The following is a 59559-nucleotide window of genomic DNA, read 5'->3' on the forward strand; positions in this document are numbered from 1 at the left end:
TTTTTCTAGTTACATGCATCATCTTATTAAAGTAATCACAATTAAGATACTGTCGGGTTCTAAATATAAGTATTTCTTTTAGTGATGATTCAAATTGTGATTCATCACATTGTAAGGAACAAGTCTATTCTATTAAACACTTAAACCCAATTTCTGTTGGATAAAATGACACCTCATAACAAACCAACCGCTTCGTTTTTTATTCGCTTTTTATTTTTTTAACTAAAGCATAGGTATCATTCTATTTGATATAATTTTTTTGAGGTACTATAGGATTCTAAATACAGAAATCTCTTTTAGCAGAGATTCGAATCTTAGTTGGTGTTTTTTTTATATCCCTTTTCCCGTCGCCTGTTTCTTCTATTTCCAAAGCCCACAAGGAAAAAAAAAACATCAAAATGGGCACTTAGCCAACGGTAAATTCCTCGATAAAATTTAGTCAAAATTAAACAAACAACCCAAGAAAATTCAACAGAAATGGGTCAGTCCAACAAAGTCAAAAATCTGTGCCCATCTCAACCAATTAATGCAACCAATTCAAATACTTCCGTCTTTCCCTTGCGATGGGCCATAGTCTTGTCTGAAGGATCTCAAAGTCAAGAAGGTAAAATTAAACCTTCCTGATTGGAATAATAAAACCCCATGCCATTGTTATCAATTACAATGCACCTTGCCATTCTTATCAATCAGAATTTATATCAAATTGAAAGCATCATGAATACCACTCTAGTCCTTGTTATAATAAGTTACTTGTAGAGAAAAATTTTGTCCTAAATATAAGTAACTTGTAAGGTATACGATGACTTTTTTTTGAATTTTATCCTTACTTAACTCTCATACTCATTGGAAAGGAAAAGAAGGGAGAGAGATCAGAATGAATAAATGATTTGTAAAAATAAAAAGCAAAGAAAACCTTAATAAGAGTGAATTTGAAAAATTTTATCAATTGAACATATTCCTTAGAGTAGTACATAACGCATAGTCTTAAAGTTTTTACTTTGTCTGATGAATTAATATGACATATGGTCTTGATTTGAAGATAGTAATTAATGGGAAGGGATTTCTCTTTGTTTAATTGCCTTGGTCTCCTCTGCAGCCTGAACGTCCAATGTGTTTGTCCACAGTGACCCGTGATCTTATAGTGCAGCTAGTGATCTCAGAAAAACAACAGCAAGAACATATTGCTTTTGCGTCACATAATACCAGAAATAATCTGGAAAAGCCTATCTTTTCTCAAGCTTGATATTTACTTGGAAAATTCTCAAAAAACGGGGTTGCTGTTAGAAAAAGTGTTTGAAGGATCATCATATGCAGGTGGACACAAGAATCTAACTTTGAACGAACAAGGTTAAAGCCTATCTTTTCTCAAGCTTGAAAAGCAATAACTATCGGTTCAAATAGGAAAGCCCGCATATTCTTATTCTAATGTCCATTACAGCTTCTCTTTTCTTCCCGCTATCTGGCTAAGCAAGTGGGTACAAGAACATATGCAACAAGTGTACACATGAAAGCCGACCAATGGAACTTCTCTCTGTACACGATGATTTTGCAGTTATTTTATAGCTTGGTCATTAGATTTGTTAACTAACAGTGCAGAGGAGGTAACATTTAGAAATAACTGCATTGATCATGGGAGAAAAAGGGTCATCTGCAAGTAATTTGGTAATGCTTCAAAAGTGTCAAAAGCAATAATCATCCAATGTTATATTTTTTGCCATTACTGAGGTTTTGGAATAGGTAATCAAGAACCTTTCATCCTATATATCTATTCCCCTATATATCTGTGTATGTATGGTTGGTTAGGTTTTTCTTTTTTCTTTTTTTCCCTTCTGTTTTTTGCAAAGGAAATGACATTTTCACCCTAAAAAATTAGAAAAGCTAGTTGTTAAATGCATTGTTCATAAAAAGAAGCTTCTTTACTATTTTAATTTTAAGCAGAAATTGGCGCAACATTGTAATTTTATCCTAATATATTAACAATTTACCCATGAGTGAATATTCTACAATACTTGGACCACAATAGAATAAGCATATACTTCTCTGATTCTTAATATAAGACCTATTTAATTATTTTGATTAAATTAAGAAAGTTAATTGAATTACATAATAATCATAAATATGACATATATTTCTTAAAATACCCTCATTTAAAACTTCTTTTAAAAAATTGACATTTCAAAAGATGTTTTAAATTATTTTATTAAAAATATAAAATGGTAGAATTGATGTATGTGTAGAATTAACGAGTAATAAATACTCACTCACTTTATAAAATATATAGGTGTATTATTAATGAGTAATAAGTATTATTATGGTATTGAATTATTTAATAAGGGTAATTTAGGAAAGAATTGGTAAATATGAGAAATAAGTCTTATACTTAGGATCAAGATCAACCTTCTAATTAGTTCCTATATTAAGAACCAGAAGACTAACTCCTCTCCTTAATATAAAAGCTAGTTAACTAATTTGAATAGATTAAGAAAATTAGTTAAGTTACTTATTTGTTGTTTTCTCTAAAATACTCTAACTAATCATCTGTATTAACTAGAAATATAATTTGATGAAACCTTTCACATGTGTAACTACTATAAAAAGTACCTTAAAAAAAAATAAATATGAGATATAAAATAAATTAAAGTCTTATATTTAGAACCAAATTAAATATCAAACTACTACAAGGACCTAAGGTAGTAGCACAGAATACTCAAAAGCAAGGAAGGAAAAGAAAGGGAGAAATGGAAATTTGTATCACAAAAGAATTCATATTTATTATGAAGACGAGCTTTTCCGCTTGATTGAAAAAAAAGGTGATATACCTAATTACTTCACAACATATAATTCTTTTGATGCTTTGAAACCTAAAAAGAGTAAAATGAAATATCTAAGATGACACCATGATATATAGAAGTTCAGATTCAAAAGTTGAATCCTACCTCCTCTCCCTAAACATGAAGCTTGAGAATTTTATAAGTAATGAATATTCACAACATAACATACATAATTCATCCTAATAACATTTAATACACCCAACAAAGAAAACCATCATATATGTGCGTACATCACACACATTTTGACCAAAGTATCATTGGAAGGAAAAAAATAAAATAAAATTTAATGCGCAGGAGTCACACAAAGAACACTTGCGGTCATCTTATTTAGTGCAAGTCTGCAAATCCCATTCTGTCCCTCTTGCTGGCGCTGCATTCTGAACATGTGAAAGGAAAGTAAGTCCAGAGATGGCACACGGATGGGAGAAAAAAGAAAAAGAAAAAGAAACGACAATCCATTACCCCCGAGTAGCTTGTTACTATGATGCTAGTTAATCACAATCAAAGCATTAGTTTATAGGATAGAATAGTTAAACAAACATCACGAGAGAATCAAAGGCCTTGGTTCAGTTCAAACCTGTTTAATTAGAATCGATCGGATCTTAATTAGAAGATTACACCTTCTGAGGAAGAAGCACTGTGTTGCTTTTATCAGTCAGAACGAACCCCATGTTGGATTCTGTCTGCAACTTTCCCATAACAAGAAAGACTCAAAGTAGAGAAGATAAAACCTTACAAAAGAAAAACAAAAAGAAATGGTACTTGTTATATAGATGGAAAGTTGTCTAGCGGTGTGCCTCCACTGTTACCTTTTGTGAATAATTAATTCCTCATTGCATGATTAAATCACAGAATTTGGTGCACAATAATTTCTGTGAAAAAAACAGTTGTTTGAATTTCTCTGACGATAAAAGTCATACTGCTTTCCTCAACGTATAAGTAGTCAATTAAACTGTAAATTACATGAATATGTAGTAGACCGGCCTGGTGAGTTTATTAAAAAAAAACAAAAAACAAAACAAAAGAAAAGTGAAAGTAAGGTAAAGAAAAACAAAAGTAAAAAGTTTAAACAAGAAAAAAGAAAATAATTCGGAAAACTGAAATGTGATGCACTATTTCTTAATATCCCGTAAGTTACCCGCAGAAACTGATGTAAGAAATGCTGGTATCATTATAATAAATTTAAAATTATGAAACATTTATATGGATAATCGTAACCATGTTAAGTAGCAAATAGAGTACCTGAATCTAAATATGTAATTGGAACAAGTGAGTGACAATATGTACCTTGTGAATAATTGTACCTTAATGCTTAAACAGATTGATGACTGAGATGTGGGATTAAAAAAAATAGTGTTATCCATTTCATAATAGAGTTCTTTTGATGACTTAAACTTTTAAAAAATAAAAAGCTAAAATAAGATAAGGACACCACAATTTATAGAGATTCGGATTGAGATGTTGAACTCTACTTCCTCTCCACAAGTATGAAACTTGAGAATTTTTTGTAGTTAGTCATTGTCATACAATACACATTCACCTCAACATTTACCAATCCAATATAAAGACAGCAATCAAATTTTTGATATCTCAAATTTACCCTCATTTTGGTTTTGATCCCTCAAACTATAGGTTTGATTCTTCAAAGGGCAAAATCTAGGTTTATATTAAATTATATAGATCAATATTTTAAATAAAAAGAAACATGAGAAACTACAAATTATATTAACCCACATTAAAAATAACCTATTTATCATTTTGAAATTTTATAGATATTTTATGGTCATTTTTCCAAAATAAATTCTTTTTTTTGGACTAATCAAGTTATATATGTACATGAATTAAATAAACTTTCGAAGGGGATTGCATGAAGAAGTTTTCGTTTTTTTTTCCCTTAATGTTTTTCATAAACCTGTTTTTGCCATTGCCCTGAGTCATGTAAGTATGTAAATAGGCGTTTGAACTTTGTAATTCGTTCGTGAGTTAAATTTCATGATTCTTTATTTTTTAATTATTTTCTATTTCATGTATATCAATTGCTCATAGAGAAAATTAGTTCTTGTTGGATAGAAAAGAAAAGGAATGAAAATTGGGAAAATGATACAAAAAGATATTGGAAATTATAATATTTCAATATAATTCAGGTACATAAGAAGTTAAAATTTTAGGAAGGAAGTCGTGCTTAAACTCATATTTTGCAAATGTAGTCAAATGACTAAAATATCCCTATATCATATTTTCTTTATAAAAAAAGTATCAAACTTGCCATTATCTGTACATTTTTTATTATTAGTTGTTTAATACTTGTCATTATTAATTTACAATTTATTAATAAACAATTTGTCATTACTGATAAGTTTCTTGTCATTTGTTGTTTAATACTTATCATTACCAGTTTATAATTTGTCAATAAAACTTGTTAATAAACTCTTTGATTTAATGGCATTTTTGCCATTTAACTATATTTGTAAAATATCAGATCAGGCATCATTTTTTCCTTAAAATTTTGATTTTTTTTAGATGCTTGAATTGAAATATTATATTTTTTAACTTCTTCGTCTATCATTTTTCTCAAGCAAATTTTGCCGGAAAAATTTGCCCTTTGAAACAATTTCAACGTAATATGCATGTGTCGGTGGGTAAACAGGTCGGTAGTTGAGGCCTGTTGAGTGAACAATCCTACGCTCTACAAGGACGCACGTTCGTGGGGTTGGGGTAGCTGAATACTTGAATACTGCTTCGATTTATATACAAGTCCCAGCATATTACATTATAACAAAGAAAACATTTAAAAATTCATTAACTATGTCTTAAAATCTGCACACATGTTTTTTAAAAGAAAAAAGCAATGAAATGAAAGATAAAATGTATGAAACATGCACCAAATCAAACAATAACCAACAGCAGTAGTAGTGCTTTTAAAATATTATTTTATGTTGGACGTATCTTAACTATACTTGTTATCAGGTTGTTATAATTTCATTTGATTTTTAATTAAGTCTTTGTAGTTTCAAATTCCTGAGAAAAAAACTATAAGAACAAATGACCTGATTTTAAAAAAAAAAACATTGGATAGACTCAATTAAAATTATGGTGAAACCAGAAGAACCGGCAAATTAATTTTCCCGGCAAAATTAAAGCATGACACGCTTTCAGCAACTCCTCCAAAAAACAAAAAGGCAAGATGCTGCTGGAAGTATTAACAGAAATTTGATCCCTGATCTATAGTGCATCTGAAGGCTTTCTATTTCTTCAGTCAGTAGGAAAAGAAGAGGTGCGTTAAAAACCAGAATTCTCACACTTTATACAATGTCTGGAAATTGCAGCTAAATTGTGGAGAATCCAAAAGCCGTTGTGAAATAATACACAAATGAAAGAAATGAGTTAATCTGTTGCTTATAAAAATTGGGATTCAAGGGAGTGAGCCTTCTTTCAAACTTGTACAATAATCACTTAGTACCACCTCATTCACTGTTTAAATTGAAGGTATAATATGATTTGTGAAAAATTAATCATAGTTATTACCCAAAAGAAAACTAATTAAATATAAAATTTATGATTTAAAAAGCAAAAAAAAACATAAAACATAAAACCCGAGCAAGGAACACACAGGAGGCAACATGTTGCTTTATAAGAACATGCACCCAAAAAAATCATGTTTTCAAGAGGAAGAAAATTCTGAATCAACAAAAACAACACATTTGGTAAACGAATTTAATTGAAAGGGAAGACTTAAGAAATCTATAAAAGAGAAGATTTCTGAGTAATGGAGTCAAATTCAATGAAATGTACATCTGCATGTAAATTGACACTTTGACAGTGTAAAAGCTGGAGAATGGGAGTGATATGGGCAAAGAGTAGTATAGACAATACTACATGCAATAGATAGCACTTTTTATTTAAGACTTGTTAAAGAAATGCGTGTATCAGAACAAAACAGGGGAAAAAAAAGAGCCATTACTCATTATCTCACTTGAACTTTTATAAATTATAAATTTCTTCTTTCCTTGGTATAGATGGAATCATCCCAAGATCACAATCTGACTGTAACAAAAATAATCAAAACACTTTTTTAAGCACATCATTTGTTAGGAATGACTTCAGTAGAATGACATCTCAGTTGCAAGGAAATTTGGTAAGATTGAATGACACAATTTATATCCTTTACATTCACGCATTCAGAGATAATTACACAAGAATGAAACTGTGTGCGCAACTTGTTCATTTATTTCTGTGAACATAGAAAAATTGAATTATGGTATGCTTCTTGATTCCGTTCGTAGTAAGAGTCCACATCAGTTTATTGAATAAATCTTACGCTTTATAATTTGAAGTACTAATGAATATGCGGTGTGGCAAAAGAAAATTATGAAAACAAAAGCCTACAGAACTACAGAAGACACTGCGGAGATATTGTTCGTCACAAACACTTTTCTCACAAGTAGGCTAAGTAAATAATTGAGCAGTTATCTGAATACCTCAGCTTATCATTAGTGTTAGAGCCACCAAAAGCAAGGATTCTGGCCATATCTCTTTGTTCTTAATCTAACCCCTCTCGCACCAAAATTATGCGAGTAGAACATTGCCGTCAGAAATTGATTTAATGGAGCATAAAAATGTGGATAAAAGGAAGTTATGTAATATCAAACTAAATCTGAAATCAGTCCCGAAGAAATACATAAGTTGCAGGTGAAAATGGTACGCAATACACATATTTCATCATGAATGGGAATAAAAAGAACAAAATAAAAAATCACAATATGTCATACAGTTGATGAGTGTCTTTTCCACCACAAAACACAGGGCTTCATTTTTGTTAAGAAATTGTCATTTTCCCCAGAAAAAGAGACAGAGCCAGTTCAAAGGAAAGAAATAATAACCTCATGAAAGGCGCTGATATCATATGAAATGCATATTACATACTCAAAATTCATCCTAGGTCACAAAACCCGAATATTGTCAATGGAAATATTTGGAATGTGGGAAATTTTGGGCCAAATTTCCCCATTCTTTGCATGGCACAATTCTCCAAGTAAAGAACACCGATAGATATTGAGATGTGTGAGAGAGGCAGGCAGCATTTGTCCTATTATTCTTTGTAGCTTGGGGCATTGCCTGATTCTTAATTCTTGAAGAGATTTTAGATTAACAAATCCCCTGCAGTCCAATATTTCCAGACTTGGATAGCTGCTAATGGACAAAATGGCAAGAGAAGAAGGCAACAAGCACTCCTCTGAGAACAATTGTACACAATCATCATATTTACCAGTTATTGAGAGAGTAGTGAGACTGCGTAAAGACTGCCACTCCATAGAACAACATAGGCATGAAAACGCCCAATGATCAATATAAAGAGACATCAAATTAGGTGGCAGACTCCTCCCAGGAACCCACTCAATCCCTGGGCAACCGCTTAATGACATATGTTTTAACATTAGAAGATTCATCCTGAGATCAAGCAATGACTTCAAGTAACAGCATCCTTCTAACTCCAAATGAGTCACGTTGGGTGCAAGCAAACTCTCTAGTGGAAAGATTCAAGACTGGGGCAATCAATCAGCTTAATGCTTGAGATGCAAACAAGCAACCCTTGTAAATACAACAGATTTGAGATTCTTACAGCCGGTCATTATGAGTTGTTGGAGATTAGGAATGTTATGTGATGACAAGCAAGAAAGTGTCTCAGAGCTATTAGTTATAATGATGGACTCCACAAGTTCAAAATGATGTTGCCCCAAAAAATCCATATTTTTACAACCACTGATATATATTGATCGAGCCCTTGGGATAGAAGCTGCCAAGTGATCACATCCATCAATGCGGAGTGTTGCCAAATCAGGAAGGTAACTAGGCAAATGATCACTTAATCTAGGACAATCCTTTAATGTGAGATGTTTCAGTTTAGGAAAAGCATTTATGGGACATAGGCTCCCCCATTCCTGCAAGACAGGCATCTCTCTAAATTCGAGAATTTCGAGGGATGGAAAGGGTGTTGCCAAAAAAGTATCATCATTTCTCTTGTAGAACTCAGGACTGATCTTCACCAATGCATCAAATCCTTCAATCTGTAGCGTTTGAAGAGAAGGTAGTTGCCCAAGTGGCGGCAACAGGCTGCAATTGAAGCAATCATAAAGGATCAATCGAACCATTTTGCAGTACAATGGGCATCCTAACCAATTTGAGAAAGCAGTTGCATTATATCCATAAATATGGAGACATTTCAGGTTCACATGAGGCTGTAGATTGTCAAGTGTCTCTCTTGACCTGGCAATATCACCAGCATCATTCCATGTCAGAGATAAAATTTCAATTGACCGCTTATCTACCAATCTTGTCCCTGAGGCTTCCTCACCATTGGATACATGCTGCAAGTTCATGATTGTTAAGGATGAGCTGAGATTTTGAAGTCCATCCAATTCTTTAATTCTAGCCCCTTCAACTCTATTCAATACAAAGTCACTCAGAAAGTGCAATTTTTTCAATTCACCAATTCCTCTTGGCATTGCTTGTAATTGAGAATGAGAAGCATCAAGGTATCGCAAGCTCACAAGCTTCTTCATGTCATTGGGCAGCTTGGTCAGACCATCACAACCTCTCACTATCAGCATTTGTTGATTGTACAAGAGGCATAAATTGTCCGGCAACTTTTTGATACTAGTTCGAGAGAGATTTAAATAGCGCCAATGGATCAATTTGTTTATTGAATCTGGCAATGCCCCAGACAAGACATTGTAGAGTGATAATACACGCAAGCACTTAAGCTTTGAAAATCTGTTTGATGGCACAAACCCACCACACTCTTTCCTCACAAGAATTGTCCGCAAAGGTTTTGCTTTGCTTATAGAGCTAAAGTCTCCTTCTCCACAAAACACATGGCGTGTCATGTCAGTAATTTCATTTCCCTTGCCAGACTGCAGCTGTAGCTGTAGAATTTTCTCGCTTCAGATGTTGCTAGGTCATGGACAAGGTCATACATAACAAAAAATCTATTAGACTTATAATGACCAAGGGCTGAAAAAACGATCTTGAAACTAAATCATGCAAATACTCTTCCCCCACTTCTTCTAAAGTCTTCCCTTTCATTGATGTCTCTAAGAAACCTTCAGCCATCGACCACAAGATTAATTCCCCTTTCTCAAATTCATAATCTTTAGGAAACATGGAACAATAGACAAAACATTGTTTTAATTGTGGAGAGAGATAATGATAACTGATTCTTAAAGCTGGTAGAATTTCACTCTCCTCCTCTGACAAGTCCCACATTTCACTCTTTAATATCATATTCCAATCCCTAATATCACGTTTGAAGCGCAAAAGGCCTCCCAGAGTTTTGGCAACTAAAGGGAGCCCCTTACATTTGTTAACAATATCCCTACCAAGGCTTTCTAGATTTGAATCCACCACAGAATCCATGTAGAGACATGCATGTTTTGCAAATATCAACCAACAATCATCATCAGATAATTGACCTGCATGATAGGATGAAAGAGTTCGGACAACTGAAGCAACCTTTTCACTACGAGTTGTTACGAGGATTTTACTCCCTTTGGTCCCAGATAGAAAAGGTCTTCTTAAAAGATCCCACTCAAGATAATTTTCATTCCAAATATCATCTAAAACAATCAAGAATTTCTTCCCACATAACATCTCCTTCAGATCAAGTTGAAGTAAATTTAAATCTTTCATATCACAAGCATGAGACGTGACAGACTCTATTATATTATTGGTGATCTTAGGGACATCAAATTCTTCAGAAACACAAACCCACGCTCTAAGATCAAATTTTTGCTTCACTTGATCATTATTATATACTACTTGGGCCAATGTGGTTTTCCCTATCCCACCCATACCCACAATGGGCATGACAGATATCTTGTTATCATCGATGTCATCAGAAAGCAACAACTCAAGTATGGCATCTCTTTCATTATCTTGCCAAACACATCAAATTCATCAACGAGGGATCTTGACTGATGCCTCCATGACAAGTTCTCCCTTTTCACACCATCTCTCAAACCAAGAATATCTTTGTGCTTCAAAATTGATTCGAGTCTGTCAACTACGTCATCGATCTTGAAATTTATCTTTCGAGCATTCAGGTCAAAAGAGCAATAAAAGCATTTTTCTACCTCAACTCGAGTTGCGGCTTGAGTGGAAATCTCGTCTATCAAGTCATCGGCGTGATAAATCGCATCTCTGAGATCATCCAGCCAACTCTTCACAGCTGAATCAGTGATCTGCTTTTGATCAGCGTCATGGAGCACGGCACCAGCAGCATATAACGTTGTCTTCAACCTTTGGAGTGACTTTTCAGTAGACTTTTTCCCACGTAAGAAGGCCACAACGTTTGGAGAGGCAATCCGATCAAAAATAACCTGAAGAAATGCAGAGAGAAGAGGTCCACCCACAAGTTCAGCCATGAGTGAGTAGCTTGTCTGTAAGAACTATAGAAAAAACATGGGGGCTTAATTTGTTGGTTTAAATTCGATGCAAAATTTCCAGAAGGAAAGATAAAATGCGTTGACTCACCGGCCAAGGGGCCCACGCGACCTCTGTTGAAACTTGAAAGTAGAAACAGTCCTTCTCCCGGATCACTTAAAAATTAGTATCATCGTTAATAATTATAAAATCTTATTTATAAATTACAAATAAAATATAAACAAAATTTGATAATTAGAATTGGAGGTAATAAACCCCTTTCTCGTCTTTCTCTTCTCAAGTGCAGACTTGCCTTTCAATTTGAAAAAAAGAAAAACAAAGAAACTACGAGGAGAATTTCTGTGCAAAAAAAAAAAAAATAGCACGCATGAAATTAGAAATGAAAAAAATAAGAATAAATGTTTCACATTATTTATATATAGTAAGTTGAAAGAAATATTTTACATGATTTATACCAAAATTTGATGCGGTTATTTTTCATGAATTAAAAAGGGAGAAGCGAGAAGATCTTTACACACTTCAATTTTCTTTACATGTTGTCTAAAATCTGCATTGTAATAAATTCTCAATCTTAATGATTGGAGTAGTAGTGGGAGACTGAGACAAGGTAGTGGATCAGGTTTTGGAGCCATTTTTCCCCCTAATAATTTCATTTACGATCCTACGGTTGAGTTTGCTACTATGGATGTTATAAACTTATAATTGAAGCTGTCATTATGCAACGTTGATCTTCCTACCTTAATTGATTCCTTGCAATTTGGATTGGCTCTTGATGAATTCAATGAAAGTAAGTTTGAAATAACAGTAGGATTGCTTTAATTTTCAATTGTAATTTATGAAATACGAAGTAATTATACGATGAGAGTTTTGTGTCAATTTATGTAAACATGATTATAAACACTTAATAAAAACAGCTCCAAGAAAACTTTCAAATGGATGGGTTCTATTGCAGCATCCCAAAAATATTTCTTCAGTTTGCCGACTGGGGGCACGATCAATCTCACCAAAATCTTGAGAACGAAGGTTCATCCATGTCTTAAAGAAGCTTACTTCACTTCAAATCATGAAACAATAAAACATCCTTGCTCACTTTTTATCATATATCCCCATCATGCCTTACATCTGTGGCGTTATTTATGCACTTATATTTTTTTTTATTTCCACAATGGGCACCTCGGTCCTTGCTACTTGTTGGCAATGATGATCTTTAAGTTGACCTAAATTTTCTGAATTTTCATGCTACAAGTTTTACCGAGGCTCTCGGGATTTTTGCTGTATTATTTGCTACATTCTTGAAGATGAATGATAGCCCAAGTGTACTTAAGATGACCAATGTTTTCCCACAAGAAGTTAGTACAATATAACTCTATGATAACAACAAGAATTGGTTTAGTTAATGAGGAGTTGTTTTATAACCCACAAGGTCATGAATTTGAATCCCGCTACTGATATGAGAATCTTGTTGGTAAGTAATCTGTAAGTATCTCTGTAAGCACTCTTTGAACTTAGAGGCACGTCCTGACCCTGATAAGCTCCTGGTACCCAACTCACATAAACTTTTGTATACCCAAGGGGAAAAAAACTCATATGATTGTCTGCTGCAACTTCTTTCATTCCTTCTGCAATTTTGTGGCTGCCCCTTCCTCTATGTTTGTAACTTTCCTTTTATCTTGTTTTGAGACTGTCAAGTAAGTATGTTTTTAAGAGTTTTTTTTCCTCCAAAAAAGATCATTACAAGTTGCAGATGGGGAGGTATTTTTGTAATTAAAGATGATGATCTTATACTGCATAATCAAGAAGCATGTAAATTGAATATTTGAGAATCATTTACTCAAGTCAATATCAGTGAATGAGATTTTAAATGTGCCTTTGGTACCAAAAGCAACGCAAAGTTTGTGTCTGGGACAAATCCCTCCTTTTCCATGTTGTTAAGAATGCCCCAAGGAATTTACTTGCTTTTATGGGCACTTCATCAATGAGATTCTCTGATTCTTCGGATGAGTCTGATCTGGGCAACAAATTAACAACACATGCAGAGTGATTTGTTGTGTATGCTTCAGTCCATGGTTCTCTTTTATGGAATGGAAATATAATCCTTTTGATGATTTTAAATTAAATTAAAATAAAATAAGATGAGACGACGATGTATAGAGGTTCAGATTCAAAGAATTGAATCCTACATCATCTTCCCAAGCATGAAGTTTGAGAATTTTTATAAGTAATGAGAGTATTCATAATACATTATGCATAATTCATCATATCATTTACACACCAAACCCAAAAAAAATAGAAAATCAGTACACAAATGTAATGCATACTGCCACCAAAGTATCTGTGAAAGAAAGGCAAAAAAAAAAAAATAATAATGCGCATGAGTCACACAAATTAAAGGACACTCCCAGCAAATAAGAGAATCCTTGTCAAGAAAATGATGAGCGTTTCTTCTCGGTTCAGGTTTAAGTTTGCAAATTTCCTTCCTGTCCTTGTTGATATGCTGTATTTTAAGCATACAAAAGGGAAGTCAAGAGACAATATAAGGGAGAGGGGGGAAAACAGAAATGGCAATCCATCATCCTCAAGTAACTTGCTAAGTTGATCACAATCACAGTTATAAGGTAGATTAACGAAACAAGCAATTAAGAGAGAAAGAAGAAATCAAAAGCTTTAGTTCACTTCAAACCTCTAGAGAATAGGAATATATGAAGGATCTTGATTTGAGCATTATACTTTCTGAAGAAGAAGCACTGTATTTCCTTTATAAATTAGAACAAGCAAACCATGTTGGATTCTCCCTGCAACAACCCCATAATAAGAAAAACTCAAACAGCTAAGACCAAAAAAAAATCGCTTAAAGAAACAAAGAAATGGCATTTGTAATAGAGACAGAAACTTGTCCAGAAGTGTACCTTTACGGTTACAATTTGCAAATATTTTCTCATTACATGATTGAATATTGTATGAGCCACAAAACATTTTGAAGAAGGTCTTAGAAGAGCTATTGATATAAGCTTCGTGGGGTCTACATCTCTGCATAAATTTGAAACCAAATGGATTACTTCACTAATCTTTGCTTGAGCGTAGGATATGTAATTAAATTAGCCACAGTAACAAATTAATGCTTTGAACCATCATCAATTGTTTATCAAAATGCATCATTCTGTCATCAAATATTTGTAATAATTTAACATAAACAAACGAGATTGCTACCACCATTTAATTCATGAAGTAGCAAAACGTAATACTTGGGAACAAGAGTGTGGACAATAAATACCTCGTGGATGATTATATTGCATCTCATATCTCAGATGAATTGATCAGTGGGATGTGGGATATCTGACGCAAAAGCTGTTCATCCCTGTTGCGGTATTTTTCTTCAAGCAACAAACAATCCTGAATGTGAAGCTTTTTTAAAGAAACAGGCAGCTTTTCTCCTAACATTTTCTCCAGCTTGGGACAAGATTTGATATTTAGACATTGCAAAGAGGTTAGGTGCTGAAGTCCTGTGCAATTCAATGTCTCCAAGTTACCAAAGGAATTGAGTTCCAAAGTGGTAAGAGTAGAAGGAAGAGAACACCCCTCTGGAAAACACTTGACATGGCTATCATGTGGGAAAAAAATACAAAGGTAAGTGATATTACTGAGGAGGTGCCATGCTGCTTGATGGGATAATATGAACTCCATATTACACCATTCAATGTGAAGTTCTCTCAAACTCGGCACAAGAATCCCTTCTGGAAATTCTTCCATCTTGTCAACACCACATATGCTTAGCTTTCTTAAACTTGGGAGGAGACTTTTCATGTCATCTGATATAAACTTCAGAAAAACACAACCCCCAATATGAATAGACTGGAGATTTTGAAGAGGAGCAGTTGGACTCATCACAAAGTCAACATTTTTACACCACTGTACATTTAATTCTTGTAATAAAGGGGGCAAATGAATCATTGAAGAAGGTGATATGTTGGAGCAATCACTGATAGTTAATTGTTGCAGATGCGAACGTTTAGCAAATGAGTCCAACATTGATTCCAACATCCAACATCCTGAAATATCTAGAGTGCAAAGTAAAGGAGGTAATTCTTGCTCTTGCCATACCATATTTCCACTTTTAAATGCATGTAAATTCTGAAGTTTGGGACACTTTGGAATACAAGAAGAAAACAATGAACAGAATTTAATCTCCAGAGTTTCTAAAGAAAGCAGCTGGAGAGGTAGACTTCCAGCTAATTTGTTGCAAAATGATACTGTGAGTAGCTGGAGTTTAGGGAAAGCTTCGGTGTTAATGGAATGCCATTGTTCCCAAGAAGCCATCCTTGAAAAGTGAAGATATTCAAGGGATGGAAATGGTATCATGGAAGCACAATTATCACCCTTCAAAAACTCATCACCAACGCTCACTACACTTTCTAATCTAATAATGTATAATTTCTTCAGAGCAGGGAGTTGCCCAAGGGAAGGAAGCATGCAACAGTTTGTGCAATTCTCTAGCCGCAAAGAAGTCATTTTGTGGTAAGAAGGACTTCCCAACCAATCAGAAAATATGGTGCCCCTATAACAAATGATTTCCAGTTCTTCTAAATCCCAATGAGGCTGAAGATGGGCCAAAACATCTTTCTCAGTTCTTGTATCTTCCACATCGCCCAAATCAGACCATGATAATGTTAAATTTTTAATTTGCTTCTTCTCCATCATTCTCGCATCAGAGGCTTCATTTTCATTCTTGACATTCTCTAAATTGCTAACTGCAATCCAACCCTTCAATTTTGAAATTCCTCCTAATTCACCAATCCCAGTTTCTTGTTCTTTGCCGACAATGAAGTCACTTAGAAATTGCAAATCTTTTAATTTACCCAATCCCCTTGGCATTTCTTTCAGTTTAGTGTTTCTAACATCAAGATGCCGCAAGGTTACAAGATATTGCATATCACTTGGTAGCATCTCTAAAGACCTGCAATGATTCAACCTCAATGTTTGTAGATTGTATAATTTGCATAGTGAGTGGGGCAAACCTGCAATACTGCTTGATGAAGACAAATCCAAATAGCGAAGATTTACAAGATCTTGCATGTCACTTGGTAGAATCATGAGAAAAGAACAATAGCACAACTTCAAGGTTTGTAAATTATATAATCTACAGATTGAATTGGGCAAATTTACAATGCTTGTGCCAGATAGATCTAAATAGCGCAAGTGGACAAATTTCCCAATTGACTCAGGAACTGTCTTTAAAGTAGATAGTTCTCTAAGTGACAACGTTCGCAGGTGCTTCAGATTCGATGAAAGAATATGAGAAGCATTTTCAACAGTCTTAAGGATATAGGAAAAATTCAATCCTATAAATGTTCGCAAGCCTTTTGATTTCTGGAAAACCCCCCGATCTAAGCAATGGCAATTTTGAAAGTCGCAAGACAAATGACGAGTCATCGTGCCAATTTCATTTCTGTTCTCCCCTAATCTAAAGTAGAAGTCTCCAGCAACATGAGTTGCTAATGCATGAATGAGATCATGCATGACAAAGCACCTATCACTTTTATTACACCCGTGTGCAACGTATACATAACTTTCAGGTAAGGATTGAAAGAATGATCTTGAAGTTAAATCATCAAGATACCCATAACCAACTTCTTCTAGAGTTATGTTCCTTTTTGACGGTTGCAAAAAACCTTCTGCCATCCACATCAAGATTAGTTCCTCCTTGTCGAATACATAACCCTCTGGAAATAAAGAACAATAAGCAAAGCATTGTTTTAAATGGGGAGGGAGATAATAATAACTAACTTTTAAAGCTGGAATGATCTCATTGTCCAATGAATCCCACATGGCATCTTCTAATATATTATTCCAGTCATCAAAGTCACACTTTGATCGAAAAAGCCCCCCAAGTACTTTTGCAGCTAAAGGTAATCCTTTACACTTGGTAACAACATCTTTTCCAATTTTTTCTAAGCATGATTTCACGACTGAATCTCTAAAACTGAAAGCATGTGCAGCAAAAATTGACAAACAATCTCTGTCAGACAAGGCATTTAGGTGGTAAAATGATGAGATAGTTTTAACCATCAAAGCCACATGCTCTATGCGAGTTGTGACAAGAATTGTACATCCTTCCACTCCATTGTGAAGCAAATTTTTCAAATTAACCCAATCAGTATAGTTTTCGTTCCAGTAATCGTCCAGAACAACTAAAAACCTCTTTCTTTCTAACTTCTCTGCCAAATGACGTTGAAGAAGATGTAAATCCATATTATCACAGACAAAAGTAGGACTGATAAATTTTATTATAGTCTGTCCTATTCTCAAAAGATCAAATGTCTCAGAAACACACCCATGCAGTATAATCAAATTTTTGCCGTACATAATTATCCTTATATAATAAGTAAGCTAAGGTGGTCTTTCCAACTCCGCCCATGCCCACAATTGGGATTACAGACAATTGATCACCATCCTCATTAAACATAAGCTTAGTTATGTCTTGTTTTTCTTTCTTCCTTCCATACACTTTAGAGACTTCCGCTTTACAATATGGAACTTGACGCCTCATTGACATGGTCTCTGTTCCACTACTTTTCTCCAATTTAAGGTAATCTCTTTGTCTCACAATATGTTCAATTCTGTCAGTGATCGCTTCTAACTTATTTGCCATGCTTGTATCACGCAAATTAAGAGAAGCAAAAGAGAAATAGCGCACCTTTTTCTGAGCGGCAGCTTTGGTGAAAAGTTCATCCATCAATTCTTCCAGGTCATAAACAACATCTTTGAGTTCGTTTAGCCAATCTTTCACAGCAGGATCCGTAAATTGTTTCAATTCTGCGTCATTCAGCACAGCTCTTGCAGCAATCAAGGATGGCTTCAAATGATGAAGTAACTTGTTATCGAGCTTCTTTCCACAAATGAAGTTGATCAAGTCAGCCTGTTCAGGGGTTAACCTATCCAAAAGGACATTGAAGACGCCAGAGAGAAGAGCTTCACCCACAAGTGATCCAGCCATAATCTCTTCGGGATGAGTGATATTTCTGAAAATAGTGAAAATGCTCGCGAACTTTGCACAGAAAGGGAGATGAAATAATATACAGGCCAGGGCTCGATTTGTTTGACCTCAAAAGCTATAATTGTTGTATTAAAGGGGAAAAAAAAAAGCTTTAGCTGTTCAAGTCCAATCATGTTGAATTTCGTTCAACGTGGGGCAGTTAGCCATCTACCTCAAGCAGTTGGATATACATTTTTCTTTTGACCTGAAAGCACTTAGAATTTAAAGCATTGCTTCTTGGGGAGCATAGAAATTTTTGTATTAAATAAATAATTTTTCTTTTTTTAATCTACAAAAATTTCTTTTTGAGAAAATGACCCCAAAAAATAAAAAATTTGTAAATGCCAAATAAAAAATATCAACAAAACTTTATTGTCATTTATAAATTTATTGTTGTCAACACCAAATAAAGTATTATTATAAAACATATTTTTGGATTTAGTAATTTTTAACTTCTTTTTTTACTATTTTTTTCTTTATTTTTTGGAACGGATATAAATTTCTTTATTGTATAATGAGGAATTCAACAATATTATACTTCTGTCCATAGTCCATCCTATCCTTGTGTGCCATTAGTCAAGCTGGCTTTATATTGCTGATATATTTTTTATTAAATATTTTCATTTTGTATATCCGTTAAATCTTTTTTCCCTCGAAGAGATTATTGTATAGACGAACATTGCATATATAATAATTTCTGCTCTCGAAAGACCCAGAAATAGAATAATATTGTTGTTGTGATGCCCAACTGCAAATTAAAGCTAGATAGTCTAAATTTAAAAATTTTCTATTTATGATTTTTTTTTAAATTGAAAGTTCATTCTGTTACACGATAACAACAATTAGAAGCATATTTTTATTTAAGACTTTATATTTATGAAAACAAAAAATTGTTAAAAAAATTGAAATAAAATAACTCAGATTTGGTGCAAAACCAATCCTTGAATGATAGGTTGGACTTTAGCAACAACGAAAAACGAATGGTGGGTTGGACCGTGACAGAACTAGGGCCATGAAATGATGCAACAAGATAAACATGATGCCGTCTGTTAAATAATGCAGCGCAAAAGTCAGACGTCCGGAAAAGTGGCCTGGAAAAAGGAAGTAAAACCTTCCAAAATACTACCATTGAATCTCTTTTTTTTTTTGGTCAACATTGAATGTGCCCCCAACTTTATCACTCTGGTCGTGACTTAAAACCTTCCAAAATAATAAAATGTTATTTTAAATTTATTTACATATATTTATTTTTTTAAAAAAATAAAAGTAATGCAAAAAAGCGGGATTGTATTTAATTAGTTTTTTTTAATGATATTTCTTCAAAAGAATGTGACGAAGACTTAGTTAAAGTTAAATTAATGGGAGAATCAACTGCAGTAAAACTGTAAAAGTGAAGAGATATTTTGATGCAGACACTTACGTTGGGTAAGAGCAGGCAATAATTGACCTCTGTGAGAGCCACGTTGCCTTTTGAGAAATGGGTTAATGTCTCGATTGCATAACAAAAGATCTAAATCTAATGGTGAAATTACTACTGAGCCCCTCAATTTTTGTCATATGAGCCTTTCGTCTTCGAATCTCAAGGATAAATACTAGAATTTTAGGAAAATAACAAATTTTTAAGGACTAAAGAAAAAACTTGAGGCCAGATAATTAAAAAAAACAATAAATGAAACTTTAATCAATTTTGTGGGCCTCCTTTCCTCTTGTCCTGCTATTATGACAGCAGATACAGTAGAATCACCTGTCAACAGCTTTTGAAATCATATAAATCCAGCCCGGGGGTAGTATTTCATCCCATTTGCTGTGCTAGTTTGCGAGCATTTTCACTGTTTTCAGAAATATCACTCATTCCTGAAGAGATCATGGCCGAAGCTCTTCTCTCTGCTGTCTTCAATGTGCTTTTGGAGAGATTAACGCCTGGGCTCACAGATTTGATCAACAAAATCGTAGGAAAGAAGCTGGATGACAAGTTACTTAATCATTTGAGGCCATCCTTGATTGCTGCAAGAGCTGTGCTCAGTGATGCTGAACTCAGACAATTCAATAAGGATGAAGCTGTGAACGAGTGGCTGAATGGACTTAAGGATGCTGTTTATGACCTGGAAGACTTGATGGATGAAATTTCCACCCGAGCTGCCACTCAGAAACAGGTTCCCTATTTCCCCTTTGCTTCTCTTACTTTGCGTGATACAAGCATGGCAAATAAGTTAGAAGAAATAAGTGATAGAATTGAATATATTGTGCAACAAAAAGGTGCCCTTAAGCTGAAGAACACTGAAACGTCTTCGGAAACGCTGTCGCGGAGGCCTCAAGTTACATCTCATGTGGAAGTCTCACAAGTGTACGGAAGGAATAAAGCAAAAGAAGATATAATTAAGCTTATGTTTGAGGGTGAGGGTGGTCCGTTGTCTGTAATTCCCATCGTGGGCATGGGCGGAGTTGGGAAAACCACCTTAGTTAATTTAGTTTACAAAGATGTGAAGCAAAATTTTGATCTCACTGCATGAGTCTGTGTTTCTGAAACATTTGATCTTTTAAAAATAGCACAGACTATAATAAAATCTATTGATCAAAATTTTGTTTGTGATGATATGGATTTGAATCTTCTTCACCATCATCTAGCGAAGAAGATAGAAGGGAAAAAGTTTTTAGTTGTTCTTGATGATTTGTGGAATGACGACTACACTGAGTGGTGTGATTTGAAGAGTTTGCTTTACAATAGAGTGGAAGGATGTAAAATCCTTGTTACAACTCGCCACGAGCGCGTTGCTTTGACGGTTACAACTATCCCATCATCTTATCACCTAGATGTCTTGTCTGACGAAGATTGTTGGTCAGTTTTTGCTGCACATGCTTTCCAATTTAAAGATTTAACTGTGAATTCCTGCTTAGAAAAAATTAGAAGGGATGTCACTAGCAAGTGTAGAGGATTGCCTTTAGCAGCAAAAGTACTTGGGGGACTTTTTAAATCACAGCTTCATAAAGATTGGAATAATATATTAAAAGAATCCTTGTGGGATTCATTCGATGACAAGATCATTCCAGCTTTAAGAGTCAGTTATTATTATCTTCCTTCCCGTTTAAAACAATGCTTTGCTTACTGTTCTTTATTTCTTGAGGATTATGTATTTGATAAGGATGAATTAATCATGATGTGGATGGCAGAAGGTTTTTTGGAGACCACAAAAAGGAAAATGACTTTAGAAGAAGTTGGTGATGGGTATATTGGTGATTTGACTTCAAGATCATTCTTTCAACCCTTACCCAAAAATCAGCAATACTTTTCACATGGGTATGATATAAGAGATAGGCATTTTGTAATGCATGATCTCATTCATGAGTTAGCAAGTCATGTTGCCGGAGACTTCTACTTTAGATTAAGGGAAAATAGAAACGAAATTGGTGTCATGACTCGCCATTTGTCAGGCGACTTTCCAATTTGTCCAGACTTAGATCATGAGGCTTTTCAAAAATTAAAAGGCTTACGAACATTTATAGGATTGAGTTTTTACTCTATTTTTGGGCCTTTTGAAAATGCTTCTCATATTCTATCATCTAACCTGAGGTACCTGCGAACGTTGTCACTTGTAGACCTGCCTAATTTAAAGATGGTTCCCGAGTCAATTGGAAAATTCATCCATTTGCGCTATTTGGATCTATCTGACACAGACATTGCAAGTCTACCTGATTCAATCTGTAAGTTGTATAATTTACAGACATTAAAGTTGTGGCAATGTCTTTCTCTCCTGACTCTGCCAAGTGACATGCAAAAACTTAAAAATTTACGATATCTCGACGTCAGACGCACTTTGTTGAAAGAAATTCCGAGGGGGCTGGCTAAATTAAAAGATTTGCAATTTTTAAGTAACTTTATTGTTGGGAAAGAGGAGGAGACAGGGATTACAGAATTGGGAGAAATTTCAAATTTGAAGGGTGGGATTGAAGTTAGTCAGCTAGAGAATGTCAAGAATGAAGATGAAGCAGATGGTGCAAGAATGATGGAGAAGGAGCGAATTGAAACTTTAACATTATCATGGTCGGGTTTTGGTGATGCGGAAGATTCAAGCAGGGAGAGAAATATTTTGGCCAAACTTCAACCTCATTGGGATTTGAAAGAATTAGAAGTTAAATGTTATAGGGGCACAATATTTCCGGATTGGTTGGGAAGTCCTTCCTACCACAACATGAACTTGTTGCAACTGGTGAATTGTGAAAATTGTTGCATGCTTCCCCCTTTAGGACAGCTCCCCGCTCTGAAGACATTATCTATTAGTGGATTAAAACGTGTAGAAAGAATTGGTGATGAGTTTTTGAAGGTTGATGATTGTTCTCCCATGGTACCATTTCCATCCCTTGAATATCTTTCCTTTTCAAGCATGGAATCCTGGGAACAATGGCTTTCCACTAACATGGAAGCTTTCCCTAAACTTCGAAAACTCACAATAACTTCCTGCCACAAGTTAGTTGGAAGTCTACCTTCTCAGTTGCTTTCTTTAGAAACTTTGGATATTATATATTGTTCATTGTTTTCTTCTCCTATTCCGAGGTGTCCCAAACTTCAGAGTTTGCGCACATATAGAACTGGAAATGTGGTATGGCAAGAGCCAGAGTTACCTCAGGCCCTTTGCACTCTAGAAATTTTAGATTGCCAGATGTTGGAATCAGTGTCGGAGGCACTCGCTAAACCTTCACATCTGCAAAAATTACGTATCATTGGTTGCCCCAATACATCAACTTTAATGATTCATTTGCTCCAGTCATTACAAGAATTATACGTACACTTGAGTAAAAATATTGATTTTGTGATGAGTTCAACCGCTCCTCTTCAAAGTCTTTGGTCTATTTATATTCAGAGTTGTAGTTTTGTGAAGTTTATGATAGATGACATGGAAGGTGTCCTCCCAAATTTAAGAAAGCTAATCATATTGGATGTTAAAGGGACGGAAGGATTTCTAGAAGGGCCTCTTGTGCCGAGTTTGAGAGAACTTTATGTTGATCCGTGTAACATAGAGTTCTTAATATCCCATCAAGCATGGCACCTCCTAAGAAATATCACTTGCCTTAGTATTTCTGGTCCAATTGATGAAAGTTATGTCACCAAGTGTTTTCCAGAGGTGGGTTTTCTTCCTACCACTCTCACCACTTTGGAAGTCCTTGGCTTTAGTGACTTGGAGACATTGAATTGCACGGGACTTCAGCAACTAACCTCTCTCCAAAAACTAAAGATCGGTTGTTGTGACAAGCTGGAGAAAATGTCTGGGGAAAAGCTGCCTACTTCTTTAACAGAGCTTCACTGTTGGGTTTGTCCATTGCTTAAAGAAAAATACCTCAATAAGGATGAACAACTTTTGCGCCAGATATCCCACATCCCACTCATCAACATACGTTGAGGTACAATCATCCACGAGGTATTTATATGTCCACAATCTTATTCCCAAGTATTATATTTTGCTTGTTCATATAAATGCACTGAGAGACCATTATGCTTACATATAAATGTTTCTCAATATTAATTTTCTTACATTTTTGGAACCGCTTCTTACATTGGTTAACCTTTTGGCAATTTTATGTGATATTAACAAAATTATTTGTTTTGTTGTTCTTCGGATTCCAGCACGCTCTCTTCCCCTCTGTTTTTTTAAACTTGCTTTAGCTATTTTTTTTTAACCTTGTTTTTTGGTTTCTTTTTCATTGTGTCTATATATGAATACAAATGTATTGAGAAAAACAGTACGATTACTATCTTTAGATATATTTAAATAATTGTTTTTTAGAAATTATTGCGCACCAATTATGTGCGATTTTTTTAAAACCAGAACTGAAAATGCTCCTTGCTGATTTGCATCTTGACAAAATCATTTTTATGAGCTCGAATGATGAAAATGAACAACAATTACAACTGGTATTACTTGTGTTTAGTTTATGTTTTTGTAATATAATATGTTGTATATATTCTGTTTGTGATAGTTTCCTAATGAAATTTAGATCACTATAATTTGCAACTTCATGAATTAAATTGAGGTAGCAATCTCATGTATTTATATTAAATTAAATTATTATGAATATTTGATGACAGAATATAATGATGCAATTCTAGAAAACATTTGATGTGCTTCAGAGCATTAATTCATTACCGTAGCTACTTTAATTACATATCCTACACTGAAACATTAACGATCTCAACGCTATCCCTTATATTTACAATTTCATTACTTCAAATATTAGCTTTAAAAAGTTTTGTTTCTGCATCAGGTGTTTTGTGGCTCACACATTATTCAATCATGTAATCGGAAATCATTCACAAATAGTAATCATGAGGGTACACTTCTTGACAAGTTTCCATCTACAAAACGGATAGCATTTCTTTCTCTGTTTTTTTTTTTTTTGGGATAATTTATCTTAGTTTGATTGAGTTTTTCTTCTCATGGGGTTGTTGCAGGTACAGTCCAACATGGTCTGTTAGTTCTAACTGATAAAGGAAACGAAGAGTGCTTCTTCTTCTTCTCAAAGTGTAGTGCTCTAATTAAGATCCTTCATATATTCATTCCTACTCTGAAGAGGTTTAAACTGAACCAGAGCCTTTGATTTCTTCTTTCTCTGGTAATCTGTTTGTTCAGTTATTCTGCTATATATTTGCTTTGATTATGATTAACTTATTAGCAAGTCACTTGAAGATCATGGATTGCCATTTCCACTTTTTTTAATCTCTCTTGTGTTGTCTTTGAACTTCCCTTCCGTATGCTTAAAACGCAGCAGCAAGAGGGACAGAGAGGGATTTGTAGACTCGAAGCTGCACTGAGAAGAAAAGCTCATCAAAATCCGATGAAGTCCATCATCTTAGCCTCTCGACAAAAAATTCTCTGATTTGCTGGGACTGTCCTTTGTGTGATTTGTCTGCATTAATTTTTTTACTTTTGAAGATACTTGTTGGGTGCTTGTGTGCTATATGTATATTGAATTCTTTTCTTTTTTCTTTTGGGTTTGGTGTGTCAATGATAGGAGAATGAGTTATGTATAATGTGTTGCAAATATTCATTACTTAACGAAAATTCTCAAGCTTCATGCTTGGGGAGAGGATGTAGGATTCAATTTTTTGAATCTGAACCTCTATATATCGTGGTGTCATTTTATTTTATTTTATTTTTATAATTCCAAATCACCAAAAAGATTGTATGTTGAAAAGCAAGTAATTAGGTATATCACTTTGTTCAGTGAAGTGGACAAGCTTGTTATGTAGAAAAATATATACTGGAGTGAAGATGGAGCAGTTATGCCTTGGTTCTTAAAAAAAAAAAGTCTTTAATGCCCAAAGCGTGTAATGCGAACCTCTAGGTCAATCAAAAGTTTATTGGGTTCAAAATAGTTGTATGCAGTACACCTTTGGGATATACTCCTCATTAATATAACAATAATTAATTTAAAAAAATTAAAAAAATTAGCTAAATTAATTATTATTAGTATTAATTTTTTTTCAAACTATTATCTTTAATCATATATATTGGGTTGATTGTAATTATCCTTTGGTGATAATTTCTTATAATCAATAGAAATATTTTTTAAAAAAATAAAAGATAAAATAAATCAGGATCTTATAATTGTTAATTAATTATTATATTAAGTTATCGGATCCAGTAATATAAAGCAAAACTCCCACAAACAAACACAAATATACAAACAATACAGCACATCAAAGCTTGTGATAATGTTGTTGCATATATTCCAGGATGAAACGCTCATATGACAAAAATTGAGGGGCTTATTAGTAATCTCACCAATAGAGTGAGATCATTTGTTATGCAATCGAGACGCTAATCTTTTTCTCAGGGTATGTTTGGATTGGCGTTGGGCAAAACTGACTTTTAGCTCAACTGACTTTTGTAACTGAAGTTAGAGTAAAAGTCAGTTAGAGTATGTTTGAATAGGTGCTTTTGAAAAGTTAGTTAAAAAAGTTGAAAGTTGTTTGAATGATGAATAAAAAAATTAGTTTAATTGTAAAATGACTAAAAAGGACATGAACTTTATTAAATAGTAGTTTTTGAAATTTTATGTTTTTAATGTGATAATAGGTTAAAAAACCATATAAAATTATTATGATAAAATATAAATAGTTTAATTGTGAAATTATGAAATAAAAATATTTGTGCCGGAGAAAAATTAAAAAATACATTGCAAATAATTAATTAAATATACATAATGGACAAACATGAATATAAATTAAAATTCATTTAGTCTGTAATTAAAGTAAACGAAATAACATAACTAATTAGATAGTAAACTTTGCACAATTTGGTCTCTAATTGAGTCACGAACACGATTCATTTGTGCAGCAGATGTTAAACTTGATGAGGATGCCTCACCAGTTGCATGATTATTGTCTTCATCTATTAGACTTCCATGTTCAGCTTCTATAAAATGATCATCAGTTGGAGAATTTTGCCTGATAAAATTATGGACAGCCATTGTTACACAAATTATGGAGACCTGTGTTTGAAACTTGAATCTGGGCATATTTCTTAAGATTGCAAACCTATTCTTCCACACTCCAAAAGTTCTTTCAATAGTGGATCTCAAACTTGAATGATAATAATTGAAGGCCTCATTCATATTTGTAAATCTTGGGTGACGATTAAAGTCTGGAAGGTGATAACGCTCACGTCTGTACGGGCCAAGGTATCCCACTTGTGATGGATAACCAGCATCAACTAAATAATATTTTCCTAAAAAATCATGACTCAATTATATTGAGGTGAAAATAATACAAATGAAGCTGAATTTAAAAATAATTAATTTGGAAATCAAAGAAATATACCTTCAGGTGGATGAGGAAAATTCAGGGATGGAGTTGAGATAGCAGAATGAAAGACACGAGCATCATGTGCACTACCTTCCCAGCCCGCCAACATGAACGTGAAACACATATTCCAATCACATACGGCTATGACATTTTGACTAGGAAATCCCTTCCTATTGATATATTTGTCTTGCCTAGCTTGACAAACCTTACATTTTATGTGGGTACCATCAATTGCTCCAATTGCATCTCTAAAAAATGGGAAGTATCGTGGATCATTTGTTATTTTTGGGTGACAATAGGAAAATGTAGGATCAGTTGGCCTGATATTTTCTCAAGATAAATTGAGGCAAGCAGCTAACACTCGATGAACATGCCAACTGACAGTTTCTCCTGAACGCTGAAACCTTTCCTGAATCATCCTATTACATTGGCCATGGGCAATTATATTCAAGAACATGGCAATAGATTCATGGACACCTATGTACTTAGTATTTTGTAACCCATGTTCAACCAATTTAGAACATAATCGATGGAATGTCTCTGTTTCCATTCGAAACATATCCTTAGATCGTCCTTCATGCCCGTCTAAAAGTTCTTGAACCCACAAATAAGCAGTTTGTTCACTAGTTCTACATGGTTGTTTGCACAGAAAAGGTGTCACATACTAACCCATTAACACACTTAGTTCTGATAATTGTGTTGTGTATTCATGTAAAGCGGGAAGTAATTGAGACCATTCATCTCCCCCATCATACTCCTAACCCTCGCCCCAACCCTCTGTTGAATCAGACACAATAGATGTGTGTTACTTGTGAATAGATAAATACTAAATATAAGTAAAATTTTCACAAAAAAGAAAAGAAAAGATAATACACAAATTGTCATTGAACTTTAACATAATAATTAAACATAGTCATGAAACACACGTTAAACTTGGTCATTAAACATAGTCACAAAACACAAAACATTAAACCTAGTAATTAGATACATCGTCATAACACATAACACATAATAGTACATTAAGGTAGAAAAACAGAAGTCATAACAAGTCTGCTGGCACAACTCAAGGATTCTTGGGTGCAGCATATGGCGGTGGATTTGCAGCATTGTGCTTCAACCAAGCCACTAATACCTCCTAATTTTCTCTTAGACTAGCATATATGTCCCTGAAAGTCTTGTTTGCCAGCAGATTACAACACATGACACAAAGATGAGTGTCACTGACAATTTCCTTCATACTCAGCAGATCAGTGGTCAGCTCGGTAGTGTTGTCACTGTTGGCCAATTTGTTTACTGCCGCTGCTGTACTAATTGAAGCCTTCTCAATTGAGCTTACTGAATCTGCTATTCTTTTTGTCGCTGACATTTTTTGTTTCTTATACTTATCCAACCCTCCACCTCTCTTCCTCTTCCCTTGGCTCCCTGAACCAATAGGTACACTGGGTGTAGTGTTTGATGTGTTTGCAGTTAAATTGATGCCGTCCAAATCATCCGAAACTCCTGCAGGGCGTTCAGTGTCAACACCTAAAAGGCCATCTTCACTGTCCCCTGAATCTTCTTCCCAATCCATTGTTGGTCGGTAATCATTTGACTGATCAGTCCTCTGTGGCTCAGGCTGTGGCTCAGGCTGGGTTGAAGAAGGTGACCACATATCTTGTCCTGATGCCATAGTGCCCCTGAATAGAGTTTCTAATTCAGTCCGGAATTTTAACCCATGCTGCTTAAACTTTTCGTATGCTGGATTTTCCTGCAAAGCCAAAAGTAAACAAAGGTTAAATTATTTTCAGAAGTCACTAACTGCTTAAAAATTAACAGAAGTTAGTTCATACCCGCTTCTTTCTCTCCCACCACTCATCAAATGCAACCACTGTGTTCCTTTCAGGGTCCCACCCTATGCTGGTCTCCTTACCAATTAGCTGCTCAAATAGCTTCCACTCTTTCCTCAAGTTATCCAATCTATTTTTTAGCTGTTTCTTCTCATATCCTCTCCCTGTCTTTTCATTGAATGTTGTGTGAATGTTGTCCTAGCCTGGCTTTGTAAACGAGGATCCTTGACGATGTTTGTTATAAATTTGGTCCATACATATTTTGAGAAAAACACCAGTAGTGCTTACATCCCAATACACTTTGCCTTTATCGTTACTCATTGTTCTTGATGAAATTACATATGTATCAAATTCACAATAAATTTAGAATCAAGCAGTAACACACACGAATAAACCCACAATTAACAGTGTCTGCTTAAACTTTTTATTTAAAAACAATCAATCAATACATTTTTAAACTAATAATGTTCATATGTGTTATCCACTTTATATGCCATAGGACAACCCAACCACATCCCTCTTCACTAAGAGCACAAAATTCTAAATGAATTCCCTGAATAATAACTCCCACGTATTCTTAGAAAGATTAATATTCCTAGAAGCATTTCGAATGAGGCAGATTTATCAGATACTACCAGCAAATTTATCAGATACTACCAAGACATAAAAATTAGCAAATTTATCAAATACTACCAGGAGACAAAAATCAGCAAATTATCAGATACTATCAGGACACAAAAATCAGCAAATTTATTAGATAATACCAGAGAATTAAAACCACAAACCAGGAGCAGATGAGTTCGAAGAATAATGAAGCAAAACGGTTGATGTCAACAGATATATACATATATATGCATCACACATAAGCGACCTTACTTGCGACTTGAAGCTGCGAGTTTGAAATAGGCCCACGCAGAAGAGATCACGGAGGGAGAAGCGCCGACACACAGTAAATCAAGTGAAGTAGAACAAAGCTGACGACTTGCTTCTCGGCAGCCACGGTCAATCGAGTGGAGAGGAAATCAAATGAAGCAGAGATGGCCGGATGTACGGGAAGCATAGCTACACATCGATGAAGGACGGTGAAGCTCAACAGATCCAGTGAAGCAAACGCACTGAGGATGTAACAAATAGAAGGGGCGAGCTCGGTCGAACAACTGGAGGACCACACTGATATGTAACAAATACTCCGGCTGATCTTTGGCACATCCAACTGTGAACAAAGTGGCGAGCTCGGTTGAACAACAGGAGGACCACCTAAAATGGAAGAACAAAATGGGAGAGCGTAAGGGAGAAGAGCAGAGCACAATGCTCCACGGTGTGGGAGAAAATGGAGAGAGTGAAGGAAGGAGAAGCATCGGCGACAATCATGGATGGAGATGCGTCGGAGAGAAGGAGGGAGGGAGAGCAGCCGGTGACGGTGGAGAACCTCTACGGAGGGAGTGACTGAAGCAAATGAATTCGGGGAGAGGGAAAATGTAGGGAGGGTTAAAACTAGTAGGTGATATTTTTATGATCTAAGCTACGTTTGGATTGCCGTTTCAAATGCTGAAAGAGCCTAGGAAATTGTAAAACCAACGTTTGCAACTGAAGTGAAGAAAAATGGTTGTTTGGCTGGAATATCTTATCCAACCGACTTCTATGGCAAACGGTGAACGTTGGCAACGCTGAGGAGAGCTACTTCTGGAGCATCGGAAACTGAAGTCTACTGTTATGGGGCATTTATTATATCATAAAAATATCACCTACCAGTTTTAACCCTCCCTACATTTTCCCTCCTCCCGAATCCATTCGCTTCAGTCACTCCCTCTGTAGAGCTCCTGCCCAATTTGTGTATTATCTTTTTTTTCTTTTTTCTTTTGGTGAAAATTTTACTTACATTTAGTATTTATCTATTCACAGGTAACACATATCTATTATGTCCATTATGTATATTTAATTAATTATTTGCAACGTATTTTTTAATTTTTCTCCGGCACAAATATTTTTATTTCATAATTTCACAATTAAACTATTTATATTTTATCATAATAATTTTATATGTTTTTTTTAACCTATTATCACATTAAAAACATAAAATTTCAAAAACTACTATTTAATAAAGTTTATGCCCTTTTTAGTCATTTTACAACTAAACTAACTTTTTTATTCATCATCCAAACAACTTTCAACTTTTTTAACTGACTTTTCAAAAGCACCTATCCAAACATACTCTAACTAACTTTTACTCTAACTTCAGTTACAAAAGTCAGTTGAGCTAGAAGTCAGTTTTGCCTAACGCCAATCCAAACATACCCCTAATAATTGCCCCATAACGGTAGACTTCAGTTTCAGATGCTCCAGAAGTAGCTCTCCTCAGCGTTGCCAACGTTCACCGTTTGCCATAGAAGTCGGTTGGATAAGATATTCTAGCCAAACAACCATTTTTCTTCATTTCAATTGCAAACGCTGGTTTCACAATTTCCTAGGCTCTTTCAGCGTTTGAAACGGCAATCCAAACGTAGCCTCAAAAGGCAACGTGGCTCTCACAGAGATCAATTATTGCCTACTCTTACCCTACATAAGTATCAGCATCAAAATATCTCTTCAATTGTGCTACAATTGATTCCCCCATCAATTTAACTTTAATTAACTCTTTGTCACATTCCTTTGAAAAAATATCACTAAAAAGACAAATTTAAATACAATCTCGCTCTTTTGCATAACTTTTATTTTTTAAAATAACGTTTTATTATATTATTTTGGAAGGTTTTAAGTCATGACCAGAGTGATAAAGTTGGGGGAAGATTTAAGGAGAAATTACCAATAAAGACTGCTGAATATATAAAATTGTGATTTGGGATCCTAAATTTGAAAAATAGCAAATAAGGACCCGATTCCACTTTTGCAAATATGAAATGTGGGTGAATGTCTGAAATGCCCCTCAGTCAAATTGTGATTTAATCTACTGAAGTTTTCATTTGATAAAGTGAACTTGTCATTTCTTATAGTCAACTTATTATTTGGTATACCCTCAATCAAGTTGTGATTTGATCTACTGAAGTTGTCATTAGTTAAAGTAAACTTGTCATTTCTCATAATTAATTTGTTATTTGGCTGAGAAGTATTTCAGACATTTTACCCACATTTCATATTTGCAAAAGTAGAATCAGGTCTTTATTTGCTATTTTTCAAATTTAGGATCCTAAATCATAATTTTATATATTTGGGAGTCTTTATTTGTAATTTTTCCAAGATTTAATGGTATTATTTTTTAAAAAAAATTACAACTTTTCCACACCACTTTTCCAGACGTTTCTGACCCTTATACAGCATTATTTAACAGGCGGCATTATGTTTATCTCGCTGCATCATTTCATGGGCCTAGTTTTGTGTTTGTTATGGTCCGGTCCACCCCACCATTCGTTCAACCTATCATTCAAGGATTAGTTTTGCACCAAATTTAAGTTATTTTATTTCAAATTTTTAACAATTTTTTGCTTTCATAAATATAAAATCTTGAATAAAAATATGCTTCTAAGTGTTGTTATCGTGTAAAAGAATGAACTTCCAATTTAAAAAAAAATCATAAATAGAAAAATTTTAAATTTAGACTATCTAAATTTAATTTGCAGTTAGGCAGCACAACAATAATTTTATTCTATTTCTGGGTCTTTCAAGAGCAGAAATTATTACATATGCAATGTTCATCCATACAATAATCTCTTCGGGGGAAAAAAATATTTAAAGGATATAAAAATGAAAATATTTAATGAAAAATATATCAGCAATATAAAGCCAGCTTGACTGATGGCACACAAGGATAGGATGGACTATGGACAGAAGTATGATATTGTTCAATTCCTCATTATGCAATAAAGAAATTTATGTTCGGTCCAAAAAAGAAATTTCGGTAAACATTCATTACTTATAAAACTCTCAAGCTTCATGACTGGGGAGAGGATGTAGGATTTAATTTTTGAATCTGAACCTCTATATATCATGGTGTTATCTTAATTATTTTATTTTATTTTCCTAAGCTTCAAATCATCAAAAGAATCATATGTTGTAAAGTAATTAGGTTTATCACTTCTTTTCTTCAATCAACCCAAAAAGATGGCTCGCATAATAAATATGAATTCCTTTGTAATAAAAATTTCAATTTCTCTCTTTCTTTTCCTTCCTTGCTTCTAAGTATTCTGTGCTACTACCTTCGGTCCTTGCCGTAGTGTGATATTCAATTTGGTTTTAAATATAAGATTTCAATCTATTTTGTCTCTTATATTTATTTATTTTTTTCTTAAAGTAGTTCTTGTAGTAGTTACATATGTTAAAGGTTTCATCAAATAGTACTTCTAGCTAATGCATATGATTAGTAAGAGTATTTTAAGAAAGACAGCACCTATTTATTATAAATAACTTAACTAATTTTCTTAATTTACTTAAATTAGTCAACTAACTTTTATATTAAGGAACGGAATTAGTATTTAGTATATGCTTATTTTATTGTGGTTCAAGTATTATAGAACATTTAGTGATAGGTAAATTGTTAATATACTAGAATAAAATTACAGTTTTGCGCCAATTTCTGCTTAAAATTAAAATAGTAAAGAAGCTTCCTTTTATGAACAATGCATTTAACAACTAGCTTTTCTAATTTTTCTACGGTGAAAATGTCATTTCCCTTGCAAAAAATAGAAGGAAAAAAAACTAACCAACAATACATACACACATACAGAGGGGAATAGATAAATAGGATGAAAGGTTCTTGACTACCTATTCTAAAACCTTAGTAACGGCAAAACATACAACATTGGACTATTATTGCTCTTGACACTTTTGAAGCATTACCAAATTACCTGCAGATGACCCTTTTTCTCCCATGATCAATGCAGTTATTTTTAAATGTTACCTCCTCTGCACTGTTAGTTAACGAATCTAATGACCGAGCTATAAAATAACTGCATGTTCACTGCAAAATCATAGTGTACTGAGAGATGTTCCATTGATCGACTTTCATGTGTGCACTTGTTGCATATGTTCTTGTATCCACCTGCATAGCCAGAGAGTGGGAACAAAAGAAAAGCTCCAATGGACATTAAAATATGAATACACGGGCTTTCTTTTTTGAACTGATAGCTATTGCTTTTCAAGCTTGAAAAGAGATAGGCTTTAGCCTTGTTCACTTAGATTCTTGTATCCACCTGTATGTGATGATCCTTAAAACACTTTTCAGTTTGATGTAAATTCATGATGCTTTCAATTTGATGTAAATTCTAATTGATAAAAACGGCAAGGTGCATCGTTATTCCAATCAAGAAGGTTTAATTTTACCTTCTTGACTTTGAGATCCTTCAGACTAGAAGGGTGTTTGGCATTTTTAAAACCGTGGTTTCAGAAGCACTTTTCCGCAAAATGAAGTAACCTCCTTCATATATTTACTTCGTAATCCGTAAAAACACTTCTCAAACCTTGGTTTGGTTTCTATCCAAACACCTCCTAGATTATGGCCTATCTCATGGGAAAGACGGAAGTATTTGAATTGATTATATTAATTGGTTGAGATGGGCAAAGATTTTTTTAGTCTGTTGACCCATTTTTGTTGAATTTCCCTGGGCTGTTTGTTTAATTTTGACTGAATGTTACTAACAAGTGTTGGTCCAAGTGTAAGAGACTTGGGCTCCTTAAACATTATTTTTTGGGTTCAATCCTTGGGACGGTATGTATGGAAAAAAACACTGTTGGGAGGGGTCCCCGCTACGGCGCACCTGACAGCACCCCGAGAGATTAGTCTCTTACTATTCGGGTGGGAGGATACTTTAGGCAACAAAAAAAAATGGACTGAATGTTTTTGAGGAATTTATTGTTTGCTAAGTGTTCATTTTGATTTGTTTTTTGTGGGCTTTAGACATAGAAGAAACAGGCGATAGGAAAAGGGATTAAAAAAAAAAAAGGGAAAATTTCACTGAAAGACCGCTGAAGGCAATTAATTTCCAATAGCCCCCAAAACAATCTGACAAGTCACTGCAGGACCATGGGGGTGAATTGATATTAATTTCAAAACTAAAAAGACAGTGTTGCCCCTCAAACTATTACTCTGAAATTTGAAGTCTTCTCTCTCTCTCTCTCTCAACTCCCGATATCTGAAGCCCCTCTCGCTCACTCTCTAAAAATTCTAGTTCATGCAGTGAAGGAGATCGTTCACCTCACTGTCGCTACTGTTGTGGTGAGGAAAGATTTTGCCATCGTCATTGCTCTGCTGCGGAGAGCCTTCGTTGTCGCCCTTGCTCTAGCAACGAGAGCCTCCATCACCGCTCCTGCAAGTGTTGGACGAGAGCCTTTTGTGTAGATATGAAGCTGGTTAAACTAGAAAAGCTTGCAGGAACGCGAACTCTACATGAATTTATTGCTGAATACAGTTTGTTTTTATTTTAATAAACAGCTATTTTTGTGTACATATGAACCTCAATATGTATTTTTGGAATGGTTCACGAAGTGGTTATGACAATCCGTGAGTTGAAATCTATTTTGTATGGCTATGAATAGATGGAGAATTTCATGATGGTACTTAGAGGTAAACTGCCCTAAGTACTGAACTGAAACTAGCTAGCAACTATATAAATGTGTGAACAAATTAATCGACTTGCAAATGGACGTATTTTTATTGTTAATGCATGTATTCTTATTGCAAATTTCCTAATTCCACTTGTAAACAGTCACTTCCAGATTTGTGAATTGACGTGTTCAACTTTTTAAATGAAATAAATCTACTTGCAAAAGGACGTATTTCTATTGTTAACGAGTGTATCCGTGTTGCAAATTTCCTAATTTCACTTGTGAACCCTCACTCCTAGGCTTGTGATAAACTTTTTCAATTGAACCAGCTCACTTGCAAATGGATGTGTTATTCTTATTAATATACAAATCCTATTTGCAAATTTTCTAATTTTAGTTGTAAATGATCCCTCCCAGTCTTGTGAATAATTATATTCAACTTATTGAATTCAACTAGCTCACTTGTAAATGGACAAATTCTTGCTGTTAATATACTTATCCTTCTTGCAAATTGCCTAGGAAGCACTAGTCACAATATCCCTTGTGTGATAGTCATTTTCTATTACTCATGAGTTCATTCATTATTTTGAGTTTGCATTGATGCGCTTGTGTTAATCTATTGACAGTACTTATTGTTGTGTCACAAGAATAATACACTTCACTAAAGTCTGAGTTGTGGTGACTCATTACTCCAAAAGAAATACACAATCAGTTGCTATTGCAAACTACTTCAACGGATAAAGACAATAAAAAACAAAACAATGACATAATGTGTTAAAATTTGTGTATGGAGAATTTGCACGATTTTTGTTTTAGGGAATATACTATGAGTAGGTTACATGTCAATTAATTACAATTTATTGTCTTTCCCCACTAACTTACAAGTATGTGATGTACTATTGACAACTCGAATTAGAAAATTTACAATAAGAATATGTTGATTAACACTTTGATGTCATAGGTATTTGGTTGTCATATTGGCAATTAGAATTAGGAAATTTGCAATAAAGATACATTGATTCACAAGAGAAACTTGTCCATTTACAAATGGACTAATATAACTAAAAAAGTCATACATGATTATTCACAAGTCTGAGGAGCACTAATCACAAGTAGAATTAGGTAATTTGCAATATGAATATGCATATTAACAACAATAACCCGTCTATTTGCAAGTGATCTAGTTGAATTCTAGAAGTTGGACATGATAATTCATGTTTGGGAGGGACTATTTGCAACTAGAGTCAAACAATTTGCAAGAAGGATAAATATATTAACAATAAGAATTTGTCTATTTATAAGTGAGCTAGTTGAATTTAAGACGCAAGTCTGGGAGGGATCATTTGTAACTGATATTAGAAAATTTACAAATAGGATGTGTATATTAATAAGAATAACACATCCATTTGCAAGTGAGCTGGTTCAATTGAAAAAGTTTATCACAAGCCTAGGAGTGAGGGTTCACAAGTGAAATTAGGAAATTTGCAACACGGATACACTCGTTAACAATAGAAATACGTCCTTTTGCAAGTAGATTTATTTCATTTAAAAAGTTGAACACGTCAATTCACAAATCTGGAAGTGACTGTTTACAAGTGGAATTAGGAAATTTGCAATAAGAATACATGCATTAACAATAAAAATATGTCCATTTGCAAGTCGATTAATTTGTTCACACATTTATATAGTTGCTAGCTAGTTTCAGTTCAGTACTTAGGGCAGTTTACCTCTAAGTACCATCATGAAATTCTCCATCTATTCATAGCCATACAAAATAGATTTCAACTCACAGATTGCCATAACCACTTCGTGAACCATTCCAAAAATACATATAGAGGTTCATATGTACACAAAAATAGCTGTTTATTAAAATAAAAACAAACTGTATTCAGCAATAAATTCATGTAGAGTTCGCGTTCCTGCAAGCTTTTCTAGTTTAACCAGCTTCATATCTACACAAAAGGCTCTCGTCCAACACTTGCAGGAGCGGTGATGGAGGCTCTCGTTGCTAGAGCAAGGGCGACAACGAAGGCTCTCCGCAGCAGAGCAATGACGATGGCAAAATCTTTCCTCACCACAACAGTAGCGACAGTGAGGTGAACGATCTCCTTCACTGCATGAACTAGAATTTTTAGAGAGTGAGCGAGAGGGGCTTCAGATATCGGGAGTTGAGAGAGAGAGAGAGAAGACTTCAAATTTCAGAGTAATAGTTTGAGGGGCAACACTGTCTTTTTAGTTTTGAAATTAATATCAATTCACCCCCATGGTCCTGCAGTGACTTGTCAGATTGTTTTGGGGGCTATTGGAAATTAATTGCCTTCAGCGGTCCTTCAGTGAAATTTTCCCAAAAAAAAAAACCAAAGTAGTTGGTTTGTTATGAGTTTTCATTTTATCCAACAGAAATTGTGCTTAATAGAATATGCTAGTTTCCTACAACGTGATGAACAGTTTGAATCCTCACTAAGAGAGAAGTACTCATATTTAGAGCCCGGCAGTATTTTAAATAGGATTACTTTTAGTAAGATGATATATGTAATTAGAAAAATAAATTGTCATGTAGGCTCAAACTACACTTTTTTTGTTGATTTGAAGTAGGGGTCTGTGTTTTGCTGTTTGGTTTTGAAATTCTCTTTTTTTTCTTCCGGGAGATAATATTGCGAGATAAAGAAATTTAGAAGCCAAAGCATGACGTTATCTCCACAATGAATGCAAAAATCCAGGTAATTTTGGTTCAATCCAAACAGCAAAATTAAGGATGACGAATCAATTTACATGTTAAATTGGAAACTACGAAAATGTGTTTGGCTAAATAAGTGTTTGGCTCCACCAATTTCATTTCATCATTACTATCACTAAATTAGTCCCATTTTTTTGAGCAGACAAGCCCAGATACGTTTGCATGCGCAGTTCCAATCCGCAAATGTTAGTACTTAGTATCATGAGGACGTCTCTAATGCCACTTGAGCGGCCGGCCGGCCGCTACTGCTCCCTCGGTGCTCGGCTACCAAAGTACTCCTATGTGAGGGAATGACTGTGGTCTAGATAATTTTATTAAATTTTTAATGTGAATTTATTATTTTACTTTTTATTTATTATCATATAGATTATTATTTTCTTAAAAAGTATATATTCTTCCTGTTCTCAATATAAGATTTAATTAAATAATTTAAGTGGATTAAAAATATTAGTTAAATTAGTTAATTTGATGTATATTTTCTTAAACACCCTAAGTGTCTTTTTTTTTTTTTTGGAATGATAGTTACTGGATACAACTTAAACAATCACTACAACAAGAACGAATAACAAAAAAAATTGATAAATATGTAAAATAGGTTTTATGTATAAAATCAATATTAACTGTTTAATTAGGTCTTAAATCAAAGTAGAAGGAAGATATTAAATAGAAAAAAATGACAAAATTCTAAAATTTTAATATACCAGATTTAAATTTTTTTTTATTCGGATGAAACATAACACAAGTGACCTGGAAAAAAGCATAAGAGAAATAGTCTTTTAGTCCTATTCAATATAGGAATGGGAAAAGTGACTTGGATACTTCCTGGAAAAATAACAATAGGAAATAGTTGCATTCATGTTTAAAAAAAAAAATAATATACAGAGCCTATTAGCAATAAAGACAGAGCTAGAAAAGTGAAGCCGCGTGAAGACTAGTAAACAAAAAGTGAGTCTTCAAGTGGGCGTTTAATTTCAGTTTGGGGAGGGACCATCTTGTCTTACTTTTTGTTTGTTAATGATTCTTTCACACGTAATTTTCTCGCTTATTGCACTAACGAAGACTTGTACACTAAGGAAGTGGCCAAACAATAATAAAATAAAATTAATCAAATCCGCATTTGGAGAAACCATCTTGTTTTATTTTTTTTTTGTAATTTATAAATAAAATCTTATAATATTATTATTTTTTGTGTTTGTGAAGCTGTGATTTTTTTTAAAGAAGGTGATATGCAATTTCTGAGTTCAATTTGGAGGGACCTTTCTTTAGCTGTAAGTAATACTTCACCGCCTAAAAAGAAGAGTTGGGTATTGATGGAACTACTTGATATTCATGATAGGAAAAATTCTAAAAAAAGTAATTTCAAATTAAAAAATGACTTTTTTAAATGTTTTTTTTTCACATGCAATGTAATCCTTTTATTTGAAAAATCACCTGACTTTTTTTGTCAAAATGCCTTCTCATTACCTTCGTCGGCCGCTGGTCGCGAGAACTTCAGCAATCAGCACTGATGGCTATGATTTTTTAGGTAAGGTTGACTTTTATGAAGTATGGTAAATAATTAGTAAAAACTAGTGAATAACTAATTAAGTGTTGTAAATATTGTGAAACATTCAAATATGAAATGAGGTGAATTATTTTGTCCAATACAACATAAGTGTTCGTCATCTATAAGTATAGACACTCGATATAAGAAGTATTTTTCAGACCTGAGGTTATAGAAACGGGTTTTACAAGTATATTATTGCTTACAAAAAATATACTTATCCGGTTTTTAATATAAAACTTACCTTGCAGTAATGAATCTTATATTAGGTTTTGGAGGGCGTACAATCATTTTTTTTAAATCTTATGCTTTATATATCAGGATTAGAAGAAACAAACTAGGGAGCTTTAAACTTTCAGTCTAACCAAATATTCAAAATTAACAATGATAGGAGATATCATGAGATGTCATAATAGAGATATGGAAAGATAGTCCAATGAGTCAACATTCATATAATATTATAATATATTTAATAATAAAGATATGGACACATATTGAAAAAATTACGATCAAGTCTTAAAAAAATAATTAATAAAAAATCTCAATAACCATTTAAACAGCAGTATGAAAAATAACAATTTTTAAGGCTTACTGTCTGTCCCATATCTAAGACAGAGTTTTGCCAATTGATCTGCACATCTATTTCCTTCTCTAAGCGTACACATAAACTTCACTTGCCACTCTCGTAGTAGAAGACCTTCTATTCTTCCTGACAAGTCTGTGTATCCTCCTAGTCTTCTTGTTCGAACAATTTGCTGCACGAGTTCAACCGAGTCACATTCGACTTCAACTTGCTTGAACCCCAGACAACATCCTTATTTTTCAAGTTATGATATTTGCTCTAACACTATGAGTTACATTTTAAACTGTGAGTCAATAAGTTTGTGCAAAATGATTTATCGTTATTTGATATGGAGGAATAAATTTTAAAGAAAGAAACTTCTTCTTCCATCTTTTTTTATAAACAACATTGAATCTCATAACGTAAATCAGAATATTAGTTAAAATTAGTTAAAGATAATAAATAGGTAAATATTAGAAGTTTTTTTTTTTTTACTAAAATGTCATTATTTATGAGGGAGAGAGAGTATAAGAGAAAGTATAAAAAAAATTATTATAATAGAGAGAATTATGGAAGAGAGAGAATGTGTGATGGAGAGATGATGGTTTGGGAAATCCGATAATAAATATATTAAGTATTAAAATAAGTAATTAATAATGACAAAATAGAAAATTTGCTACAAAAATTTAAGATAACTTGCAAATATTATTTATATTTAGAGAAAAGAGAAAGATGACAGTCACTGTTGTCAAACTCACGAGTTGACTCTCCGAGTTTAATGTTTTTACGTTTTCAGCTAACAAAATCGTGTCGACTTATTCTTAAACTCATGATAACTATAAACTCGGTTAAACTTACGAGTTCATTTACTGAGTTTACCGTTTTTACGTTTTTAGCTTACAAAATCATGTCAACTTGCTCTTAAACTCGTGCTAAATTTTTGAATTTGATTATGTTTAGTGGCTTTATATATGATTTTTATTAGAATTTTTTATTGAATATGATAAATTATGAATATTGATAGATATAATTTCAATTATTTAAATTTAAAATATATTTAAATGAAATTGTTCTCATTTTTTATATATTAATTATTCGATTATATACTTGTAATATTAGTTTATTAATAAAAGTAAACTCTTACGAGTTCACGATTCGAGTTTACAATTCGAATTTATATCATTATCACGAGTTTGTTTAAACTCGCGAGTTTGACAGCCTTGATGGCAGTTATTGTTTATAAAATGGAAAGGAGGGAGTGTGGTTTATTCAGACCGAGCTTGATGGCTTGTATGGGATACCTAAAATGGTCTCTAGATGGATGTCTATTTGACGCATATGTCCTTTATTTCAATGACATTTATTTTTTAATATTATTCTTCAAATTAGTTGTGATTTATGAAAGCAAATGGGAACTTTTTTTTCTTTTTTCTTTTTTAATTTCAACTTGTTAGAGGCGTATTTTCTGAAGCACCAAATAATGCATTTACATTTTCATGAGAATGACCAGCGCTGAAGAAGTGTTACATTTTTATTTTGTCATATTTACGGAATAGAAGGTATAATAAGTATTTTGCTTTGGTCGGCCCACGTGGCCATGCTCATCACTAATCTGTTACTTTATGATATTTAAATAATAAATCTTTTGTAATATTTGTAGACTTATAGGATAACAAATCTTTTGATAATAGTGACCATATAGCAGAATATAGTCAGCCTAGTTTGTTTCCTAGCAATAATTTAAGGACGTTTTGGTAAAAAACTCTGAACGGATCGACGATTAGTAAACAAAGACTAAGTATGTTAATTTTTTTTAATGATTCTTTTGTGATATTTAGAGATAGTTTTCTACTTTAGTGCATTCAAATTTTTTATCATCTCATAATACGTTCTAATATTCTTAATTAATAATATGAACATTTCTCGTGTTTGATGACTTTCTTCCTCCCCGCGTTTTGTTTTCCACGCGTCTCTCTTGTATGGTATATACCCGGCTAGGTTTGGGAAAGAAAACGTTCCTAGGAAATATTACTCTTATCCTATTTATAAAACATTTTAAATATATTTTATATAGATCAAGAAAAATTTTAAATTATATTAACTCTTCATTAAAATATAACGGCTTTCTAATTTTATCCCTATTTAATATCTATACCTTTTAAAAAATAATTATCTACACTATAATAAATGAAGAATAATATAGTACATTTATAGTAAAACTTTAATGAAGTAACTTATAAATAAAACAAAAAAAGTTTCTCTTTTTACCTTATAAATAGGACCAGAAGAGTATGTCATTATCCTTGAACCATTTCTTTTTTTCTTTTTTAAATACTCTTTTAAAGGGTGTTTGGATAAAGTTAAATCATGATTTAAAGAATAGCTTCTAGAGAATAAATTTTATGAAAAAGTGATTCTGATAAAATGAGAGTGTTTGATAATTGTTATCAGAAACACTTTTTATATATACAAATAACTAAAAAGGGTATAAGTTAATATAATAATTACATAAAAGATCTATTTTATAATACTTTTTAATTTGAAGGAATAAAATTGTTAATAATATATTTTTTATCAACATAATTAATAATATATAAGATAATTTAATTAATAAATAATTAATATGTGTATATATATTTATAGAAAAATAATTGAGGGGTATTAAAGTTATACTATTGTTGGGATCTACTCTGACAGGCACAATCATGCTTTTTAATTTGAGTCAGAAGAAAAATGAATTCTCTTCTCTTAAAACCATGATTTTAAATTAAAACCATGATTCCGGCTCATAACCATAATTTGTTGATTTTTTTTATTTGGTAAATTTTTGACCCAAACTATGAAATCATGATTTCAGATATTTGTCAAACAGTCTTATTTAATAAATGGACGGGAAAAGTGACTTGGATACTTCTCGGAAAAATAACATTAGAGACCAGCTGCCTTCAAGTTAAAAAAAGGTTACGATATTTAGAGCCTATTACTCTATTAGCAACAAAGACACGGCTAGAAAGGTGAAGCCGCGTGAAGATTAGCAAGCAAAGCGAGTCTTCAAATGTGCGTTTAATTTCAAGTTGGAGGGACCATCTTGTCTTCCTTTTTGTCTTTGACGCGTAATTTTCTAATTTATTGCACTTCCCATGGCTCTGCTTATGGCTAATGAAGACTTGGACACTCAGAAGTGGCCAAATAATAATAAAATAAAATTAATCAAAGCAGCTGGGTTGGGACATCTCGATATTGCAGAAATGGCACGCAGCAAGCAAATTGAATCAATAAAATATATTAAGATTTCCAAATCCCTTTCACTTAGACCATCACTTATCACGGAGAAATGTAAATGTGTCAGACTGCGCGGGTTGTCCTTTGCAGACAAGTAATTCTACCTCCATTGTGATGGGCCATAAAATTGAGTTTTCCATCTGTTTATTTTTTTTAATTTTTTTGGCCAAGAAATTTTCCATGTTATTTGATGATTTTTCCTCTGTTTTGCCAATAATTATTATATTAGTAATAATAATTTTTCATTATTATTTCATTTAGAGGAATAAAGAGCGCATGGTGAAATTATGGTTAATTTAGACTAAGTTTGATGACTTGTATGGAGGCATTCTAATGGTGACCTTTTCCCTTTGAGCTAAGATATGCGTGTGTATCTGCAGCATGAAAATAATTAAAATTGTTAATCTCTTATTTTAATTACACTTATTTTTATCTATTTCTTCAAATTAGTTTTGATTTATCATTTATGAAAGCAAATGGAAACATTTTTTTTTCCCAAATTTCAGCTCGAGTGAGGATATTCTGCTGCCCCAATAATGCAGTCACATTCACATTTTTCTTTTCTAGTTTGTTTCCGGGCAATAATTTAAGGACATTTCAAAAAAAAAAAGAAAAGAAATGCTGAACGACCCAAGATTAGTAAGCAAAGACTTATCATGTTAATTTTTTTTAATGATTCTTTCGTCCTTAGAGATGATTTTCTACTTTTCTGGTCAAATTAAAAAAAAATTTAATGAACTCAATTTTAAAAAATTAAGGTTATAAAAATTTTAATTTTTTAAAAATAAAACTCATTAAAATTTTTGAAAAAAATATTAGAAAAAAGAAGCTAAAAATTACTAAATATCAAATAAAGAATGTTAACAAAAAATTTGTCATCATTTATAAATTTAACGTTATCAATACAAAATAAGTTGCTCCTACTAAACCTAATTTAAAATTTAATAATTTTTTAACTTTTTTTAGTCATTTTTTTCAATTTTTTTAATCCTTCTTTTCTCTTCAATTTCCTCGCCGCAAAAGTCATACCTAGCAGATTAGCTGTGATTTGTGGGAGATGGTGCTACGCAATTTCTGAGTTCAATTTGGAGGGACCTTCGCCCGGAATAAATAATACATCACCACACCTAAAACGAAGAGTTAGGTGTTGGAAGTCATGTTGACTCGAAATTCAAAATAGGAAAAATCCTTTAAAAAAATTCCGAATTTAAATAAATCTTTTGTCATCTTTTTTTTTTTTTGACCTTCTTTTGTCATCTTTGCAGACTTATAGGATAACGAATCTTTTGATGGCAGTGACCATATAGTAAAATACAATCATCCTAGTTTGTTTCTTAGCAATATTTTAAGGACGTCTAGGGAAAAAATGCCGAAAAGACCGAAGATATGCTAATTTTTTAAATCACCCTTGTCATATTCTACTTTAGTGCGTTCACAAGCACTTTGGTACAAGGGTTGGGTTCCCCATCAAGCAGATTAGCTGCGATTTGTGGAAGAAAGTGACCACAAAGTTCAATTTGGAGGGACCTTCTTCAATAAGTAATAGCTCGGCACCTAGAATTTACGGACAAGGGGAAGGGGGGAAAAAAAAACACAGACGAAACTCCCCGCCTAAATTTACGGACAGGGGAAAAAAAAGCTCCCCTACCTAAAAGGGCTCGGTGTTGCCGTGTTGGGAGTGGGACTTGTGTTCACATAAAATACAAAATAACTCGTATTTTTATATTAGGTTAAAGTTATATTCAGTAATATATCTAATATTTTAAAGTATTTTTTTAAAATATATTCAGCATTACCTTAAAATATTTTTTAGATATATCTAACATCATAAAATATTTTTTGGTATATCCAGTATTAAGATAATTTTTTTTTAAAAGATGCTGCATGTAACTGAAAAATACGGTACTAAATATATTGCAAGATATTTTAGGGTATTAAATACACCCTAAAAAATACTTTGGAGTATTAGATCCGTCTTAAGTCTTAACCCTCATATATTATAAGTAAATTTTAGATTAAAAAAAGTTAGATATAAATGGATCTAATTAAAATGTTACAAAAAAAGATGTTTTACATTATTTTTTAAATATTATCTTCTATAGTTAGTGTAGAAAGTATGGTCTAAATGACATCTTCTTTTTGCCAACCTAAATGACATAATTTATTCTAGTACTAATGAGATTTACAACCCTTTTTTTTTTTAATCAATACAACTCCAATCTAATCAAATATGCAAAAAGTATATTATAACATTATGGGAATGTTGATTGTTCCACGAGAGTATCTTTCAATATTTTTATTATCTCATAATACCTTCTCTTATTCACGTTTTTGATAATTTTCTTGTTTCCTGCGTTTTCTTTTCCACGCGTCTCTTATTTGTGTACTGCTAGGATCGGGAAAAAAGAGAATACTGCTAGGGAATATTGACAAGATTATATAAGCAGCTCCTGATCATACAAGCAATCAAACTTGCTTCCTCACACTGAAGTTACCAATTTGTTTCCGAATAGAATATACTCTTATTTGTGTATGAATAAGTGAGAGAGAGAACCATGAGACAAAGTGAGCGAGGGGGGAAAAAAAACCATGAGAGACATGTAATTAATTGGGATTCAAAATAAAAAATGCATTAAATTTTTAGGCACATACAAAATGTTACTCATATATAAGATCAGCGTTAAATAAAAAAAAATGTTACTTATATGACAGGAAGGAGTAGTAGCTTGTTTCACTTCACCGTCAACCTCATCCATCTTCCTCAGTTCCTCCATTGTAGCTCTTTTCTACCCCTCTTCTTGGCAGCAAGAATGGGAGATGAGGATAAATGTGTCTTTTATCTCATTTTTGTTTGAATAATATACTTAACATAAATTTAAAACTTATTTTCAATCTCAACCCCAGTCTCTTCTTTTAAAATTCAATCCAGCGAATAAAACAAGGTCATAGTGGGATGAATCTTTTGATAGTAGCTAGTAACCACGTAATAAAATATAATTAGCCTTGTTTATTTCCTCAAAGGACGTTTCAAAAAATCATCTAAGGACTGAAGATTAGTAAAGAAAGATGTGCAGTTTGATTTTTTTTTTTTAACATTATAAATCATGTGCTTTCTTAGATGATTTATTTTATTTGTAAATTTCAGGTATATCACTAAAAAAAAATTCAGGTAAAAATATTATATATAAATGGATTTAATTTAGATGTGTAGAAGAAATAGGCAAAATATATTTTACATTTTTGCAGATATTGCAGGGATGGTATAATAAGCAGGTTAAATTAAAAAAAAATAGTAGAAGTTTAGGAAAATAACAATATTTTTGTCTGAAAATAACATTTACTCATTTAGGTTCTTAAATTTTTAAAGACTAAAAAAAACAATAAATGAAACTTCAATCAACTGCGTGGGCCTCCTTTTCTTGTCCTGCTATTATTGCAAAGTGACAAAAACATACAGTATCTTATTTTACTAGCTTTTGAAATCATATAAATCAAGCCCGCCTATATCATTTCATCTGCCTTGCTGTGCAAGTTTGCGAGCATTTAATTTCACTGTTTTCAGAAATATCACTCATTGCCGAAGAGATCATGGCCGAAGCTCTTCTCTCTGCTGTTTTCAATGTGCTTTTGGAGAGGTTGACGCCTGAGCTGACAGATTGGATCAACAAAATCGGAGGAAAGAAGCTGGATCACAAGTTACTTAATCATTTGAAGCCAGCCTTGATTGCTGCAAGAGCTGTGCTCCTTGATGCTGAACTCAAACAATTCAGTAAGGGTCAGCCTGTGAAAGATTGGCTGAATGAACTCAAAGATTCTGTTTATGACCTGGAAGACTTGATGGATGAAGTTTCCACCCGAGCTGCCACTCAGAAACAGGTGCGCTATTTCTCCTTTGCTTCTCTTAGTTTGCGTGATACAAGCATGGCAAATAAGTTAGAAGATGTGATTAATAGAGTTGAAAAACTTGTGGCACAAATAAACGCCCTTGATTTGAAGAAGAGCACTGGAACGGATCCGGAAACTTTGTCATGGAGGCCTCGAGATATGGCTTACGTGGAAGTCTCTGAAGTGTGCGGAAGGGAGAAAGAAAAAGAAGATATAATTAAGCTGATGTTTAATGGTGAGGGTGGTCCGTTGTCTGTAATACCCATTGTGGGCATGGGCGGGCTTGGGAAGACTACTGTAGTTAATTTAGTTTATAATGATGAAAATGTGAAGCAAGAGTTTGATCTTAGTGTATGGGTTTGTGTTTCTGAAGCATTTGATCTTTTAAAAATAGCACAAAATATGATAAAATATATCAGTCCTGATTCTGATTGTAATAATATGGATTTGAATCTTCTTCGATGTCGTCTAGCAGAGAAGATAAAAGGGAAAAAGTTTTTAGTTGTTCTAGATGATTACTGGAATGAAAAATTCACTGATTGGAATACTTTGAAAAATTTGCTTCAAAACGGAGTGGAGGGATGTAAAATTCTGGTCACAACACGCATAGAGCATGTTGCTTCCATGATTAAAACTATCTCATCATTTTATCCCCTAAAAGGCTTATCTGAAGAAGATTGTTGGTCAATTTTTGCTGCACATGCTTTCCATTCTAGAGATTCAAAGGTGAATTCATGCCTAGAAAAAATTAGAAGAGATGTTGTTAGCAAGTGCAATGGATTACCTTTAGCTGCAAAAGTAATTGGGGGACTTTTTCGATCACGGCCTGACTTTCAAGATTGGAATAGTATATTAAAAAATGGCTTATGGGATTCATCAGACAATGAGATCATCCCATCTTTAAGAGTCAGTTATTATTATCTCCCTCCACATCTAAAACAATGCTTTGCTTATTGTTCTTTATTTCCAAAGAATTATACATTTGTTAAGGATGAATTAATCATGATGTGGATGGCAGAAGGTTTTTTGAGGCCGTCAACAAGGGACTTGACTTTAGAAGAAGTTGGTTATGAGTATACTGGTGATTTAACTTCAAGATCATTCTTTCAACCCTTACCCAAAATTCACCAGTACATCTCACATGGTGGGTATGATATAAGTGATAGGTGCTTTGTCATGCATGATCTCATTCATGACTTAGCAACTCATGTTGCCGGAGACTTCTACTTTAGATTAAGGGAGAATAGAAACGAAATTGGCACCATGACGCGCCATTTGTCATGCAACTTTCAAAATTGTCCAGGCTCAGATCATGAGGTTTTCCAAAAATTAAAAGGCTTACGAACATTTATAGGATTTAATTCCTATATTCCTGGGCCTTTTGAAAATGCTTCTCATATTCTATCATCAAACCTGAAGTACCTGCGGACGTTGTCACTTAGCCAACTGCATGCTTTAAAGATAGTTCCTGAGTCAATTGGAAAATTTGTCCATTTACGCTATTTGGATCTATCTGGCACAGGCATTGCAAGTTTGCCTGATTCAATCTGTAAATTGTATAATTTACAGACATTGAAGTTGTGTTGTTGTACATCTCTCCTGATTCTACCAAGTGACATGCAAGATCTTGTAAATCTGCTCTGTTTGGATCTTTCGTCATCAAGTATTGCAAGTTTGCCTGACTCATTGTGCAAATTATCCAAGCTGCAAACATTGAGGTTGAAATGTTGTCAGTCTCTGGAGATGCTACCTAATGATATGCAAGAACTTAAAAAGTTGCGACATCTCGATATTAGAGACACTAAATTGAAGGAAATGCCGAGGGGGTTGGGTAAATTAAAAGATTTGCAATTTTTAAGTGACTTCATTGTTGGCAAAGAGCATGAGACGGGAATTACGGAATTGGGAGGAATTTCAAAATTGAAGGGTTGGATTGTAGTTAGTAAGTTAGAGAATGTCAAGAACGAAGATGAAGCTAATGGTGCAAGAATGATGGAGAAGGAGCAAATTGAAACTTTAACATTATCATGGTCGGATTTTGGTGCTGTGGAAGATTCAAGCAGTGAGAGAAAAATTTTGGCCAAACTTCAACCTCATCGGGATTTAAAGCAATTGGAAGTTAAATATTACAGGGGCACAATATTTCCAAATTGGTTGGGAAGTCCTTCCTACCATAACATGAACTCGTTGCGACTAGAGAATTGCAAAAATTGTTGCATGCTTCCCCCTTTTGGACAGCTCCTTGCTTTGAAGGAATTATATATTATTGGATTAGAACGTGTAGAAAGCATTGGTGAGGAGTTTTTGAAGGCTGATGATTGTTCTTCCATGATACCATTTCCATCCCTTGAATATCTTTACTTTTCACGCATGGCATCCTGGGAACAATGGCTCTCCACTGACATGGAAGCTTTCCCTAAGCTTCGAGAACTCAGAATAACTTCCTGCCGGAAGTTAGTTGGAAGTCTACCTTCCCAGTTGCTTTCTTTAGAAACTTTAGATATTAGACTTTGTTCATTGTTTTCTTCTCCTATTCCGAGGTGTCCCAAACTTCAGAAGTTTGACACATTTGGAAGTGAAAATGTGGCATGGCAAGAGCCAGAGTTACCTCATGAACTTTCCGCTCTAGATATTTCAGGATGCCGGATGTTGGAATCAGTGTTGGAGGCACTCGCTAAACATTCCCATCTGCAAGGATTAACTATCTGTGACAGCCCCAATATTTCAACTTTAATGATTCATTTGCCCCAGTCATTGCAAGAATTATGTATGTTCGGTTGTGAAAATGTTGATTTTGTGATGAGTTCAATCGCTCCTCTCCAAGCCCTCCAGTCTATTTGTATTGGGAGATGTAGTTTTGTGAAGTTTATGTCGGACGACATGGAAAGTGTCCTCCCAAATTTAAGAGAGCTAAGCATATTGTATGTTGACAAGATGGAAAAATTTCCAGAAGGGGTGCTTGTGCCAAGTTTGAGAGAACTTCATATTGATGGGTGTAACATGGAGTTCATAATGTCCCATCAAGCAGCGTGGCACCTCCTAAGAAATATCACTCACCTTAGAATTCAAAGTCCATGGGATGAAAGTTATGTCGTCAAGTGTTTTCCAGAGGTGTGTTTTCTTCCCACCAGTCTCACCACTTTGGATCTCAGTTTCTTTTCGAACTTGGAGACATTGAATTGCACGGCACTTCAGCACCTAACCTCTCTCCAAAAACTAGATATCGCATTTTGTGAGAAGCTGGACAAAATGTCAGGGGAAAAGCTGCCTGCTTCTTTAAGAGAGCTTACCTTCTTTGCTTGTCCGTTGCTTAAAGAAAAATACCACAACAAGGATGAACAACTTTTGCGCCAGATATCCCATATCCCACTCATCAAAATGTTATGAGATACAATCATCCACGAGGTATTTATATGTCCACAATCTTGTTCCCAAGTATTATGTTGTGCTTGTTCATATAAATGCATCCAGAGACCATTATGCCTCCATATAAATGTTTCTCAATATTAATTTTCTTACATTTCTGGAACCGCTTCTTACCGTTGGTTAACCTTTTGGCAATTTTATATGATATTAACAAAATCATTTGTTTTGTTGTTCTTCGGATTCCAGCACGCTCTCTTCCCCTCTCTGTTTTTTAAAACCTGCTTTAGCTATTTTTCTTTATCTTGTCTTTTGGTTTCTTTTTCATTGTGTCTATATATTAATACAAATATATTGAGAAAAACAGCATGATTACCATCTTAAGATATATTTAAATAATTGTTTTTTAAGAGATTATTGAGCACCAATTACGTGCGAGTTTTTTAAAACCTGAACTGAAAAATGCTCCTTGCTGATTTGCATCTTGACAAAATCATTTAAATGAGCTCGAATGATGAAAATGAACAACAATTCCAATTGATTTTGGTATTATTTGTGTTTAGTTTATGTTTCTGTAATATAACATGTTGTATATATTTAAATAGTAATTTTATAATCTGTTTGTGTTAGTCTCCTAATGAAATTTAGATGACTATAATTTGCAACTTCATGAATTAAAATGAGGTAGCAATCTCATGTGTTTATATTAAATTAAATTATTATGAATATTTGATGACAGTATATAATGATGCAATTCTAGAAAACATTTGATGTGCTTCGGAGCATTAATTCATTACCGTAGCTACTTTAATTACGTATTCCACACTGAGACATTAACGATCTCAACGCTGTCCATTATATTTACAATTTCATTACTCCAAATATTAGTTTAGTAATCCACTTGGTCTCAAATTTATGCAGGGACGAGGCTTCAAAAAGTTTTGTTTCTGCATCAGGTGTTTTGTGGCTCACACATTATTCAATCATGTAATGAGAAATTATTCACAAATAGTAATCATGAAGGTACCCTTCTTGACAAGTTTCCATCTATATAACAGATACCATTTCTTTCTCTGTTTTTTTTTTTAATAGTTTATCTTAGTTTGATTGAATTTTTTCTTCTTATGGGGTTGTTGCAGATAGAGTCCAAAATGGTCAATTAGTTCTAACTGATAAAGGAAACACAGAGTGCTTCTTACTTCTTCTCAAAGTGTAGTGCTCTAATTAAGATCCTTCATATATTCATTTCTACTCTGAAGAGGATTAAACTGAACCAGAGCCTTTTGATTTCTTCTTTCTCTGGTAATCTGCCTGTTCACTTATTCCGTCATATATTTTCTTTGGTTTTGATTAACTTATTATTAGCAAGTTACTTGAGGATAATGGATTGCCATTTCCATTTTTTTTAATCTCTTGTGCTGTCTCTGAACTTCCCTTTCGTATGCTTAAAATGCAGCACCAGTAAGAGGGATGGAAAGGGATTTGCAGACTTGAAACTGGACTAAGAAGAATAGCTCATTAAAATCTGATGAAGTCCATCATCTTGGCTAGCATCTTGACAAAAAATTCTCTGATTTGTTGGGAGTGTCCTTTGTCTGATTCGTCTGCATCAATTTTTTTTCCACTTTTGAAGATACTTGTTGGGTGACTGTGTGCTACACATCTGTACATTGTTTTCCTTTATTTCTTTCTAGGTTTGGTGTGTGCATGATAGGAGGATGAGTTATGTATAATGTATTGTGAATATTCATTACTTATGAAAATTCTCAAGCTTCATGCTTAGGGAGAGGATGTAGGATTCAATTTTTTTGAATCTGAACCTCTATATATCGTGGTGTCATCTTATTTTATTTTCTTTTTATAATTTTGAATCATTAAAAAAATCATATGTTGAAAAGTAAGTAATTACGTACATCACTTTCTTCAATGAAGTGGACAAGCTTGTCATGTTAAAAAATATCTAACATGGAGCAGCCATCCTAAGTTCTAAAGAAAGAGCTTTCAATACCAAAAGCGTGTAAGGCAAACCTCTAGAATCTAGATTAGTCAAAAGTTTATTGGGCTCAAGATAGTTGTATGCACCACGCCAATATTTATTAATATAGAAACTAAATATGAGGATATTAAAGAAATTAGCTAAGTTAATTATTATTGTAAATTTTTTTTAAATTACTCCTCCGATCCTTAATGTAAGACCCATTTAACTAATTTGATTAAATTAAGGAAGTTAGGTAAGTTAGTTAATTATAAGAAAAGTGACACATTTTTCCTAAAACACCATAATCATCTTTTTTAATACCTCCACTCCCTCTTCTATTTGATTATGGTTGAAGGAGTATCTATAGGAGTAATTTAGAGAAAATTGATAAATATGATAAATGGGTCTTATATTTAGGACCAAAACCAACTCAAAAATTGGGTCTTATATTAAGGACCGGAGGAATATCATCTTTAATTATATATATTAAATCATTTATAATGATCCTTTGGAGATAATTTCTTATACTTAATAAATATATTTTTAAAAATAAAAAATAAAATAAATTGAGATCTTGTGATTTCTCACTAATTTTTATATTAGGCATCGGAGACAGTAATACAAAGCAAAACTAAACTCCCATAAACAAACACAAATCTGTAACGCAGCACGCCCAACGCTGTAGCAATATTGTTGCACATAGGGGGTGTTTGGATAAGGCAAAACCATGGTTTTGAGAATAACTTCTGGAGAATAGATTTTGGAGAGAATAGATTTTGAAAAAATAACTTTTCTGAAAAAGTGATTCTGATAAAGTGAGAGTGTTTGGATAATTATTGTCAGAAGTACTTTTTGATATGTAGAAATTACTAAAAAGGATATAAGTTTAAATAATAATTACATGTAAGATATATTTCATAATATATGTTTATTTGAAGTAATAAATTTGTTAATAATATATATTTTGGCAACATAATAAATAAGACATAAATAATATAAATAATAAAAAATTAATGTGTATATATATTAATAATATAATTAAATATGTTTTTAGGAAAATGATTTATTTTGCCAAAAAAATATTATTATTTCTTAAAGATGAAATCCCATAATTTTTTTTCACAAAATTAAATAACCACACAAAAAAATTTCATATTAATTGTCTTAATAATAGAGGTTGTAACAAAATATATTTGTCCAAGTAGTTTTTTTTAACAACACATTACATTATCTAAAAAGAAAAAAGGAAATAAGAAAGACATGGCTATTCTTGTATATAGTGAATAATTTGATCTCTTATGGAGTCACGAAGTGGAGCCATCTCCTAACACATATTTTTACTAAAAGCTTTTATGAGAAAAGGTGAATTGAATGTTAATAAATATAAGAAGAATAAATAATTCTAGATCCTATTTTGTTCTTGAAGTTTAAGAATCATTTGTTTATATTAATTTTTAATTTTAAAAGTAATTTCTCTTCACTCTTTATATATTTGTATCACTCAGATTAGGCCAAAGTATAATTAATACTTAACCAATTTTTGAAATCAAACCCTCATGAGAACATTTGAATCAAATTCAATTGGATTTCAATTGGTATTTATTCAATTTAATATTTAAGTTTCTAATTCGTTTATTTTTTCCATTGTATTCTTTGATACTCTACTCATCACGTACATACGGTGTGAACAATCTCCCTCCCCAACAGTTTCCATTGACGAGGGGATAACCGGGTCTTATCTCTCTCTCTCTCTCTTCTTTTCTTTTTTTAAACATTAAACGACAAGCAGAGCTCGAGAGTTTTAAAACATCACAATTCAGCAATTAATAGAAACTCTTGGCATATTGCCACAGTCCTTCTGAAATTGGGTCCGACAAGCATTTGGCGGCGTCTAGAGCTCTTGATTGTCCTGGGTCAAACCTTGAGCCAATCTGGCAAGAGTATCTGCGCACTTCAGGCATTCTCTGTAATAGTGAATAATTTCCAAGTCCCACGTAGAAAAGATCAGCGCTCGAATCTCTTGTATCTCATCCTTTAGTTTATGATTCAAGCCACTATCTGACAGCAGCAAATGTATAGCTTCAGTTGAATAATCTGTTTTCTGATGTGCGAAGGACCGGCGAGCGAAGGTTTCTTCAGAGCGAAGCGCCGAGAGTGAAGGACCGAAGCTCTGTTTTATTCAGAGCGAAACCGAGAGTGAAGGAATAATAATTGACGCCTGCTCTTGTTACTAGGCCTACCACCAACGATCAATAATCTGAAGGAAGAAGCAACTCCAGATGGCTTTTTCCCAAACCAAGGTTTTGGGGGCCAAAACCATGATTTCCCCAAAACCATGGTTTCTTATAAGAAAGAAAATCAGATTATCCAGTTCTAATAAGAGTTATGAGTTTTATCCTATTATTCTCTGGGGTCATATTTATAAGTTTTAAATTTAAAAAAGAGTGCGAGTTTTAATTTAGATATAGTCTTAATTTAGATGTGTCTTAATATTTAATAAATTTTTTCAATTTTGGTTTTAATTGTTACTCCTCCGGTCTCTAATATAAGACCCATTTAACTAATTTGATTAAATTAAAAAAATTAAGTAAGTTAGTTAATTATAAAAAAAGTGATATATTTTTCCTAAAACACCATAATTATCTTTCTTAATACGCCATCTTCTTCTTCTACTTGATTATGGTTGAGGAAATATCTATAAGGGTAATTTAGAGAAAATTGATAAATATGATAAATGAGTCTTATATTTAAGACCAAAACTAACTCAAAAATTGGATCCTATATTAAGGACTGGAGGAGTAATATGTTTCCTTTGCTACATATCTCTCTCATTACATTTCTTCACACATTATTTTTTATTATTTTTCATTTATTATAAGGATATATTTAGTGTCTTATCTATTTAGTATTTTTAACTAATTTCAATTATTTTTTTTGTATTGACAATTCAGTTATTTAAAGCTCACAAAAAGAACTTGATAGAGTATTATTTTGAAAAAAAACTATGCTTCTCGGATCTTATTTATTTATTTATTTTAACAAAAGGATCTTATTTATTTATTAGGCAAAGAGTTTTTCTTTTTTTTGTTTTTCTTATATGCCCCATAATTAAATTTTTGACATAAATATGTACTTGTGCCTTTCATTTATAATTCATGGGAATTATAGGAGAGAGTATATATTCCGGCAAAAAAAAAAAAAACAGAAGAGAGTACATGTTAAATAGGTAACATAAAAAAAAAATATATTAACTAGGGGTAAAGATGAAAAATTTTTAAATTTAAAACATAATTAATGAGATTTTTTTTTTACGAGCAAGAGAATTAATGAGATTGAAGATCTGTTCGGTTTCAATAAAATATGTTGAAAATATCTTATAAATAAAATTAGAGAAATACTTTAATTATATATAGCTTCACACAAGATCTTATCTTTATTCCATAAATTTATCAAATATTTTTTTTAATATTCCAACCCTAATACATTTAAGATTAATAGTGAATACTAACATCAAAATTTTAAATGTCCCTCTTTTTGTTATCTTCACTTATTTATTAACAAAAAATTGTCCATGTCCATAGATAGTATTTTGTTGAGACATTTTTTCAAATGTACTCTTATGATCCTGATTATAGGACAGAAAAAAAAAGAAATTTTTTAGTCCTATTTATAAAGTAGAGAAAAACTTTTGACATAAATGTAGAATTTTACTTTTTATTTATTATTATGTTGACTTGATTCTTATGAGATATAATGTATATTATATAGAAATAAAATTAAAAAATTATTAAATTTTAAATAAAAATCAATATAGAATATATTAAAAATAATTTATAAATAAGATTAAAGCAGCAGGGATCAAGAGTCAATTAAAATTTGATTGTCGGGAAAAAAGAGCAGATATTTTGACGAAGACAATTGAGGACTACAGGAGGGGGAGGACAATAATTGTTCCGTGTGGGGACAATGGAAAAGATCAAAGACGCGTGGAAAAGTGAATGAAGAGGAAACATTGAAATTAATTTAAGAATTTATTGAAAACTTCCAGGAAAAAAAATCAGTAATATCTTTGTAAAGTAAATTATTCTAACGTGAGAGCTTAATCTTCTTCCTAAGAGTACTAAAGTGATATTTTAAATTTAATCTCATATATTCGATTGAAAAATGAAAGTGAAAATAAAAGAGTGAGATTGAATTTAGAGCATGGATTTCCATGTTCAGAATAATTAACTTTGCAGGGTTTTTTTTTGCCAACAATTAACTTTGTAGAGTTAAATTGACTGCTGACGTGACGAAAATGTGTAGTTTCGTGGTGATGATGGCGTCGGGAATACGAAGGAAATGCAGGTGGGCTTCATTTATGCGACTTTGAAAGCGATAAATGTAAAGCTGAAGGATGCAACATGTGACTCCTGGAGAAGTAAATAAAGGGGAAAAATAATTTAAGAATTTGGAAACTCAAAAAGTTTTTTTTTCCCCTTCCAAACTGGAAGAAGAAAATACTCTTATGTGCTTAATATAAAATCTAATTAATTAGCTTAAATAAATTAAAAATATTAATTAAATTAGTTAATATAATATATTTTTAAAATATCTTAATTATTTTGTTAATTTCCTCATTTTTTTTTCTATTTGATTATTGTTGAGAGAATATCAATAGGATTAATTTGAAAAAAACTGATAAACATGTAAAACATATCTTGCATATAGAACCAATATCAACTTTCAAATTATATTTTATATTAAAGACTCGAAGAGGAGAAAATACTTACATCAAGTTATCTAATCACATGATCATGTGTTTTTTTCATATGAAATTCTAATAAAAATAATATTTTAAAAATAATATATGTGTGATTAGAGAACTTAACATATTGGCATAATAAATATAACGAACTTGAGGTAAATATTGTCAAAAAAATCATAAATATTTTTTAAAAGTTAATCACTCTGAAGTTATAACATGATCTTCTTCATAATACAATGACATTTTAAAATTAATCATATATCTTTTTATAAAAAATGAAAGTCAAAATAAAAGAGTGAGATTGAATTTAGAGTATGGTTTTCCATATTTAGAATTTAAAAAAAAAATTACCTCATGTCTTAATTATAAAATTTCATTTATAATTTATAAATAAAATTTTATAATTAAAATCGAAAATACTATGTTATAGAGTTAAATTGACGTAAAACATCGTGAAAGTGGAGGCGAAGTGGGAGGAGTTCTAGAGTGTCCATAGCATCATTATCATATATGCATCGGTATAGACTATATTCCTTCCGTTTCTTATTATAAGAGACATTTGATGCTTATGGTATGTTCCTATATATAAGAGACACTTAAAAGTTGTTTTTATTTTTTTGTGTTGATTTCCTATTTTACCCATATTTATTCTCTCCAACTCACACTCTCTCTCCCTCCCACTTCTCTTTCTTTTAATATTTTAATTGTTCTCTCTCATGCTCTCTTTCCTTATTAATGAGGGCATTTTTGGAAAACAAATTATACTTTTTACACATTAATTGTTCTCAACTAATTTTAACTGTTTTTTTTTATCAACGTATTTCGGTTATTTGTCTCTTATAATAAGAAACGGAGGGAGTAGAGTATTAATTAATCAATTACAAAATAATCTCCAGGCGAGTTGCCGGAACACACGACGCAAAATAGATACCTTCCGGCATAACATTGCTACAAATTTAACTATCAAAGCAACACGCTCTAGAGGAGCATTTTGCATCTTTTCCCTTCAATGTAGGGCAAATTCTTCAAAATATTCCAATCAGCATAGTTTTCATTCCAGAAATCCTCAAGAACAATGAACTTTTTTCCTTTCTGACCCCTCCGCTAAAGATTCAAATCCATATTATCACAAATAAAATTAGGACCCATAAATTTTATTATAGTCTGTGTTATTTTGAAATGATCAAATACTTTAAAAACACAAACCAGTAAAATCAGGCTTTTGCTTGACATCATTGTAAACTAAATTAATTAAGGCGGTATTTGCTGCCCCGCCTATGTCTAGAGCTAAAAAAACTGATCAAGTTTGTCAGGTCAGCCTATTTAAACATAAAAAGTGTAAGGACTGGATTTGAAATTTTTTTTCTTTTAAATGAAAAACAAGTTTAAAAAACTGGCCTTATAGAGTTAGGGTGTGTTTGGTGGGAGGGGAGGGGAGGGGAGGGAAGGGAAAGGAAAATGAACCCCTCCCCTCATTTGGTTAAAAATTTTGGAGGGGAGGGGAGCTAAAATGTCCCCTCCCTCCCCCCATTTTGGCTCCCCTCCAAATTGGGGTTTTTTGGAGGGGAGCCAAAATTTTGGACCATTATGTCCTTATGGTTTTTTTAATATTTTACTTCTACCCATAAAATATAATATTATAATATTTATTTCAAATAAAAAATATATTATCCTAAGTAAAAAAAATAAAAAATATATACATTATTATAATTTAAAATATATTATAAAAATTATTTAAAAATAAAAAATATTTAAATAAAAAATTATAATATTATAAAATTAATTGTTTTTTATAAATATATTATTTATTAAATATATTTTAAAGCTGGAAAAAAAGATAGCCTAAAGAAAATAAAATTTCATTTTTCTTATAGCATATAAAATTTGTTAATTTGATTATTTTAAATATATTATTATATTAATTAGAATAAAAAATTACTATACCAATTTTTTAATACACATATTAAAATGATAAGACTGAATTTTTATTAAATTATATAATTTA

The 59559-nt window shown here is 32.9% G+C and overlaps 5 protein-coding genes and 1 long non-coding RNA gene across 6 annotated transcripts; 2 read left to right on the top strand and 4 right to left on the bottom strand.

Moving 5' to 3' along the window:
- Window positions 1-8392: 8392 nt before the first annotated feature.
- LOC114715191 (putative disease resistance RPP13-like protein 1) lies at window positions 8393-10679 on the bottom strand. The gene is made up of 2 exons (XM_028899987.1): window positions 9837-10679; window positions 8393-9754 (listed from the first exon to the last, which is right to left on the bottom strand). Exons 1-2 carry the CDS (start codon window positions 10677-10679, stop codon window positions 8393-8395), a joined length of 2205 nt encoding a protein of 734 aa, XP_028755820.1.
- A 3210-nt stretch (window positions 10680-13889) lies between these two features.
- LOC114715162 (uncharacterized) lies at window positions 13890-14850 on the bottom strand. The gene is made up of 3 exons (XR_003737525.1): window positions 14542-14850; window positions 14177-14297; window positions 13890-14062 (listed from the first exon to the last, which is right to left on the bottom strand). It is a non-coding gene; the product is annotated as an uncharacterized LOC114715162 (long non-coding RNA).
- A 217-nt stretch (window positions 14851-15067) lies between these two features.
- Window positions 15068-17516, bottom strand: LOC114715192 (putative disease resistance RPP13-like protein 1). The gene is made up of 2 exons (XM_028899988.1): window positions 15369-17516; window positions 15068-15076 (listed from the first exon to the last, which is right to left on the bottom strand). The coding sequence occupies exons 1-2, from the start codon at window positions 17514-17516 to the stop codon at window positions 15068-15070; spliced, it is 2157 nt and encodes a 718-aa protein (XP_028755821.1).
- A 3378-nt stretch (window positions 17517-20894) lies between these two features.
- On the top strand, window positions 20895-23693 carry LOC114715193 (putative disease resistance RPP13-like protein 1). Its single transcript, XM_028899989.1, has one exon. The coding sequence runs from the start codon at window positions 20895-20897 to the stop codon at window positions 23691-23693; it is 2799 nt and encodes a 932-aa protein (XP_028755822.1).
- Window positions 23694-28232: 4539 nt separating this feature from the next.
- On the bottom strand, window positions 28233-29244 carry LOC114715194 (uncharacterized). The gene is made up of 3 exons (XM_028899990.1): window positions 29181-29244; window positions 28927-29087; window positions 28233-28844 (listed from the first exon to the last, which is right to left on the bottom strand). The coding sequence occupies exons 1-3, from the start codon at window positions 29242-29244 to the stop codon at window positions 28233-28235; spliced, it is 837 nt and encodes a 278-aa protein (XP_028755823.1).
- Window positions 29245-47169: 17925 nt separating this feature from the next.
- On the top strand, window positions 47170-50702 carry LOC114715195 (putative disease resistance RPP13-like protein 1). Its single transcript, XM_028899991.1, has 2 exons — window positions 47170-50480; window positions 50576-50702. Exons 1-2 carry the CDS (start codon window positions 47170-47172, stop codon window positions 50700-50702), a joined length of 3438 nt encoding a protein of 1145 aa, XP_028755824.1.
- Window positions 50703-59559: the final 8857 nt, after the last annotated feature.

This window comes from Neltuma alba, unplaced genomic scaffold (assembly GCF_004799145.2).
Source record: "Neltuma alba isolate B1F8T4 unplaced genomic scaffold, ASM479914v2 tig00011578_pilon, whole genome shotgun sequence".
Classification (NCBI taxonomy): Eukaryota; Viridiplantae; Streptophyta; class Magnoliopsida; order Fabales; family Fabaceae; genus Neltuma; species Neltuma alba.

What these genes read in the sequence shown, in the direction of transcription:
- LOC114715191 (XM_028899987.1), bottom strand. Translation starts at nt 10,679, where the DNA reads ATGGGTGGGATAGGGAAAACCACATTGGCCCAAGTAGTATATAATAAT. An exon ending in GATCGTTTTTTCAGCCCTTG is followed by an intron (nt 9,755 to 9,836) that starts GTCATTATAAGT and finishes AAAATTCTACAG; the next exon opens with CTACAGCTGCAGTCTGGCAA.
- LOC114715192 (XM_028899988.1), bottom strand. Translation starts at nt 17,516, where the DNA reads ATGGATTTACATCTTCTTCAACGTCATTTGGCAGAGAAGTTAGAAAGA.
- LOC114715193 (XM_028899989.1), top strand. Translation starts at nt 20,895, where the DNA reads ATGGATTTGAATCTTCTTCACCATCATCTAGCGAAGAAGATAGAAGGG.
- LOC114715194 (XM_028899990.1), bottom strand. Translation starts at nt 29,244, where the DNA reads ATGAGTAACGATAAAGGCAAAGTGTATTGGGATGTAAGCACTACTGGT. An exon ending in TGGTGTTTTTCTCAAAATAT is followed by an intron (nt 29,088 to 29,180) that starts GTATGGACCAAA and finishes ATGAAAAGACAG; the next exon opens with GGAGAGGATATGAGAAGAAA. An exon ending in GGTGGGAGAGAAAGAAGCGG is followed by an intron (nt 28,845 to 28,926) that starts GTATGAACTAAC and finishes TTGGCTTTGCAG; the next exon opens with GAAAATCCAGCATACGAAAA.
- LOC114715195 (XM_028899991.1), top strand. Translation starts at nt 47,170, where the DNA reads ATGGCCGAAGCTCTTCTCTCTGCTGTTTTCAATGTGCTTTTGGAGAGG. An exon ending in TGTAACATGGAGTTCATAAT is followed by an intron (nt 50,481 to 50,575) that starts GTCCCATCAAGC and finishes AGTGTTTTCCAG; the next exon opens with AGGTGTGTTTTCTTCCCACC.